The following is a 67,645-nucleotide window of genomic DNA, read 5'->3' on the forward strand; positions in this document are numbered from 1 at the left end:
CGAACTGTGGAAGGCTCTGGTGGCTTAAGCCTAAAGAGAGGCAAGAAGTGCTTTTACCCAGTATCAGGTTTACCAGGCCAGGATTTCCCTTTATCAAATATAAAGCAGGGTGGGGGGAGGAGGAATGGGTTGTGTGTTTTCATTGGCACTGTAGTACCTGTCAGTCAGTTTCTGCCACCACTGGGAAAGCAAACATAACTGCTGAGTCACACAGTCTTCCCACACTCTTTCCAACGGTGATGGTGGTAAAATCCTTCTGATGATTTGATAAGGAACATGGAATTCTATAAATACTACTACTGCTGCTGCTAGTAACAACATCAACAGCTTAGATTTAGCAAGCACTTACTCTCTGCCAGGCACTGTTCTAAGATCTAAGATCTTTACTTGTATTAATTTCTCTACTCTCACAACAACCTTCTGAGATAAGTATTATTACTGTTCCCATTTTAAAGATGAGGAAACTAAGGGTTAAATGATGAGCATTAGAACCCAAGTGTTTTGACTCCAGAGATTGCTTCCTTATCTATTTAAGCTCTTCATATTAGCTCAGTTAAAGTGTATTTCCGGGCGCCTGGGTGGCTCAGTTGGTTAAGCGACTGCCTTCAGCTCAGGTCATGATCCTGGAGTCCCGGGATTGAGTCCCACATCGGGCTTCCTGCTCGGCAGGGAGTCTGCTTCTCCCTCTGACCCTCTTCCCTCTTGTGCTCTCTATCTCTCATTCTCTCTCTCTCTCTCAAATAAATAAATAAAATCTTAAAAAAAATAAAGTGTATTTCCATTTATACTAGAAATACAGGGTCAGTCCACTGTCATGATGTCAAGCCACCATAAGGGACCTTAGATGGAGAAGGTAGTTGAATTGCCCTGAGTTCTTGGCCAGCTACATCACAATTATTGTTCTGCCCTAACTTCAGACCTACCTGCTAGAAAGGGAGGTCCTCTTGTAAAAAAAAAAATGACTTAGTAACAATGGGGTCAACGAGTGGCAAAGGGCACACCATGAATAAGGCAGAAAAAGCATGAAGACGCATGGTTGGCCTGGAAAATGGCAAAAGGGGGAAGCGAGATGAGGCAAGGAGGTGTCTTTAGCAGAGATAAAATTGCAGTGTTAAGCAGAGACACTTTGTTGCCTACCTCACAGGCCATCCTAAGAAGCTTGGATTGTGTGCTGAGGATTTTACTTTTATTTTTCAAGTTTGTTTGTTTGTTTGTTTATGTAATCTCTACAACCAATGTGGGGCTTGTACTCATGACCCCAAGATCAAGAGTTGCATGCTCTTCCAACTGAGCCAGCCAGGCGCCCCTGTATGCTGAGGATTTTAATCAGGAGGATAACATGATCATATCTGCCTTCTGGGAACCATTCTGTGGTAATATTGCCAAAAAAGACGGATCAAGGACAACTCTTGCTTTTGGAAAATGTGAGAGAAAAATGATGAGGGCCTAACTGGGGTGGGAATAGGGAGCAATAGTAGAGAAGAAGGGAAGTCGGGAACAGAGATGGTAAGAAGGGGTAAGATTTTGTGGGTAGATATGGGGGTATGGGGAAGAAGGAGAAGAAGCTGTCTGAGAAGTTTCCCAGGTTTGGGGTTTAAGTGATAGGGTGGCTGCTGAAGCCAACACAAAATAATTCAGGTAGGAGAGCAGACTCTGGGGGAAGTCTTAAGGAATTCTGTTTGGGACATGCTGAGTGGTCCCGGATGGGGAACACTGAAGTGAGACTGCTGATCTTGCAGTTGGATGTGGGGATTTCACGCTCAGAGAAAGAGTTGATTCCAGAGATGGAGACTTGGAAAGTCCAGCTAAAGATGGCCGATGAAGTGGCATCGTGTGATTGTCCAGATCTAAGAAGAAAAGGGGGCCAAGGGCTGAGCAGTAACAGGGAGGATAAGCTGGGACAGGGGTGTGGGACTGTGACCAGAAGCATGGAGTAAAATTCTGGGGCTTTGGTGTTCACCCCATGTTTGTAACATCCTTGCATCCTGGCTGTTTCTTCCTCGTGGCAACTGGTTAAACAAACAGAAGGCCTCTGGGTTTGTTTTTGAGGATAGCAAAGGAGATGGTAGCTGATGAGCTACTAAACAACTCAGAACTTAGTCTTGAGGAGAAAAGAGGTATGAGAAGTTGAATAAGCAAAGGGACATCTGTGAGGGCGAAGGAGGGCAAGCTGGTCTCTGAAGGAGCATCTGGGAAATGACAGAAGGGGACCAGGGCCACTGGAGCTGGGCTGAGGGAAGTGCTTGCCTGGCAGTAGACCTCTTTGTTTTCTGAGCTGAAGGAATTGCCTTATTGGCTTCCAGGGAATTTGGATAATTTCATGAGATCACACAAAACTGACTGCTTCAAAGGCCCAGTTGCTGCCAAGGGGGGTTCCTCCTGTGGTAGACATGGCTTGATAGGCTCATGGAGGAACAGGGAATCATTCATATCCCCTCCCCCAAGACTGCCTCAGGACCTCTGTGTTGGGAAAGAAGAGGTGGGTTTGTCTTACCTGATAATCTTCTCTTCATTTCTCCTTTTTCCTCTCCAGCTGGAGAAAAATATACCAGGAAGACATTTTGAAGCCTAGCACATTGGCTCTGTGGAGACCTGATGTCTAGGCTACATGAGATGTACCTTACAAAGTGTCCTAGACTTGTAAGCTCCCCAACGACAGAGATTGGGACTTCTACTTACTAAATTTTCTTTTGCAAGCCTCAAAATAGGCAAAACTTGTCTTCAAATCCACTTTTTCTTACCTTTCTGGAACTACTACTACTTACCCTCTCTCTACCTTGCCTATAATCTCCTCTCCACCAGGTCCTCCCATAGCCTACCAGTTTTGCACTGTACAATTCCAAGAGGCCTAACGTGTGGCATTTCCTAGTGATATCTTTGGGCAAGGACAAAGCTCAAGCCAAGGAATGAACCTGAAATGGCGGGATTTTAGTCATCAGTGAAGCAAAAGAGAGATGTCTGAGGAGGACTGAAAGAACCTTCTCCCGGGCGCCTGGGTGGCTCAGTTGGTTAAGCGACTGCCTTCGGCTCAGGTCATGATCCTGGAGTCCCGGGATCGAGTCCCGCATCGGGCTCCCCGCTCAATGGGGAGTCTGCTTCTCCCTCTGACCTTCTTCCCTCTCGTGCTCTCTATCTCTCATTCTCTCTCTCTCTCTCTCTCAAATAAATAAATAAAATCTTTAAAAAAAAAAAAAAAAAGAACCTTCTCCCGGTCCCTGCAGTCCAGTAGGCAGCTACTTCTCCCAATGGCCTAGATGGCTCTTCTTGCTCCAAGGGTAACCTTACAGGCAATTAAAGTCGACTCTAGGTCACTGTTAAAAAAAGCCAGTTGGCATTATGTTGAAAGACAGCATGTCAGCCATTTGCCCTGGGTTGCCCTCTCCACAGACCTATAGCCTTTCCCCTCGACTAAGGTTAACTTTCCCATAGAGATTTTTATATAAGGCAGAGTCATCTGTGCTCATTGTGCTTGTGGGATTTTTCTACTTCTCAAGTAAATACTTTTGGAGAAATAGGTTCAGCTCTTTGGAATACAAATCCTTAGCTCGAGGTTGCTTGAGTGGAAATTTTTAACAAGCAGCTCCCTCAGCTACAGAGCCATGCAAAATGTGATTTCCTTAATGTGTGTGTTCCCACAGAAGCTAATAAATGGACATTACTCTGGTATGGACACATCCTATTACTCAGCTTGATCCTAATATCACTGGCAAAAAAACCCATTTGCTGCTCTAGCAAACAGCTGAATTCATTATGTCCAGCTACATGAATAATCCCCAGACAAATTCTTGTTGACACAGACAGAACGCCGGTCTCTGAGGGACGACAGGGCTGCCGGGTTGGGCAGCCAGTGCTGTTGCCATGGTCCCTCCTGCTGCTCCCGCAGTATCCCACTAATCAGAAGTCACCACTTGCTACTGATACGGTGATGTATGGCAGACTCATGACATCTCGTTATTTTTCAGACAAAGAAAAAGAAAGGACACCGGGAAGGAAGGAATAATCTCTAGGTTTAGGTGGTGGGGGGGAGGTGATACAAAGCAGAAGATGAAAGACTGCTGCATTAACCACACCTGCCATCACTCAGGGAGCTGAAAAATAGGTCGTCATTATGCAGCCACTTGCCCTTGATAATCCAGGATTCTCAGGCTAAATGGGCTCCCTGAAGGACATTTGGTCTCCTCCCTGCCTTGGGGCTGAATCATCCCCACCCACACCTACGCCCTCCTGGGTTGCGAAGACTTTCCTGAAAGAACTGCATGGCCACCCCGTCCCTCATTCTGGGTAGGCACAACCCCATAGAACAAATTTAGGGAGGGTTCCTGGGCTCAAGGAATGACAACCTTCAGAAAGATAGTACCTGTCATCCTCTGTGAGAGTTCCAGTGACCAATGGAGACATCAGTGAGCGGCTTTGTCCTGTGAAGCATGATGGGACCTACCAGGCAGGGGCCCTGGCAGGGCCCTTCTTGCCCTGAAGCCACCTCCATCTTCCTGACAATTCCCAGACTGGTCAGAAAGTAGGTAAAATCATCCTACCAACCCACATATGCACAGATCTGGCTGTACTTTCCACTGTGTTCAAGAAAGGGTTAATTGTGAGAGTGGTCATTCTCGCCAGGTGTTATTGTCCCAGCTGGTTATGTTCCCTATCTTTCTCAGCAAAGTTATTTTCCTCCCCAGTTGTCCTTGAGCTCCAGGCAAACAGTCCACTAACTCTTTGTTGAAACCTTCTCCACGAAGCTCTCTCTAAACCAAATCTTTCAACCTGATGTTATTTTCTCCCCCTTTGTACCCCTATAACGTTGGTATTCTCCTGTCACTCCATTCATTCATTCATTCATTCATTCATTCATTCAATAAATATCTATTGAGCACCTACCATATGTAGACTAGGCATTGTTTTGGGCAGTGAGGACAGTTAGGGATAACATAGGTAGTGTCCTAATCTCGTGGAGCTTACAGGCTAGCTGGAGAAGCTGGCCAGTAAATAAGTTCCACTATTGTTGCTCAGAGTAGGCTCAAAGATTTTTATAGCAGAAGAAATAAAAATTATAATCCCTTCAAATTCTCTGATTTGGCCTTGGCCTAAATCAGAACTCTGGGTCACAGAGATGTCTGACAAACCTTGGGTGAAAAGAATCTCTATCTTCATGAACAGTATCCTTAAGCTTTTTAGAGTGCTTTCCTGAAGCTGCCAACCTCCAAAATTGTTTTATGATCCCAAATTCCCTACTTCCACTTTTCCAACCAGAATCTTTATTCTTTTAGGGCAGCTGCTTAACAGCTCCTTAATGTAGGAGCAAGAAAGCAATTCTATTGAGTTAATTCATACTAAGTGTGAACCATTAATCCACACACAACCCTCACAGTGTTTTTGACTTCTTGTTAAGAGAATCTTTACTAACCCTAAATAATACCTAGATTTTTCAGTCCTCGATATAAATTGGAAAAAGGGCCATACAGGAAGTTTCTCCTAGGTTGTGAGCTGTAGGTTCCTTGAGGGCAGAGACCATCTCACTTTGGGTACCCAGTTACTTAGGCTGATCAGTTGGGTACCTAATCAACATGTATTTTAATTGAGAATTCAACACAGAGAGAGGATAGGAGGAGGGGAGTCAGGTGGAGGGAGGCTAGGAGGAGGGAGGTGGAAGGGAGAAGATAAGAGAGCAACCGAAGTGAAGGGACAGGCGAGACAAGGGGGAAAGGAGGGAAGAGAGGAGGGAAGAAGAGAGCAAGGAAATCAGAGTGAAGAGAAAGAGAACTAAACACAGCCCCAACTGCGGTACAGTTTCCAGTTTCTCTTGCAGTCAAGGCCCTTAGAGAAACAGTGGCAAGGAGGAATTTATTCCAGTAGAAAGGGAAAAAACGGAGCCAGAGATGCTGAGCCCTAAGGAAAGATATTGATCAAAGCCATACATTTCTATTTCCCAGCATGATAGAAATGACTCATGACAGATGACTGGCCTCCATCAGTTAGCCTCCCTGAGGGACCCCTGTACCCAGAGGAATGGGGCCATGATCATCTAACAATCACAGGAACTCAGGGACTAACCCTGTTAGAGTTATAAAAATTGATCTCTGTAGAATCAATATAATTAACAAGGATGCATTCATCCATAGAAGGCTGCAGTGGAATTTTCCACTGAAACCAAACTAAAATGGAAACTTGAGAGAGAAGTGGAAGTCAGAAGGCAGGGAGCCAGGACCACCAATTTTCTTTTGGGTCTCAGGAAATAAGAGAAGAATCTTTTTTAGATACTAAAGTAGCTAGCAGGAAGCTGGCTACAGGAAACCCAAGAGACAAATGTTCTGGAATTCAGAGACAAAGGGACTCAGGCACTCTGAGCAATGGAATCCTTGAACAAGATCAGCCCAAGAACCAAAGGGAATTGGCATCATTTTTGCCAAGATATACCTTAGGGAGTATAATCTGTATACTCTGTGATTGGCTTGTCCTAGACAAGTATATCAGAAATGGTTTTGCTCAGGATGCCTGGGTGGCTCAGTTGGTTAAGTGACTGCCTTTGGCTCAGGTCATGATCCTGGAGTCCCAGGATCGAGTCCCGCATCGGGTTGCCTGCTCAGCGGGGAGTCTGCTTCTCCCTCTGGCCCTCCCCCCTCTCATGCTCTCTCTCTACCATTCTCTCTCTCAATAAATAAATAAAAATCTTTTAAAAAAATTAAAAAAAGAAATGGTTTTGCTCAGTCCACAGCCAATAAAATTGTATGCATTCATTTTTTTTTTTTAAGATTTTACTTACTTATTTGACACAGAGGGAGAAAGAGCACAAGCAGGGGGAGCAGCAAGCAGAGGGAGAGGCAAAAGCAGGCTCTCTCCATCCCAGGATCCTGGGATCATGATCGGAGTCAAAGGCAGACGCTTAACCGACTGAGCCACCCAGGTGCCCTGCGTTTATTTTTTTTAAAGATTTATTTATATATTTGAGAAAGAGAGCACACACGTGAGAGCAGTGGGAGGGGCAGAGAGAGATGGAGAGCCAAGAATCTCAAGCACACTCTCTGCTGAACACAGAGCCTAAAATGGGACTCGACCCCAAGGCACCGAGACCAGGACCCCAGCTGAAATCAAGGGTCGGATGCTTAACCGACTGAGCCACCCAGGTGTCCCGAAATTATATGCATTTAAATGCTCGCTTCCATCTGTACCAACAATGGAACTGTGTTGCTGGATTTAGGGTCAAAGAGACTCCTGACTTTACCCTTCACTGGTTTGATGACTTTGGTCAGGCTACTTAATCTCTCCAATCCTCTGTTTCCTCATCTATAAAGTAGAAAACACTTTCTCTCTCTCTCTACTGTTTCATGAGTGTTTTCTATTGCCAGACACTATGTACTCTACACATACGACCTTCTTTACTCTTCACCAGCACCCCAAGAGGTAGGTATTTTTATTGTCTTTTGACAGATGAGAAAAATGAGGCTTAGACATATCGCCACAGTTTGTCCAAGGTCACTCAGCTGTGGGAGGTGTTAGGACCAGAACGGACACTTGGTCTACTTTCAGAGCCCACAGTCTCAAATTGGGCGGCATTGCCCCTCCAACTGTCCTAAACCATGGAGCTGAATGAAGGTGGAGAAATTCCATGCTTCTGACTAAATAGGATGGAAGGAGTGCCCTCCTTCCTCATCACAGCCAGATCTGCAAAAAGGAAGCCCTCTCCTGCTTATTTTTCAGTTACCAAATGGCAAGGGAGCTTTTTCTGGTTTTGGTTTTTGTTTTGTCCTGGTGGCACCGAATGATCCTGAACCTACAGGTCTCCAGTGAGCAGCCTTCTTATGAGGAACTGTCATTTATCAGTTTGCCTCGGTACCCTCCCCAGGGTGAGGGCATTGCCAAAACATGGTCCCTGTTTCTGTGGACTATCAACCACTACAACCTTGGAATTCAACCTCTCTGGCTTATTAGAAGAACAAATTACCCAACATGAGCACTGTGGAGTGCATTCAGATGGAAAACGCTCTCTTTTTTATGAAGTTATTTAATCAGGAGCCATTTTCCTATCTGCTCAGTTGTCAGAGCATGGCTGGGGCAGCCACTGAGAAGACCATATGGCCTCTGCCTTCCTGGCTCCCTTCTTTCTGCGGCTGCCTCTTGGAAAAGGAGGAAACTGAAACCGCACTAGGAAAGAACTGTTGAAGCGGGGAAAGGAGACAGATCAGGCCTGAGGGCCATTTTTTAAGGTCTTCTGTGAGTCCACCCACGGTCTCAGACTGTGATACTTCACTTTGTAGCCTGAGTCTTCGGTACAAGGATTTCTAAAACCTTTCGCTTCCTGTGCTCTCCCTTCTGCTCCTTGCCCCTAGCCATGACTTCCTGCAGCCCCAGCGGCTGAGAAAACAAAATGAATTTAAAAGGTATCCTTGCTGGGAGTGTAGAACTCTGAAGGGTGCTTGTGGTGGAGGGTTAGTGGGAGGCTGAATCCAGACGGGGCTGTGCTGTTCAGAGGCTGAAAAGTTTCTAAAATTGCACTGGAAATCTAATTATGTATATTTTTTAAAAGCCCGGGTCCCATTCTGGAGCAGCTTGATTTTGTACTTGCATTCTTATTTTTAGCACTCAGATAGACAGAATTTTGATCTGTATGGATGACATGTCATTCTACACCATACATATGAGCTTCCATTCCCACTCCTAGATTTGGGACTATCACGGCAAGAGTCCCCCAGGCACCAATGGGAATTTTTTTCTCAATTTTCCTAGAAGGAAAGGTGTAAGGATGAGGTTTAGGATTAGTGACGGAATATATTGCAAAAATGCATATCAATGTTAAGAGGATCAGAGCTCAATGAGTTTAGACTGGAAAGAATTCATGGCAAAAGGGAGTTTTAAACATGGTTTGAAAATACTTGACAGATTGGTGACTCCCTTGATGCATATTTAAATTTTTTTTTTGCCCAAGAAAACCAAATAAATAGCTACAAATTCTTTCATGAAAAATGGCACAGAAATGTAATCTTTCAAAGGGAAATATTTGTTCACACTGTTGTAAGAAAGCATTCCTTTCCATTTGGGGAGTGTACGGTTATGACGGCAGATGAGTAACACGGTCTCCTAAAGCAGTGTTTATCACAAACTGAGCTGAGCTGAAATCTTTTCGTGGGTTGTGAAGTCAATTGAGTGGGCCAGGACCAGCAAAGGATAGAATTGAATAGAAGAGCAAAGAACAGAAACGGCCGGTCTATAATTGTAGCTGTGCTCTTGCATACACACTGAGTCACGGTGTAAAATGCAGTCCTTACTGTGGTTCATAGAGTTTTAACTTTGGCATCAGAAGACCTGGGTTCTAATTTGGGTTCTCCCATGAACTATGTAACCTTAAGCAAGTTCTTAATGTCCCTTCTCTAAACTTTCACAGCATCTGTAAAATGAAGGGGTCTGGTAAAATTCTAAGCTTCTGTGATTCCACAAAATATGAAAAATATAAATTTGCTCTTGCAAAACTGTGCTACGTCCCCAAGTCAACTAGAAATGGGTTGAGAGTGTTTTGAATTAACTGCATTGTTGCTCCTCCCATCCATGTAGCTCTTCAAGATCTGGCTGCGTTAAGCCTTTCAATCCATCTAGCCACATTGTCAAAGGAATTTCACGTTTACCTCGGGTTTTATGGAAAGGATATATCAAGTTGTGATGAGATTTTAGAAATAAAAATGTCAAAGACCAAAATCTAGGCACAATGACTTGCTGGTGGTCAAAGCATCTCCTCTACCCATCTCTTCATCTTCCTGAAAAAAAGAAATAGAACAAGAAATACAAAGCTTTGTGGAGCTGGGGGCCATGCCGTGTGAACATTACAGCATGGCTCTCCCTGGTGTTTCCTGTTCACATGGAATGTCCCATGCCACATTCCAGAACCAATGCTCTCTTCACCAGTTCTGCTCCACAAGCTACTCCTCACTTCTTTGCACTGGAACAAAGGTTTGATTTTACTACAAATGGCCACCCTCCCATCCTCAAGGGCAATCTGTCACGGCATCGCTCTGCAGACCGGTCCCAGTCTGACAGAGTCAGAACTTCTCTGAGTGGTCACAGCCATCACTCCTCACGGAAATGCACTTTCAGATGGCTCACCCAGTGTTCTGTATCTCCTACACATGTTACCCTGCAGTGTCCTTGATGCTGGTGCTCTCTTGCCCCTGAAATGGGGATGTAATGGAACTTAAGACTTGATCATCGATTATAGCACAATTACGCAGTTATTGTAATATTTTTGTAATTATGTAATTACTTGCATGCCTCTTTCATTACACTGTGAATACTTGAGGTGTATGATTTAGTCATGTGTATTGTTAGATTCCCCAACAGTATGGGCACCACCTGGCACCTTCTAGGCTCTCAATAGATGCTGAAATTAAATGTATCCCTGGAGAAGAGAGAAGGAAAGGTGTTATCTAAACTAATGACTAAACTATTGGAGTTATTATATTTGGGATTTTATATTTAAATGTACTGTATGTGTGCTATCAAAGAAATTCACTTCTAACCTAAGGGAATTATTGGGACTTTATGGGACTTTGGAGATCACCTAGACCTGGGGTTCACAAACTACGGTTTGTGGGTCAAATCCAGTCCACCACCTGTTTTTATAAATCAAGCTTTATTGGAACACAGTGACGTATTTCATATGGCTGCTTTCACGCTACAACTGTAGAGTTGAGTAGTTGTGATACAGACCATGTGATCCACAGAGCCTACATTATTTACTCTCTGGCCCTTGACAGAAGAGGTTTGCTGACCCCTGGTCTAACAGCACCACTCTGATTTTATATGTAAAGAAAGTGAGGCCAGGAAAAGGAAGTGACTTGCTCAGACTCATTAATGATAGAGCTGAGATGGTACACTAGGTCTCCACGGTCCTGCTTCTCTCCTTGAGTATCCCATTCTTTCTTCACCTGAGTAACAAAAGCTCAGTCTGAAGATCTGATCCAGAAGAGCCAGGAAACCGTCCCCTTTGATCCTCTGCTTTGCCAAGTCCATATTCGTGAGCTTTCTGTCAGAGCTGATGGGTAACATCCCGTTTTTCCACGCATGTCCCTTTGAAGGAGTGACAGGGTCTCAGCCTGGGACTTAAGCTTTGTTCCCCTTGCATTCAGGCATCCTGGGGCATTTTTGGAGAATCATGGCATGGGCCTCCTAAGGGACCTTTCCTGTGAGCCTCCAGGAAGGAGTTCACTTAAGGAGCAAAGGGTAGAGTGGCACAGATCTGAGGTCATGGGAGAGGAGCAGAGAAATGTAGGCGGTCCTCCCTCCAGGTAGTAAGTGCCTGAGTCCTAGAGAGGAAGGGCTGCAATAGGGAAAGGATGAAGACTCAGTGAGTTCTGGCAGAGGCACGGAGGGTATAAGACAGCACAGGGGACTTGGGGCCCTGGTGCTAGTGGCTTTGGCACAATGCGTGGTGGTCTGTGGTTGCTCCGGGGGGCCGCATGGGCACATGGGACCTTTCTAATAGAACTCAGCCCAGCAAGCTGGGGCAGGACTGGAGATAAAGGACAGATGCTAGTGATAAGCCAGAAGACTATTCTATATGCCCACGTGAAATGCTCGTTGGGGTCCCCTGGAACCAGCAGAGAGGACACTGAGGGGGCTGGAAGGCTCATAGTAGCAAATGAGGCTCGACTACAGAAATGCTGTTTGCTTGTTATCCCCAGCTGGAATGGCAGGTAGCAATGACCTCTGCCAGTTTGACAGTGCCATTGAGGTGAGTCTGGGCTCGCCCCCAGCCATACCCTCAGAGGTGGACGGGTAAGCCTCCAAAGCTCTATTGCTAAGTTTATTAACCCTGGTTCAATAGGACAGGGATGTGCTCCAAGTCATTCAACAAGCAATTCCCTCCCTGTCAGACACTGCTGGCCTATAAATACAGTCGCTGTAGTGGATGGCTTTGGCACGGCCAACCTGAACTTGAGTGGGGTCCAGAGAAATGGCTTTTGGTCTGTGAGGGACAACACAAAAAGAAAACAAATGCTTGCTTAACAACTGCGATTCACATTCGTGCTAGGAAATACTGGCTTGTAAACCGAGGGCTTAAAATAAGTCAGAGAGGTAAGTATTCATTCCACGTAGGTGGTTATTGCCACACAACTCAAGTACATGGAGGAAGGTTAAAAATGGCAAAAGAGTGCAGGGAGGAAAAGCAAGTGGGGTGTGTGGTTTGGATGAGAGAACTTCTTCTGACAGCCATTTGCTGGGCTTACACGTGATCCTGCATGGTGACTTATTTACCGGCAAATGGTGTCTCACAAAGAGTGAAGCTGTGTCTTAAGAAAAATCATCCAAGGGGCGCCTGGGTGGCTCAGTCATTAAGCGTCTGCCTTCGGCTCGGGTCATGATCCCAGGGTTCTGGGATCTGAGCCCCCGTTGGGCTCCCTGCTCAGCGGGGAGCCTGCTTCTCCCTCTCCCTGCCGCTCCCCCTGCTTGTGCTGTCAAATAAATAAATGAAATCTTAAAAAAAAAATCATCCAAAACTTGGAAATAAGACCAAAATTATTGTGTGTGCCGTTTGATGTCTTGCCATCCCACTGTCTCACGAGCCCACCTGAGGATCACCCTACGCTCCAGGGGAGGAACTGGGATTTACTAATTACTAATGCTGAGAGCCAGGCCTCTGGGAACTTAGATGTTAACTTGAGAACACCCAAAGTTGCAGATGATGTTTATTCAGTAGAAATGCAAATGAATTCCAACCAATAGCAAACATAACCCCCAAAGGGTCTGATCTTATCACTGTGGAGGATGTTAACCAGTGTTATCTAACTTCACGAACCTCCTTTCACATCCTTTCTCTCAGCGATCATAGAAAACAGTCTCTTGTATTCTCCCTTGATTTGGCTTCGGCATCCTGCTGGTTCCCTCACTAATGAATTGAATAAATCTTTGACTCTACGTCTGTGTGAGAATCATGTTTCTAACGTTTTACAGAAACCCCTCTTCTAAAATTCGCTGTGGGATTCCCTGTCTGCAGTTAGCCATCTTATTTTCCATGCACCATAACAAACTGGACTCATCTGGCTTTCATTTCTCGGCTGACAGATTAGAGTTTCTGTTTTAAAAAATGAAAGTTCCTTTCATTTCTACTTCGAAGCCAGCTCACTTGAGCAAGTTGCTTGGTGACCTTTTGGGCCCAGCGTTGTACTGGTTAGTCCGTGAATGACAGAAGAAAGGTCACAGCCCCCATCCTAACATATCTTCCAGGTCACCTGGGGAGATGAATCACATGCATTTTTTAATAATAGTCATCTGTGTTGAGACATTGCCATGGTATGGTCATACCAGTTAGCTTACCTGGTTTTATTCTAGGATCTAGAAGGAAAGGTAGCAAAAAAGATGACTGTGGCTGTAACAAGTTTCTGCCTCTCTTGGCGCTCACCCAAACTAATCGGCCTGGGAGATTGATTCCCCCTCCAGCCAGCATCTTGTTCAGCATTTCTGCTCATCATGCTTCTGGCATTGCTTCCTCAGAGGACTGTCCATCATTCCTAAACTCTCACCGCTCCTCTTGATAAATGAGCAGACAGATGTTGGGGATGCAGAATGGAAATTCAGAAAATATACTTGATACACAGACTCATTCCTTCCTTCTTGTTACCTTGTTTTCTCACATCAGAGTGAAGCATCGGGCAGTATGACCATGAACCAGGAGTGTGTGTGCATGGGGGTACATGGGTGTTTGTGCACGTGCACGTGTGTTATGTGCGCGCATGTGTGCGTGGGGGGAGCACCCAGAGTAAAAGGAAGAAGATTCCTGGGATGAGTTTGAGGGGCAAAAGCTCCTAAACAGGCCCATCTTTGAGGAATATTTGGGAGAATGATGCTGATTTTACAGCCTCTTCAAGGTCAGAGGAAAAAGGCCAAGGGGATACAGTGTTAATAGAAAGAGAGAAGGGGGACCGACAGGGCTTTGGCACCCACGTGCTTGTTTGGATAAGAGGCTAAGAACTGAGTTGGGTAGAGCAGAGAGGAGGGGCAGAGAAGTCTGGCCACACTTCTGTGAAACTACTTCACAGATGAAACCCAGCTGGGGTCTCCCAGCCCCTTCAGATCCAGATAAGGTTTGTTTGAACTGTCTGGATTATTCAAAAGCTAGATCCCTCTTCCAAATTTCTGTGAATTATTAGAGGATCGACATGATCTTGTTCTGCCCTGGCACCAACGTTTTGCCCCTGAGTTCTTGTTCGCTGCCCTATATCTTATGTCTGTTCCTTTCTTTTCATCCTGGCTTTAACCCAAGCATGGAAGAACTTGAACCCTTTCCACAAAATGACCATTCAAACATGGAGATGAAAGAGATTTATATGCAGCAACATAAACAACTTAAAATTGAATAGTAGAAATGGTGTTGGGAAAACTGGACAGCTACATGTAAAAGAATGAAACTGGACCACTATCTTACACCATATACAAAAATAAACTCAAAATGGATTAAAGACCTAAATGTGAGACCTGAAATCATAAAACTCCTAGAGGAGAGCACAGGCAGTAACTTCTTTGACATCAGCCGTAGCAACTTCTTTCTAGATAGGTCTCCTGAGGCAAGAGAAACAAAAGCAAAAATGAACTACTGGGACTACATCAAAATAAAAAACTGCACAGCAAAGGAAACAATCAACAAAACTAAAAGACAACCGACAGAATGGGAGAAGATATTTGCAAATGACATATCCAATAAAGGGTTAGTATCCAAAATATATAAATAACTTTTAAAACTCAACACCCAAAAAACAAATAATCCAACTAAAAAATAGGCAGAAGACATGAATAGACATTTCTCCAAAGAAGACATATAGATGGCCAACAGACACATGAAAAGATGCTCAGCATCACTTACCATCAGGGAAATGCAAATCAAAACTACAATGAGATAATCACTTCACACCTGTCAGAACGGTTAAAACCAACAACACAAGAAACACCAGGTGTTGACGAGGATGTGGAGAAAAAGGAACCCTCATTCACTGTTGGTAGGAATGCAAACAGATGCAGCCACTGTGGAAAACATTACAGAGGTTCTTCAAAAGGTCAAAAATAGAACTACCTTATGATCTAGCAATTGCGCTACTGGGTATTTGACCAAAGAATACAAGAATTCTAATTTGAAGAGATACATGCACCCCAATGTTTATAGCAGCATTATTTACAATAGCCAAGATACGGAAGCAGCCCAAGCGTCCATCACTGATGAATGGATAAAGAAGATGTGGTATGTGTGTGTATATATATATATATATATTATTCAGCCATAAAAAAGAATGACTCTTGCCATTTGCCACAACATGGATGTACCTGGAGGGTATAAAGTTAAGCAAAATAAGTCAGTCAGAGAAAGACAAATACCATATGATTTTATCCATATGTGGAATTTAAGAGACAAAACAAACAAGCAATGGGGAAAAAATAAGACAGAGAGAGACAAACCAAGAAACAGACTATTTTTTAAAAAAAGATTTTATCTGTTTATTTGACAGAGAGAGACACAGCGAAAGAGGGAACACAAGCGGGGGGAGCGGCAGACGGAGAGGGAGAAGGAGGCTTCCCGCTGAGCAGGGAGCCCGATGTGGGGCTCGATCCCAGGACTCTGGGGTCATGACCCGAGTTGAAGGCAGATGCTTAACGACTGAGCCACCCAGGCGCCCCCAGACTCTTAACTACAGAGAACACACTGATGGTTACCAGAGGGGAGGTGGGCAGGGGGATGGGCAAACTGGGTGACGGAGATTAAGGAGCACACTCCTTGTGATGAGTAGCAGGTAATATATGGAAGTGAGTTACTATATTGTACACCTGAAACTAATGTGACACTGTATGTTAACTGGAATTAAAATAAGAACCTAAAATTTAAAAAATAATAAAATAAAAGTGAGTAGAAGATATTCCTTCTCTCAAAAGTCCTTTGACCACTCTGCTTCATTGCTCTGCTAGCCCCCAAATCCTCTTGTTTTGTGCAAAGGCAGGTGGTATAGCACTTAGGAGCATGGAAGCCAACTCTAGAGTTCATGTTCTCGCCTAACCCTCCTCGGCTGTAAACCTTAGGTAAGCCACTTCACCTCTCTGTGTCTTAGTCTTCTCATCTGTAAAATGGAGGTAACAACCCCCCAGGTCATGGAGTAGCTGTGAGCATAAAAGAAAATATACAAGCCAAGCGGTGCATTGAAAGATGTTTGCCACCATTAGTCATGAAGGAAATGCAAATCTGAACCACGATGAGATACCCCTTCACACCCGCTAGGATGGCTAGCATGAAAAATTCAGATAATAACAAGTGTTGGGGAGGATGTAAAGAAATCAGAACCCTCCACTTACATTACAGCAGAAATGCCAAATGGTGCAGCTGTTTTGGCAGTTCTTGAATGCCTAAATATAGTTTCCCGATGACTCAGCAGTTCCACTCCGGGAGAAAGGAAAACGTATGTCCACACAAAAACTTGTACCTAAATATTCACAGCAGCACTATTCTAACAGCCAAAAGGTAGAATGGATCAATTGACGAATGGATAAATAAAAGGCTATGTACCCATGTCATAGAATATTATTTAGCCACAAAAAGGAATGAAGTACTGATAATTGCCAGTCACAAAAGACCACGTGCTACATGAATTTGTCCATATGCAATGCCCAGAATAAAGCAATCTATAGGAAACACATTAGTGGTGGTTAGGGCTGAGGGTCACGGTGAGGGTAGGGTGTGGATAGCCAAAGGAAATGGGGTTTCTTTTTGAAGTGATGAAAATGTTCTAAAATTGACGGTGGTGACATTTGCACGTATCTGTGAATATTCTAAAAACAATTGAATTGGGGCACCTGGGTGGCTCAGTTGGTTAAGCATTTGCCTTGATGATCAAGGTCATGATTCCAGGGTCCTGGGATCCAATCCCTGCATTGGGCTCCCTGCTCAGCGGGGAGCCCGCTTCTCCCTCTCCCTCTCCCTCTGCCACTCCCCCCGCTTGTCCTCTCTCTCTCTCATCAAGTAAATAAACAAAATCTTTAAAAAAAATTGAATTGTATACTTTAAGTGACTGAATTGTATGATAGATACATTATATCTTAGTAAAGCTGTGTTAAAAACAAAAACAAAAACAAAAACCAGAAGATTTATAACCATGCCTAGCATGTAGGAAAGTTCAAGGTCCAGAGAGGAACAGATGGCACGTTTAAATGAGTTGTTAAGGAGAGATTAATTAAAGGTGTCTATTCACAAAGGTGTAGGCAGGGTTAGGGGAAACTAACAGGGCGGAATGCCCCATGGGCAAGGGAAGGGAATCCAGAGAGTGGGGTACAATAGGAGAGGGTGCACGAGAGAAAGCAGCCACTGCCTACCCACCTGGAGTAGGGAGAAATCAGGAGAAAGAATGCTTCCTGGTAATCACTCCTCATCTACTGGGACTCCCCATCATCAGAACCCAAGGGGAAGCCTGAGCCGCCTGCTGAGGAGCCATAGATGTCGTCCATACATTTGAGCTCCCTGGGCAGAGACCATTATTATTATGTGGACCAGCAACCCCACCCTATGGCCAATCTTCTAGGGCCAACTTTTCCTACTTAATGGTCTAACGTACTTTCTTAAAGACTATTTGCTTGCTGAGATTTGGGTGTTTTTATGTAGCAAAATATTTGCAGCCTTTGGCAAAGATGCCCCACAAACATTTAGGAAAACTAAAACATCAGAATGTTTCTCCCAGGCTCTCCACAGCCAGTGGGAATGGGTGGGTAGAGACCAACAGGGCTGACTTATGGGGTGGCACCCTTGTCTTACAGCCCAGTGCCAGAAGTAACAACAGTGAATGTTGAAAAGAGATGGATTCTCAGTTTCCTTTCTAGTAAGCATATCTGCAGCAGCCAGTATTTATTCCTCCAGAAGTTAGTTCCTCCTGGAGGTGTGGCTCCCTCCTAATAAACTGGTGAATCCATACTTGGATTAAGGTCTGAGCAGAAAGGGAGTATGGCTACCTGCTCTGGGCTGAATTGTAGCTTCCCCACCCCCAAATCCATATGGTGAAGTCCTAACCCCCAGTACTTCAGAATGTAATTAATTTGGAGATAGGGCCTTTAAAGAAGTAATTAAAGTAAAATGAGGTCATTAGGGCAGGCCCTAACCCATTATGATTTATGTCTTTGTGAGAAGAGATAAGGACACAGACAGACATAGAGGAAAGACCATGTGAGGACACAGAGGGAAGGATGCCATCTGCAAGCCAAAGAGAGAGGCCTCAGAAGAAACCAACTCGGCTGACACCTTCTTGGACTTTCAGCTTCCGGAATTGAAAATAAGTTTCTGTTTAAGTGACCTAGTCTATGATGCTTTGTTACGGCAGCCCTAGCGAACTAATACGCTCCCCACTCCAGAATGTTGTCCCACTTTCTCCTCCAACTCATGCCCTCCTTCCCTTTAGAAAGCTGAGAATAAAGCTACTCGAGTCCTGCTTGGGGTTTTGCTTCCCAGTTCTGCCCTATTGTTTACTCCTAGGATGAGTGTGTGGGGCGCTGTACCAATATTCTAATTCCAATACACATCCTGTTCCATAAAATTTAGGAGTATAAGCAACATAATATTTCATTTTATTTCTCTACAACAGATTTAATCTGCTCTGAACCTCATCCCTCCTTAGTTGACTAGAAACTCAATCTCAGTCACAGGTAGGGCACCCCTTTCCAGATTTGTGCAAAGATCCTGGGGGTCTTATAGAGTCTACAATATTTAGGGGAAGGCCTTCTGATCTGGTCTTCAGTTACTCTGGTCTGTTGACCTTCTCATTTCCCAGACTTGTGTGAACTCTTAAAGGGGGCAGTTGCATTGCTTTCATACTAGGCTTGGCATGGTGGTGGTTGTGGGGGGTGGGGAGTGGTGGGGGTGTCTTTGCAATACCCTTTCCAGTCTGGAAGAAACAAGCCCTCAGAATTCTTCCCCTTTGGCTGCCTCTGCCTCTTCTCCAACCCTGGCCTCAATAACCCTCCACCTCCAGGAATAGTCATCAACGTTCTCTTCCTGGAAAAGGTTGCTTCACCCTCCCTCAAAAGATCCCCAAGGAAGGGGAACATAAAGGACTGGTTAACTTGGTGGGAATTTGCAGGAACATCTATAGCAATAAAAACAGAACATAAATTAGCATCGCCCGGCTTTGTTTTGATGAGCATAAGGAAACTACCACACTCCTTTCACTCACAGAGCCATATTTTAATCATGGTACAGCAGGAATTCTGTCATGGAAGGAGCTAGCATAGGATTCAGCCGGCATTTCCTCTAAGTTCAGATTCCTGTGGGGGACAAAAGGCAGCTATGAAGGACGGCTGCTGGGTGACATTCCTTTCCACACCCAAGAGCCTCAAGCTTCCCCCTCCGCCCACCAGGGGAGCTAAGTCAGCACAATTAGATTTATCTTTGCCTCAGGTTTCATAACAGAGCAAAACTGAGAACTCTCCCTGCCCGCCCACAGTGACTGGGAACAACCCTGTGACAGCTTCTACACATCCATCCCCCCTCCTGCCAACACCTCTGCACCCTGGGTGGAGATGGATAGCGGGAAAAGTCAGAAACTCCAGTTCCAGGTGCAGAGTGGCTACTTTCTGAGAAATGATTAGGATCCCAGAGAGAAGCTGCATTCAGACTCTGAGTATCTAAATAAAAAGTGTGAGCCTGCCATCGTGGTGCCAGAGCAGGGAGTGATGCAGGTGGCAGTGGGGCGCACCAAGAGCAGGGAGGGCCTGCGGACTCACTCAGCCCCCGTGTGCCTTTGATGGACAATGCCTTCATTCCAGTGGCTGCTAGAAATCCAGCCTCCTGCAGGAAGCCTTCTGGGCCTGCTAGAAAATGTAGCTTTCCCCCTCCTACCTGCCTTCATTGCTACCTGTAAGACACACACACACACACACACACACACACACACACGGTGTGATGTTTCATTCTGTTGTTTGGAAGCTTGCTCCTTTGGCCCCCTGCAGAGGTTCCAGGATGCCTGCCCCCTGTCCCCTCACTCTCTCAGTGCTCACCCTGAGGATTTGCCACTTGGGAACTGGCATATCAGGTAGTTGCTTGGGGTGATGGTGTCAGTTTTCCTCTTCAGAGTAACCAAGAAGCTTTCCTGATGGACAATGGTTTGGAAAATGCAACAATGAGCAAGAGAAAGTGGTTGTCCTCAGCCTCACAGATAGATTTAGACAACCGGTGGGAAAGTCTACAGGAAGCCATGATTAAGTGTGATAGCAAACTGTGATTTCACAAAGATGATCATTTAAAGGGGGCCTTGAAAGATGAGCAAGAGTTCAACAGGGGTAGAAGTGGGGATTGGGCATTCCAGGCAAAGGAAACAGGTTGGTCAAAGATCTCTACTCTTGCTTTATTTTCTTCCAGCATTAAGTACCATCTGCAATTATATTCTTATGTAGCTTCTAATTGTTTACTTCCTGCCTTCCCCATGAATCTAACTCTCTGAGTGCAGGCAGCATGTCTGTCCCACTTGTTGCTGTGTCCTAAGTGCCCGGAAGCATTCCTGGCACATTGTGGGCATGCGTGCATATTTGTAGAACGAATGAATCCATGGGCAGTCCAAATGAAAGGGAGAAGAGGAATTCTACAAGCTCCACAAATATGTATGTGGTTTCATTTCATCCTTAACAATATCACTCCCCCAAAAAGACATCATTATCTGCACTTTGCAAATAAGGAAACTGAGGTGAGACAAATGTAAGCATCTTTCCAAAGATCCTACATCCAGAAAAAAGCAAGGCTTGGATTAAAGCCTAGGCCATCAGGTTCCAAAGTCTGTACTATACCAGGAAAAGGGTAATAAATGAAGTAAAACTGTGGGAAGGGAAGTGGAGGGGAGAACTCATGCTCAGGAGGCACTGCACTGATAAACCAGACCAGACCTGGCCAGACGGAAAGGGAGAAATCCCTGTGCAGATTCCTCTCCATTCCAGCAGTTGGTCCTGACTTCTCTCCTGCCTGGAGCCAATCACATGGGGATGACAGAAAGAACACACGTGGCTTTGGCTGTTTCAATTACTGTTTAACTTTGGGAGAACTACCTAAACTGTCTGAGCATCTGTTCGCCCCCTCAAAACGGTGATAAATACTAGCTTTAAGTTTGTCATGAGATGGTGTAGGTAAGGCACCCAGGACAGTTCTTGGCCCATAGTAGGTGTTCAGTCAATATAAATTCACTTAGCTTTTCCCAGGGCCTCCTAATGTCATTTGACCTGGGCAATACTGTTCCTGAGAAGACCAAAGAAAGAGGAGGAAGTGTTAAGAAGACATCTGCCCTGGCACAGGTGCTGTAATGGACAGTGTCAGGAAGGGAGTGAGGGACAAGCTGGGCCTGGGAGAGGTGGATGGACAACAGGCCAGGGAGGTACGCAGCAGGGAAAACTTCCCTCTCTGTGACGCACACTCTGGCCCCTCTTAGATGAGGGTTCAGACAGGCACCCAGAATTCTGAATCTATGGCCAGTCTTTTCACTGCTGAAAAGGTGTTGCCAGAGCGTGGTAAAGGGGAGCCAGGGTCCTGGGATCGAGCCCCGCACTGGGCTCCCTGCTCAGCCCAGAGCCCACTTCTCCCTCTCCCTCTGCCCGCCACTCCCCCTGCTTGTGCTCTCTCTCTCTCTCTCTCTCTCTCTCTCTCTCTCTCTCTGTCAAATAAATAAATACAATCTTAGAGAAGAAGAAGAAGAAGAAGAAAGAGAGTAAGACAGACCGGCAGACAGACCTGGGTCCCTGGGTCTCCAGCTCACAGTGCAGGACCGCAGCAGCGTAGAGGCAGCCAGAGGGATGAGGAAGAGCTGCTACTGCCCTTGTTTACAGCGCCCTCTGGTGTTCAGAACTCCTAAAAATTCAAGCTGCTTCATCCTTAGGAGCTGAAAATTAGAGTAAAATCCCCACAGCTATCTTCTGAAGCATTCTCTCTCAAAATCTCTTCTTCATTTACTTGAAAAGAATGAGTCTTATAAGCAAGAATAATCTAAAATAACAGTTGATGCCCCACGATTTTCCTTTGTTTTTGTTTAGCTTTGTAATGTGGAAGGGAAGGTCTTTAATACAAGACTGAGTATCATGTGCCAGTGTTCTAAGTGTCCAGCATGGATTAAGAAACTTAGCTATTTTAACAACTCTAGAGAAAGGTATTACTATTATCACGCCCATTTTATAGACTGGCAACTGAGGCACAAAGAATTGAAAGAATCTGCCCAAATATCACACAGCTATAAAGTAGCAAAACAGGGGTGCCTGGGTGGCTCAGTCAGTTAAGCGTCCAACTCTTGATCTCAGCTCAGGTCTTGATCTCAGGGATGTGAGTTCAAGCCCCATATTGGACTCCATGCCGAGTGTGGAGCCTACTTAAAAAAAAAAAAGTAGCAAAGCAAAGATTTAAACCCAGGCAGCTTTGCTACCATGCCCATGATTTTAACCACTGTTAGGCCACTTTTCCATATAGGTGTGTGTTTCAAGAAAATATATCTTAATTTTTATTTGGCCTGATATTAAAAATTTAATTTCTCTGTGTAAAGCTTGGTGGACCAAGAAGAAAGAGAGCAGCAAAGAAGTTAAAAATACGCCTTCAATAATCCTCTGCTATATGAGACATTAAGCTTTCCAGAAGCATAAACTCCCTTTTAGAATGTCATGCGATCCAGAAGGATGGCATACAAAACAATTAGTGTTTGTTTATAATAACCTCCCCCCAAGAAAATATTATAATCCTCTCAGTCCTTTTAAGAACTCAACAATTCACCAGATCTCCCTTTAAGAAGAGTAATAATTATGGCTACTATTTGTTGCTTGCTTTTCATTTTAGAGACTGTCTACGGACAGTCCCTGACATACAGTGGTCTGACTTACAATTTTTCAGTTACTATGGGTGTGAAAGCCATACATGTTCAGTAAAAACCATACTTCTAATTTTGAATTTTGATCTTTTCCTGAACTACTGATTGATGGTAGGATACCTAGTCGTGACACTGGGTGGTGGCAGCCACACGATCAGGAGGGTAAACAGCCCATACACTTATGGACCATTCTGTACCCACACAACCATGCTGCTCTTCGGTACAGTATTCAGTTACATGAGACATCCAGCACTTTATTATAAAATAGGCTTTCTGTCAGGTGATTTTGCCAACTGTAGGCTAATATAAGTGTTCTGAGCATATTTAAGATAGGCTAGGCTATGGTAGGTTAGGTGTACTAAATGCATTTTCAATTTACAGTATTTTCAACTTATGATGGGTTTACCTGGATACATCCCCATTCTAAGTTAGGGAAGATCTGTAGTGAAAAACAATGTAAGTTTTGGGATCACACTACCTGGGTTCAGATCCTAGCTGTGTTACTGACTAAGCAAGTCACTTCACATCTCCAAACTCCAAATTCCTTCACAAAACAAAAGGGAAGGGACGCCTTGGGTGGCTCAGTAGGTTAAGCGCCTGCCTTTGGCTCGGGTCATGATCCCAGGGTTCTGGGATCAAGTCCAACGTCATCTCTCTGCTCAGTGGGAGACTGCTTCTCCCTCTCCCTCTGCCTGCCGCTCCCCCCGCTTGCACTCTCTCTCTCTCTTGCTGTCAAATAAATAAAATCTTTAAAAAACAACAACAGGGAAAATAATGGTGCCTATACTTCAAACAGGTGTATGAGAATTAACTGATTTAATACATAAAAAGAGCTTAGAAGAGTTTTGGCACATAGTAAGTGCTCCAAAAAAAATGTGACCTTGTAGTATAATGTGCCAGGCACCGTGCTAAGCAGATTACAAACAAAACCCCCTTTTAATGCAAATGTCCCTTTATAGAAACTGCTGGTTATGATTCTTCATGCAGAAAACAATCTAGGAGGAAACATACCAAGGTATTAATAAGTTATCACCAAGCAGGTATAGTTTTGATTTTGTATTGTTTTTCACTGTTTTACCTATTTTTGCTGAATGCACAGGGGTTGTTTTTTAGTAAGACCAAAAGTACTACACTTTTCAGGAAAAAAAGAAAAGAAAAATTATCGAAGGAACAAAGAATGATTTGGAACTACGAAGTCTCGGAGAGGACATGGTAGATGTCTTCAAATAGAGGATTAACAAGTGGAAGAAAGGCTTGTACTGTGTAATGTGGAAACTGAACTAGGACAGATGGAAGCTTCACAAACTCTTGTTTTTTCACTGGAGGTGATTAGAAAAACTACAGTGAGAAGTACCTCTTCCTTGAAAGCATTCACATAGAGGCTGGAGACTGCCTCTCAGAGATCGAGAGATGACACACTGGTCAAGTGGCAGTCTGGATCACAAGACCTCTGAGTTCCCAACCAACTGGGGATCTGGATTCATTACCTAATTGTACCTTGAAACACAGCAGAACAGATAAAAGGCAGGTGGTCACCAGCTTTCAGAGAGTTAAAGTCTGTTTTCTCGCCAATTATTTTTCTGCTACAGTTTCCATTAAATGGTATGAAAAGACCCTTGTCCTCCCTCCTTCTTATGGATCCAGTGTGGACTGCAGGGGACGGTACATCAGTGCTCGCTCCCCACTGTCATCAATGGCCAGGCATTGACCCCGAAGTACAGCCCCTACGCTGGATCCTGCAGAGAACAGAAAAAAGAAGGGGCAAAGTCTCTGGACTTCAGGACTCTGTGATCCCATTTTTGTCCTCTGTATCAGTTAGGAATTGCTAATAATAGAGGCCTGGCCTCAGAGGCTTAAACAAATTAGGGATTTAGGTTTTCACCTAAAAGAGCAAAGAGAGGCCACGTAGGACTGGTATGGCACCTCCAGAATGTGACCAGAGAACTAGGCCACTCTCTTTCTGCTCCACCATCTTCGGAGCAAAATGCCACCCTCAAGAGCTTCAGCCATCACTTCTGTGTTCCAGGTAGGAAAAAGGGAAGAGTAAGAGGCAAAGGGGCGTTCCTCTCACTCTCAAAGAGCTCTCCTCACGGGGGGCCTGGGTGGCTCAGTCAGTTAAGCATCTGCTTTTGGCTCAGGTCATGATCCCAGGGTCTTGGCATTGAGTCTCCCCCGCCCCCCGCACCCCGTGGGCTTTCCTGCTTAGCAGGGAGCCCGACGCAGGGCTCGATCCCAGGACCCCGGGACCACAACCAGAGCCGAAGGCAGACGCTTAACAAATGAGCCACCCAGGTGCCCCAAATAAATAAAAATCTTAAAAAAAAAAAAAAAAGAGCTTTCCTCAAATGAGCAATGGTGAGTGCTCGTTTCCCTGGCCACACCTGCAAGGGGGACTGGGAAATGGTTTTAGCTGGGCACTCTGTCACCCCAGTAAAATTCAGAGTCCTGTTACTAGGAAGGAGAAGGGGACTACAGAGCAAACAGCAGCCTCTTCCACTTCCTCTCATGCCCCTCTGTCAGCACAGCGGGATTCTTCCCTATTTTATAAAGAGGAGAAGGCTGAAAAGGGGCAGGGGGACCCATGCTGAGCCCCGGTAGGTCAGTGGTGACATCAGTCTCAGCACGCCACTCAGGACCGGCTTTGAAAAATGACGGAGAACGCAAAAAGCAGAAGCATCTGCGGGCAAACACCAGCTGTGGGCCCAGGGCCATCGCTCTGCAGGGAGCCCCACTGGAGACTGCAGAGGGCAGGCAGGATGAGGGCTGCAGGACACTGGTCTACATGTCACTCCCTGGGCTGGCAAGAGGTAGACAGCGTTGGCCCTGGCTCAGTTGGGAGAACAGATGGGCAGGAATTCAGGGCAGCTTCCAAGTCAGCCAAGCGGCAAACTGCCTTCCTTCCCTGTCAGCCGCAGCTAGGTCCCACCTGGTCACAGCCAGCTGCAGGGGCCCAAGACTGAAAACCACGCCCGCGTGGCCAGGAGCAGCCCTGGAATGTGTCATCCCTCGCCTGATGCGAGGGGCTGTCATGAGGACAAGCAAGTGCAGCTGTCTGTCCCAGCAGCGGGCGGGTTTCTCTTTGTGGGGCCAACAAGCCCTGACTCCTTTGTGGAGCACAGGACCCTCACTTTTGAGAGGGCCAGCCTGGGGCTCTGTTCTCATGCCCTTGCCTCCCACAGAAATAATGGCGTTGTGGCCAGAGAGGTGAGCAGAGGCGACTCCTTCCCACATCTGAAGAAAGCAGAGTCCTCACAGAAGGGAAACAGAAACAAAGCAAACTTGATGAGGAGACAGAACCACGTGTTCAGTTTCAGAAACAGGACAGAGAATGCCGAGAATTTTATTGCAACTCTGACTAGAGCAAATGGTACAGGAGGAAGAACTGTTAAGCTTTTAGACAGAACCACACTTTCCTCTGTCAGCCGAATGTGGTGAGGTTCACCAGGGTGGGAGTGGACGGGCCCAGAGGGAAGGAGAGAGCTCTCCTCTCTTCCGCCTTCCAAAGATTACATCAACTTTGGATTATCTGTGTATGTACTCCCAATTTACTGACTCTAATGAAAAGCTGACTGCAATTTGTTTAGAATTCTATTTAGCTAGGCTTCCAGAAAAGTTTTAAATGAGAAGTTTGGTGTAGAAAACTGATAATAAAGATCACTACCGTAAGTCTTTAAAGACAGAGAAATTGGGGAAGAGACTGGAAGGACGGAGGTGGAAGGAGGGGCAGGCTAGCTGTGAAGGCCGCGCCCCCTCGGAGGATGCTCCCTGAAAGATGAAGTCGATGCATTGCCATCCCTCTCCTCTTCGGCAAGGGGCTGGCACCTCACAGCCACCTGCAGGTTCCACAGTGAAGCTCTTCAGATGATTATAAAGAACTTCCAACTCCGGTTCTCTCACCCCAGGCCTTCTCTCATCTTGAGGCCCTCGACTCATCAAATCTAAACTCTGCGACCCAGATCTGCTGATGTGGCCTTGGGAAGGCTGGGCAGAAGGCAGCCAGCAGGCTCCCACACCACCTGCCTTCCCCCTCCACCCTCAGCAGCCTGGCTCCTTGTTCCCACGAGGGCACAATCAGGGCCAAGAGCCTTCATGAGCCCCTTCTGGCCCTCTGGAGTACAAGGAGTCAGCAGGGACACACTCCCCATCCCGCCGGGGCCATCTGCACCAATTATAAGCCCTTTGGGAGCCAGCAGAGGGCTGTTTAGCTGCTGGTTCTCTATGATTAGCTAGTTCTTGTTTTTTGAATATTGCACATGGTGCAGCCAGCTGTATGAAGCATTCATGATTCATAGCTTTTTTTCCCCTCAAAAAAAAAAGTGCTAAGCTAGTTCTTATTACTATGGGGAAGGAAAACTTTAAGTCTTATTTTCTGGGTAAGTTCCTTTCCCGACCTTGTAAGTCCACCTCTTCCCAGGATTAAGACCATTCTTTTATCAATTTTTTTTAAGATTTTTATTTACTTATTTGAGAGAGAGAGAGAGCACAAGTGGGGGAGAGGGAAGGGACAGACGGGGAAGTAGACTCCCCACGGAGGAGTTAGCCCTAAGTGGGGCTCGATCCCAGGACCCCAAGATCATGACCCAAGCCAAAGGCAGCCACTTAACCAACAGAGCCACCCAGGTGCCCCTCTTTTATCAATTTGCTATAGGCACCAGATAGGCACTTGCTTGCTGCAAATGAGCCTTGCTAAGAAACATCAAGATAGGGACACCTGGGTGGCTCAGTCGGTTAAGCCTTCGGCTCAGGACATGATCCCAGGGTCCTGGGATCGAGTCCCACCATCGGGCTCCTTGCTCAGCAGGAAGCCTGCTTCTCCCTCTGCCTGCTGCCCCTGTTTGTGTTCGCTTGCTCTCTCTCTCTGACAAATAAATAAATAAAATCTTTAAAAAAATAATCAAGATAGTATGTAATTCCAGCTCAGGCATTATTATCCATAGTCCAATAGACTCTCTTCTCTCCCTTATTTTATGAGAGACCTGATGTTAAGGCATCCTTTTAATGAAACCATTCGGAGAATCAACTTTTTGCAATCAACTCAGGAGCCAGGGCCAACTGCTGAGACTTACCTTCTTTTGCAGGTGCTGAGCCAGGAACAAAAGCAGTGCTTTGTTCACACACTTGAAATCCTCAGTGTTCTTACAGGCGAGAAGCAGTTGGCTGGCTACATGCCAGCACTGAAATCACTAGGGATGCTAAATAACAATGTAGATTCCATCATGGACTTGAAATCCAGGTTCACATATGTGTAGAGATCCAGAGAAGTTGGAGATCTGGGAGTCTTGTGAACAGTGATAATGCAAGTGATGAAATCAGCTACGATGCACAGGGTAATGAACATGGAAACAGAAGAGGGGGTCCCCTTCTTCCTCCTATCTCTGAACTAGGCAAGTGAACTCATTTTTCTCATCATCTACAGGCTCTATGGTAAACAAGAGCACAAGTAGGCCAATAACCACAGGATACTCTATGAATATAAAGAGTTCTTTGTAGCACAGGTTCGGCCAACTTGACTGTCACCTCAATTTTCAGAACTTTAGGAACCCAGCTGTATATGGAATGAATAGTTCCACGCTGAGTAAAGAGAGGAATAAGAATGCCTATTTAAATATTCAGCAGAAAGACTACCCCAAAAATGATTTTACTTTTTTTTGATAAGCAATTTTAAGTGTGTCCAAGTAAAAGAAAATCTGTACCAATTATGGGTTGTTCCATTGAGGATAATGGGAGCCACATGTCTCACTATCTGAGGAGTTACAACTACAGAGAGGGAGAAAACTAGAAGGTATCCTTGATGTCAGACTGGAATCAGAGGTGTGGTGTGAATTCATGGTTTTCAGTACATGGATCCAGAAATAAAATTTAGATGCTGTGTGTGTATACATGTCCACACCAATTGTAATGGATTATAATCCACTGAATAGAAGGTGAAACTACAAGTCCATACTGACATAAATTAATAAAGAGGAAAAGAGGAACTCCGTACTGGAAAAGCCTGGCAAAACACTGCCTTAAACAAGTGACTGGCTCGGTCAGTAGAATGTGCGCCTCTTGATATTGGGGCTGTGAGTTCGAGTCCCACACTGGATGTAGAGATTACTTAAAAATAAAACCTTTAAAAAAAAATTAAGCAAAAACAAAAGAAAAACCAGTGGTCAGTTAGCATCATCAGTGTTGGGGCAAGGGGAGAGTATGTGCCACCTGAGGAGATGCAGTGAGGAGGACACAGCAGTACATCAGTGTTCCCGCCAACGATGCGTAAACTAAACCTATCAAAGGGAAACATTATCCAAAAATAAACAACCTGATATCTGCAAAAGTGTCAAAGTCAAGAAGGCCAGTGAAAAGCTGGGGTACTCTTCCAGAATAAAGGACACTACAGAGATGTGACAATTAAAGGCAGTATGTAATTCTAAACTGTATCCTTTTGCTATAGGGGACATTACTGGGACATCTGGCAAATAGGGTACGAGGATTAGATGGCAATAGGTATGAATGGCAATGTCTAGATTTGATATTTTTTTTTTGGTTACACAGAAACAGGTCCTTGTTTATAGGCAATACACACTAAATTCAGGGGTAACTTTTATGAGTGATAAGGCCCATCATGTTAGCAACTTATTCTCAAATGGTTTAGGTTCGGTACTTGTAATTTTTATGGGAATATTTTAAGATAAAAATGTTTTTAAAAGTGCAACTTTCCTGTCATTTTAGCTGTTATACGACTTACAAAATGACTACAGTAATAATGAAGACAGTGATATTAAAGATGGCTATTTCAACACTAAGAGTTTCACAAAATTCTTGAAACAGAGCAGAGATTATGTTATTTTAAATAATGTGATTTTAAGTGTAAATTTTAAATAAAACATTTACTATTATGAATTAAAGAAAGATCAGTGAATGTACTCTTCTAGGTTGAATAAAAATAGAATGTTTAAGGTTTAAAAAAAGTTTGGCTGGAGAAAAGTAATAGTTTTTGCAAAACCTGTGATCCAAAATTATGATATTCAGCAGCAAGAAGTATTCCAATTTCTCATAACCAGTTCTCAAGCAATGACACATATGCCTTACTTTAAGAAAGCATCAAACAGAAATAGGCAAATCTGAAAGAATTTACCAAGCGTAATAAATTAGAGAATAAAATAACAATAAAAGAATTTATGGCTTACAAAGAGTTTCAAGTAGAAGTTTTTCCCTCTGTAGACACGTTAACCTCTCGGAATTCTATCAGCTCCCTCCTAACCTCTGAAAGACGTGACCAAATCTGGTTTACATTTAACTTTTCAGGGACACATGACCTGAAAAGAATTATCCAGTATGATGCTGCCTGGTGCTCCTTCCTTGTAGCAGTCCTTCTCTCATATAAGTGATCAGACCTGGGTCCAAGGGCACAGAAGCAAGCATTATGTATCCCGCCAACACCATTCCCTGCCCAACAAATTCTCATCTCTCTCCAGTGATGAAGAGGTGGACATTCTTCTTGGACTGTAGCATCTGTGCAGCACACTCCACACCAACCACAGCAGCCAGCCTCTGGGCATCATACTTGGAGTAGAGGACAGTGCAAGTCCAGGTGGCTTCCCCTCCTCTGCTGGTGGCGCTCAGCATGTTACAGACTTCACTGTAGAAGTGTGGGTACGTTGGCAGTTCATAGAAAATCAGGTTCCTGATCCCTTTAATGGTATACCTATTAGAAGGGGAAAGAGAGGCTATATCTACTTGAGAAAATGTATGGAAAAGCTACCTAAAAGTCTGACAGGGGCAGAGCTCACTCCTGCCGCTGCACGCCCAAGGAGGAGGGTAACACACACACAACCAACAGACGAAAGGTTATTTTAACTTGGGTTGGAAGGACTTATTTTGTGACAACACGTTGGAATTCCTAATGTTTGGCTTAAGATCATGATAAAATAAATTTTATCATTTCTTGAGTCTACTCTGGGTAGACTGAGGTAGACTAGGACTGAAGATCTGTCACAGAAAACTTAAAAAGCAAACACTTAACAACTTAACATTACCCTTAATATAATCGGGCAAAACAGAATGTTCTACAATGGAGAGGAGGTCAGACCCAGTGTACGAGATAAACTGCATAAACTGTAAATGCGTTCCCATCAATCTTTTCTTGTCACTCTGTAGACATGCTACCTCCATGGCAGATGTCCCAAGTTCATCCATTTACAAAATCCTGCCTGAGGACCCATTAAGCATTATGGAAAAGCAATTAATTTCAACAGCGTATGCACTTCTTTCCCTGCTGCTGTGTGACACAGTGGTGGTGGGGGGTGAAGACCCTAGGGACTCACCGTATGGTTCGGGTCGAGGTCAATTATTCCCTCTGGGGCCCCATAACAAAAGATTTTATAGTTGACAAGGTTCTGATTTTTCCTATTAAAGCTCTCTCCTATACTGCTGATGTTAGACTCCCTTGGGAATTTTATTTTATTCACAGAGAATAAGCTTTCCTTGTCTTCTTATCTCATGGATCATCCTGACCTCTGTAACAATCCTCGTCTTCCAAACTATAACTGCAATCCACTACTTGGTTCACCCTTAACCTTATCATAAAGAAGAAATTCTAATGGCTAATGACTTGAAGAAACTGTTCTACCTCACTAGTTATCAAAATAAACAAAAATAAACATAGAGTTCTTCTTCTGCTTAGTATACAGTAAACTCAAGAGAATACTGCTTCCACAATACCAAGAAAAAGCCAGATAACTTACAAAAGCATTCCTTTTCTTGGGCCTAGACAGCTGATGTCACAAGGCAACCAAGTGAGGTGATTCAATGGTGCGCTGGTGTATGCTTAATAACTGCTTCTCACTGAGGAAGAGTGGGTGCTGATTTGAAGCAACTGCCAATTTCTGTGGTGTAAATATTCCCACCATGGACAATTTCAAGCTACCAATGTCATGTTACTGAGCTCAGGAGTTGGGAAGAGACACACAACCAGATCTCAAGAGCCAGCCCACCACTGACTGAACTCTGAAGTGACAAAGCCCTTTGCAGAGAGACAGGAAACAAGAACTACTTCACTCTTGAAGGAGCACAGGAGGAAGACGGCAGCTGCCAAGAAAGTGGGTAGCAAGAAAACAGCTACACTTTTAACAAATTCTTAAAGGGCAAGTGTGGGCCTATGTGACAGTTCAGAATCCCTGAGATTTGTGGGTGCTCCTTTAGCTCACACTCACTCACGAATTCTTTTCCACAGGCCTCCTTTGGGAGTCCTGGAGAAAGATGGGAGGCAAGGCAGAAGACCTGAGAGGGACCCCTTTGGTGAAACCACTCACTTCCCAGACCCCTATCTATATGAAGCAAAACTCTGAAATTGATGAGAGAGGGGCAAAGGTCAACTGTTGGGGGGGGGGGGTAAATAAAGCAAGTCATCTGGGAGCAGTAAAACCCCACCCCACCCTTCCCCATCACAAGACTTATACCGAGTAGAAAGCAACAGCAGACTGTCCCTGGGGAAAGAGCACGAAATCCACTCAGCCCAAGATCCTGCACTGACATAAGCAGAGGTCTGCCACCACCGTGGGAGAAGCAGGAAACTCTTTCCTGCCAAGACCCCTTACAGATACCAGGTAGGGTTCGGCTGCCATGGAGTGTGCTACAGGAATGCTGAGAAGGCCCCACCTCCACAGCCCAGAACGAACAGGGCTTGCCTAAAACCAAGCTGCACCAAGAGAACCCCAACCCTACCTCAAGCCTCACAGGGAGTAACAAGCAAGAACAGCCTGCTACTGGGGGAGGGGCTAGAGTGGGGAGAGACCCCCTACCCCGGCACAGGAGAACAGGGCTTGGTGAAAGCAGAGAGACAATCAGGACACAGAAAAGACCCTCTGGCACCCCAGGCCCCACACTAAGCCACTGTGTGCTAGAGAATTTGAAGTCTGTGAAGAGTGGAAGATTAGCCACAAAAATAACCAAATCCTGACTAGATTCACAACTCCAACACTAGTGGCCTGACAGAGTAAGAGGTGTGCCTGGGTGTAAGTACTACTCATCTCACCCTCTACATTCAACAGACAATTATAAAAAAACAAAAATGCAAGAACAAGACATTAAAACACTGATGTACCATTTTGGCTATCAAGTCACTGGCAACAAGTGGGGTTTTGCAGAAATAGGCCAATGGAGTACAAATTATCAGGTGTGTGTATTTTGGGGAGGGGGAGACAAGATATAGGGAAGATAGTAGAGAGCAAATAAGCAACAATGTATAATAAATTTCTCATTGTGTACAGACTTTGAGCTAACAGGTTTTCCTCTCCACATTTATCCTAATGAAATAAGTAAGCAACTATGCCATCAACTATGCATATGGATGTTCTTGGCCCTGTTGCATATAATAGAACAATTTTTTAAAAAATCTATATACCATTAAAAGGAAACTGGGCTAATTATATATCCATACAACATGACACTATGTAGCCATTAAAAAAGGATGCAATACACCTCATAGATTACTTATTAATTAAATAGAAAAGGTACCTTTACAATGGAGAGATCTAGAAGACCCAATTTTTTTTTTTTTTTTAAGATTTTAGTTATTTATTTGACACAGAGAGACACAGCGAGAGAGGGAACACAAGCAGGGAGAGTGGGAGAGGGAGAAGCAGGCTTGCCGCCAAGCAGGGAGCCCAATGTGGGGCTCAACCCCAGGACCCTGGGATCATGACCTGAGCTGAAGGCAGACGCTTAGTGACTTGAGCCACCCAGGCGCCCTAGCAGACCCACCTTGACCAAATGATTACATTTAGCATCTCCAAATATGATATAAACTGACATTATGTGACAAGATGCAGTGGAAAGTATATAATATTCTCTATGTAGAGTTCTTACCAAAGATATTTAAGTCAGTGATTCCCAACTTGGCTGTACTTTGAATCACCTGTTTGCATGTATGAAGTATCCATGCTTCGTCCCCAGCCCCAGACACAGGGATTTAATTGGCATTGGGATATGACCTGGGTATTTGGATCTTTAAAAGCTCCCCAAGGGGATTCTAATGTACAGCAAAGTTTGGGAACCACTAATCTAAATAATAAAAAAAAAATAATTAGACAATCCAGACTCTGGAACATTCTAAAGGAAACTGGACTGAATTCATTAAAAAAAAAAAAAAGCAAGAGAATTATTCTAGGTCAAGGTTTCTTAACCTTGGCATTAATGACATATTGAGCCAGATAATTCTCTGTTGTGGGGCTATCCTGTGCACTCCAGGATATCTAGAAGCATCCTCACCTCAACCCATTAAAACCACTAGATTACTAGAATAACGCTCTAGTCTTGACAACCAAAAATGTCTCCAGGAAAACTGCCCCCAGCTGAGAACTACTAAGATAGACTAAAGAAACATTAACCAAACGTAATGTATGATTCTTAACTGAATCCTGGATTAGGGGATGAAACTCTATAATGGTCAATGTAGGGACAACTAGGAAAATCTGAATACAGACTATATATCAGATGATATTACTGTAGTAATAACAAGTGGTATGATAATGGTATTGTGGTTAGATAAAAGTTAGGAACTACACGCTGAAAGAGTTAGGGGTTTAGCATCATTAAGCCTCCTGCAGTTTATTTACAAATGCTTCACAGGAGGAAAAATAACATGTGAATGGACAGAGAGAAGGAAAGAAAGAGAACAGGGGTGAATGCAAATGTGGCAAAATGCTAAAAGCTGGTGAAGTCCAAGGAGTTATAGATGTTCACTATTAGTCTTACAATTTCCTTTGAAATGAAATCTTTCCAAATAAAAAGTTGGGGGAAGGGAGGATGTGACAGAGCTATATATACCAACTTAAAAATGGACCTATGATATACACATATGTATGCCAAATTGTTAACATATTAAAATTGTTTTTCAATAAGCACTTAAAACATACAAAAGAAAAAAAATCCCGTAAGTACAGTGTGATCCCAATTTAGTATCTTTAAAAAAAAAAAGTCTGTGTGTGTGTGTGTATATGTGTGTACTGGATGTCCTTAAACTAAGGACAAAGGACATGCCAGAGGTCTAGCTCACCTGCCAACTGTGAAAGATAAAGGAGGCACCTACAGCTGATGTGAAAGGCTAGCTCCTCCACACTGTCTATAAAGATGGTCTGCTACTTTCAGAACTGGGATTCTCATGTAGGGCCGGGGGTACTCAGGAACACACCAGCAGCCTTTCCCAACCCCATAAATCCCACCTCCAGAGTTTCTGACTTGCACCCTGGTTGAGAATCCTCCTGCTGTAGCAACCCAGCGACATGCTCAGGGAAAGAGCTGTGAAGCATCCCATCCTCAGGCAGGCCATCATGACCAAAGGCCTGTCCAATCCTAATTCTACTGGTTTCATCCCCCAAACCCACAAAACACGACTAATCTTCAGGTTGAAAATATTTTGCCAGCTTGCAAATGAGCAGTGGTATTTCTAACACTGCCTACTTCCACAGAGAATATAAATAACGAATTTCAGAGTTGGATACTAAAGTTTAACATACATGTACCTCTCCCAAGGTCAAATCAAATCACAAAAGCATTGCAGATAAAAGCACCTCTCATCACCTTGGTGACCTCTCAAGCAAAAAAATCTATAGTTGGAAACCTTGAGATAATTAGCAGTCGCAGAACACTGAAGCACATTATTTCTATTCATCTTAAACACAGAATATACCAATTAACCTGGCCCAGGGTATAAAGTAAGTGATACATGCTAGGTTTGTCTTTATTGTGATTTGGGGGCAAAAGAGTTTGGTAAATACAGTGGTGTAAGACAGGGGACTGTCATGCCTACTTGAGACATCATGCCCTCTCCTTGAAAAGCTGCTCTTTGAGAACAGTCTTCATCCCAGCCTAATTCATACTTGCTATAAACAATCACACTGGGACGTTTTCCAATCCATCCACTTCACTTAAAAGGCTTGCTTTCATGTGTCAAGATAATGGAAAACGAAGGGCTCTTAAGACCTGCTGAGTGCAAACTCCCCCAAAATATCACTTTCCAACATGAATGAAAACAACAACTTACTGGAACAAAGCAAATAATGATGCCAACAAGCAGGCATTAATACTCTTTGGCCAAGCAGCCCTGTGTAGATGGCCAAAAAGGGAGCCCAGGGAACACAAGTGCAGCCATTTCTCATCTCTCCATTCTCAGATCACCCAGTCAGCAGAATACCCAAAGAGGTCATGTCATGTCAGCCTCCTCTGCTATGGCAGGCTGCTGGATTCCTCCCTCCCCATCTTGGTAACAAGAGCATGTCTGTGGAGCACATCCTAACATAAGCATAAACTAAAAGGCAAAGCAATGCCAACATGCATCATCGAATATGCTCCAAAGCCTGAAAGATTCCGGCTTCTGTGTTTGGGGTTCTCTGAGAAAACGTGCCCCTCAGTAGTATATATGACTGAGAGTTAAACAGTAAAGGCAAAAACATCAATTCACTGAACATTATTGCACATCAGGAAGGAAAAGATAATAGGATGCAATTTCCATCTCTCTATAGATAAGGGTTTAAAAAGGGCTTTTTCATTTGACAGCAGAGACAGACTTGGCAAAACAATAAAATACCTGACTTCTGGGGGCACAAGTGGCTGCAAATAGTAACAGAAGGCTCAATATTACTAACGCTCTAATTAGAATTTTTTCTAAAAAGCAAATACAATTTGTCAAAAATCACATAATGGGGAAGCTAAGCAAATACTGAAATCACTAAATAATCAACTCTAAGTCCCTCCCCTTTTGCCTCCCACAAACAAAGGGCCCCTCAGTCCTGGTCTCCTTGTGAGGAAGTGTGTGTGCACCTCCTCAAAACACACCTTAACTCTCTGGACACTGACCGTGTGCTCAGCCTCCAATTCCACAGACCACATAGCCTCTGCTATTTTGTCTGTGCTTCCATGACAGTTCCCTCTCCTTCCGAGATTCACTTCAGTTGTGCTACCTCAAAGTGTTCAACTGAGTAATGTCTTTCTTGAGGTGTACAACCACAACTACAGGAAGTATTCCAAGTGTGAACCCACTCCAGATCTGCACACAGATTACACTACAGTCACTCACTTGTCTCTACCTTTTCCAACAATACCCATTTTGGGAAGAGACCAACCAACCAAGAAGAGTTCCAAAACCCTCTGGCTTCTCCACAGAAAGTAAAGTGAAAGAGGACCTTATAGCACTGCAAAGACTGCCACACACTCAGAAGCAGGCCATAATTTGCACTGCATCTTCCCCTCCTGAGAGGACACTCTAAACCCAGCACTACTTTACCTTTTGTAGAAATGGAAGCGCTCTGTGAGGAGCAAGAACTGTTTCTCTCCTTGAAGGAAGAAGTGTCTGGCCCTGGAGATACCAGACTTCTGGGTGTACTCGCAGATGTGGGTGAAATTCAGTTCTTCCTTCTTGAAGTAATTCCGGAGGCGCACAAAGTCAAAGTAGGAGGGGACATAGATGAGCGTGTGAGACATGACGGCATCACGATACTGAGGCAAAATCTTGTTCACAAAAAAGTTAAACCTGATTTGAAAAAGCAAAGGGCAAAGTCAATGATTTAGAGATTGGCCCACAATGTCACCACTAACTGGGTTACCCTGGGCAAGTCACAGTCTCCTTCTACCTCCCTCAAAGAGGCCAATCTGGTTTACATCATCACAAAGAGATTATGTAAGGATAAAAAAAAAAAAAAGTGCTAACTCAATTCACTGTAAAAAACCAGATGTGATGTCAGTGTATCCCAGAGAATTATTCTAGAAGTAGATAAGCACACCATTCATTCATTCATTCATTCATTCATTCTGTGGTCAATTAATCAACAAATAATTACTGAACACCTCTCATACGCAAAGCATCTTTCTCCTACCATGGGTCTCCCGATGAAACACAATGAAGAGACAGGGAAAATGCAGAGAGAATTAGAAATACTGGAACCTTTGTATTTGCAGGAGGCAAAAGGTGAAGAGCTTACAGTTGATTATTTAAAGGTTGCAGTGTTTGCTTCTGGGCATTAGTTCTTGCCCTGAAGGGCTTATAATTAAGTTGTTGGCATGGAACACTTAGCAGCATTAAGCAGTGTAATGTAATTAAGAAATGCCACAATCTCATGGGAAGAATCCCTGACTTACAGTACCAATGCTGCCACTAACTAGCTAGGAGAACTAGGACCTCTCTGGGCCTCAGTCTCCTCCTCTGTCAGTGACGACCGGGTTCAATGATCTCCTATCATTTGGTAAACAGTAGTCAGTAAAATCAACACAGAATCCAATTCTAAATCCATATCCTGAAGCTAAATCCCTCTCTGTGATCCCCAGGGACTAGGGACTAGGGAGGGATAGGTACCTGGCATCAATCACCGAAGCTAGGTTTTCAGCTTCCATCCTCTGGAAGACATGTGGAAGCTGCACCAGGACATGGCTGATGGAGCCTGTCATTGGGACGTTCCTCACAGCCACCTGCCAGGAGTCAATGAGAACATTAGGAAGTGAGCCATCCTCGCCTTAAGCCTCATGACCCGAACAGTACACAATGCTTCATGAAGATCCACAGAAATGAGGAGGAGCCCACCTGGCCTTGCAGATTGACGCAGTACTTGTTGAACACGGAGTTGATCTGGGCATCCTGTAGGGCCCCAAAAAGCAGGGTCTGGCGATAGTACTTGGACCAATTATTGAGGTTCCACATCCTTACTCGAGAGAAGTCCACCCCATGAGAATCCAAAGGCAGTAGATTCATATGGTTCATCAAATGCTTTGAGCAGAAATAACACTAGTATTAATTTTTATTGAGGATATACCTGTTGGGCATTGCTAAGCATTTTACAAGTCTGTCATCTTACTAACCCCATGGAGTATGTACAGCCAAATTCCAAATTCCACCAGAAAAATCAAGGCTCAGATGGGTGTGAATTGCCCACTTAGGTGAACACCCCCGACAGGAAGGTAACCTAAAAATGGCTACCTCTTGGACCTTTCAGAAAGAATCAAAATAGTACCTCCAAGAATATTCCTTTGAAAGGAACTTCTGAAATGCCACCCCGGTCACTCTAGTGGTTCCTCAGTCCCAGACTTGGATAAGAAAGGAAATGACATGGAAAATAGAGCTGTTGTTCTTCAGTGACCTGGTTCTCAAAACAGGATATCCCCAGAGCCACTATACATGCCTTTCCCTCAAATTACAGAATATGACTCAACCATCAACATGCCTTTTCTATTTTAATTATATTTTCACTTTGAAATATATATTAAAGGATAATGAGTACTATAAATGTATTCCATACTTTACGAATTAAAGTATCCCCCATATTTGCCCCAATTCTTCCTGGGTCCCTACAAGCCCTGGGACTGTAGAAGTGAGTTCTCAAATGCCTTAAAAAAACAAACCTATGGTTCTGTGATAAGGACTGTTCCAAAGCAATTTGTCCAATCCTAAAATGGACAACACTGCAGAGTATGTGGGGAAGGAGGAAAAAATTACAGCCACAAGCTATATAGTAGGAGGATAAGGACATCCTACATTTCTCTGTAAGACAAGATCATACATTAAGAAATCTTGAGCAATGTTTTCCCATTTCCACTGAAGGCCAAACAAAAGAAAATGAGCATAAACTGTAGGAGGAATTATATTAGGTAAAGACATTCCTGGTCAGGAGGAACCAATCTACCAACCAGCCACACTAAAGTGGTCTATTAGCATAGGTGACCTTAAAGGGGAAGAAATCTTTTCTGGAGATTTGAAAATACTGGTAAAAATTTTTACTTCTCTGCATAATTATTGCCAACCTATGGGTAGAAGAGGAGATAAAAGGCTTTTTCAAATTGGAAAATGTGAAATATTTCCATTCCCAAACTGAGTACTCATTTGGACTTAAATAACCCTTCAAGACTTAAATTACTGAGCTTCTTCTCTCTCTAAATGTGAATGTTGTCATTCTAAATGTGAATGACCGCCATTACCAGGACATGCTCCCAGTTCTGCATCAGGTAAATGTCAGCTTGATCAATGATGAGAAGCTCAATGGAAGACAAAAAGTCAAAATCTCTCTTCTTCTCTCCTTCTGCACCAATGATGGTCCTCAAGCCCAATGGGGAGGCAATGAGGATGTCGGAGGAGTAAAAGGGGGCATAGAGTCGGATGCTTCTCTGAAGTATTGCCACTCCTACACAAAACAGCCAAGTACACAGCCATTCATTAGTTCCCACCAAGCCATTAGCTTCCAACCACTCACCGTGCATGCTGTACCTTCACATCTTTCCCCTTAGCACGTGACCGTGCTCCAGTTGTTTTCCTTCCTAAAATAATCATCCTCCCCTTGCCTCTATGGTCCTGTCTAGCTCTCATTCTCTTCCTTTTGGCTCAAACTTTTCCAGAGTGGTCTCCCCACTCACTCCTCAGTGCACTGCAATCTGGCCTGAACTCAGGACTCCACTGAAAGGACTCTTGCCAAGGTCACCAATTCAAGGACACTCACAAACACATAAAGCAGTATATTGAGCACATCCTCCTCGAAATGTTCTTTTCCTCACTGGTGGTTTCCATTTCTTTAACATTCATTTCTGCTTCTATCCCTGACCTGGCCGGCCCATACCTACCTTTCCAGATCCAAACAGCTCTTCCACAAGTCCCTGGTTCGGCTCTAAGTTCTACTTACACCCTATATAAGTTTATGGGTAATAAATCGGTAAATTTATTCACTAACGATGGCTGTAACACCACCTCCACAAAGATCTGTATTTCCAGTCCACATCTCTTTCCTGAGCCCAAAACTGACATATCAGCAGCTTGCAGGACACCTGCACAATGTTTAAAACTAAACACCTACTCTCTCGTCCCCACACCTGACACTCCAGCCACACTGAAGCCTATGTACACCTTAGGTCATGCTCGACGTATTCACCCTGATGCCTCTGCATGTTCAGTTCCCTGTGTGAACACTTTTCCTCCACTCTGACCACTGCTCTTTGTAACAGACTAAATCTTAATCAGGTCTCAACTTTCTATAAATGGCAACTCCACTAGGATGCATTCCCTAACTATCCTATCCCTGTTTTGAGTACAGAAATTGCTTTAAACGCTCCCAGAATATCCACTGCATCCTCTGATCAGCACTTATCATTCTGTACTATTTTCCCATTAGGCCAGATTTCCTTAACAGCAGGAAGCATAACTTTTATTTCTATATCTTCAGCTTCTTAGCAGTAGCTGGCACACAAAAGATGCTTAGTAAATGTTTTTCAAATGAGCTTATGTGACTAAAAGACGTTTTCCCAAGAATTTTACTCTATCAATATACAACCAACCAAGTATACGGGAGTTGAATGAGAGACAAGGAAAGATGTGACAAGTTCAGTGGCAGTCGGTAAGTTGTGAGTGGAGATACTTCTGGGGTAGGCACTCTACATGGCCAGTGGGAGGGAGGTCTACCATTATGCATAGACACTCAGCTTATTCAGCCTCCCCAGAGTGACCCACTCAGCCCCTGTCACTTCCAACTCCCCCTGTAGCAGCAAGTACTAGCTATGGGTGTGCCGAGACATTTCTGCCATAAATGTGCATGTATCTTTACATACAGCTTCAGAGGTGCTCCACCCCGTTACCCAAGCAAGACTCTCTCCCCTGGCAGACATGTCTCAAATGCACCCCGGTCCTGGTAGGAGGACATTTCACCCCACTGAGAGAATGCCTAATTCCAGGCTTCTTAGCCTCCGGCCATGTGAACCTCACACCATAGGGCCCTCAGGGTTTGACTTCTGACAAGAGGGAATTACCGATCCGAAAGTGGTCATCGATGTTACCGACAAACACAGCTTCGTAATCCTCAGGCCTCTTCAGGTTGGGTGGTCTTTCCTCAGGATCTGAGCCATACTCTCCCTTAAACCTCTTTTTGTTGCTCACAATTATTTTCTTCTTACTGTCACCCTCAAGGAGGCTGATGAAGAGCTGTACCACTCGCAGAGCAGCTTCCCGGAAGGGCACCACTATCAGCACCTGTGGAGGAAGCCATGGCAGCCTTGGTGGCACAGGGGGAAGGACCAGCCGTTGCAGGGCAGCCTGCTGAGGACATGGAGCTTAAGAACCCTCTGTAGAGCGGCAGGCCCTGGAAGGGCTCGTATCTCGGTCACCCCCTTTGCAAAGGACCTGGCTCGGTACTAGAAGCTGAGCACCTCTCATATCTACCGTATAGCAATTTCTGTACTCAACAGCACTGTGTCCTATGAACTTTAATCTCATGGCCTACGGGAGGCAATTCTCAACCAGAATGTGGAAATATCTTTCAGGATTAGGTCAATGCCTTTAACAGGTGTCCACTAGCAAAAATCCAATATAAACATACAAGGAATGTTACTCTCATTTCTGTCTCCCACAGAACTTAGTACAGTATTTTTATGCATAAGCCCCAAGGAATAAATATATGCTGAAAAAATAAATGAATTAGGAAAAAAATTTTAAAAATAAAATAAATGAATTAGGTATATAATAAGTAGAGAACAAATAAAGCTGGTAAAGAAAGGATTAGTGCATCACTACTTTTCTATTATGTTCCCTAGTACACTTTTCAGAAATGATGAGAAAACATTTCTGAAATAAGATCATATCTCAATGGGAAATGCAGGACTCAGTTTTCCAAACATTTCCAAAAATGCTTAAAGTTACAACTGGTGAAAATGAAAATAGAATATGCTTAACAATGATAAATTTCTAACTACCCTTCTGTAAATATCAACAATGTAAAAAACCTCTGTCAGATCCCATAATTCATCAAATTCTAAATGTGCTTCATGGGTAATCTGACTCATTCTTTTCTATAACTCTAAAATTACGTTCAAGACGCTGAGACAGTTTTCCAGAAAGGGAACCAGCACAGCTGGAGGGGTGCAGTGAGTCAGCCTAGTACAGTGCAGCACTGAGTGCCCATGACTGAAGAGGGCCAAGTTACTGTCCCAGCTACAACACGAAGTATCTAGGCTTCGGGTTCCCCAGCTATCACATAGGGGGCTGGACCAAGAAATGTCTAAGAGCCACATGAGTACAAAACCCTAGAATCCTATGAAACTCAGTGAAACAATCTAAAAAGATAAGACTTCTTCAATATGGAGGGATACAGGCTTAGGGGGAATGGGGAATGGACGACACAAGATGAAGCCACATAACATGAATAACGTGGGCCCAATTAAAAGACATTTTCTACCAAAGCTCTAAACCCACTGGAACTTAGGCTTACAAGCCCAAATAAATGTAATCATCACTTTAAGCAATAGTAACTATACAATGGAAAAATAGGAATTTCTGTTTTCCAAGGTTTACTTATGGGTGTGGCTCAGTAAAGAGAATCCTTGGCTCTAATTCCATCTCTGCTACTCCTTCCCGGGGGCTCTTTAGCAAGGCCCTCTACGAATCTGGGTGTCTGTCCATAGCTGTAATATTTAGGGATTGGATAAAAGGCTTCCTAAGGTTCCATTCATTTCTGAGAATCAAAAAAAAGAGATTTATAATGGAGTTATCATTTATGTATGTTCAGGGTTATCTTTAAAGAGAATTATCACAGAGGTACCTCTGACTCATGAATTTCCAATTAAATCCACGGTTAGAAACAGTCCACTGAGTTGTCTGCGGCACTGTTCTGGCACTACTTGGCCCATCTAACATGCTCGCTCTTGGACTCATTCATTATTCCAGTATTCGTATCATTAAAATACCTGAGTACGGCCAAGTGCCAGGCACCTATATGGCAGTGACTTGCAGCCTCCTTCTGGAGGACAAAGCTCTCCTGCTGCCACTTACCTTGGGCCTTGTTAGCCCTTGGTCTCTGAAGTCATCATCGTCACCCACCCCAAGTTTCTGGCTGCGGCATCTGCTATTGTTACCAAGCACCTGGGCATTGGCTTTGAGGACATGATTTATTACATGTAGGCAGTACACATGGCGGATCTCCTCCCCATTCTTCAGGGCAGTCCTTTCTGGGTAGAAGAGGTCCCGGTAAGAATTCATAATTAAGAAGAGCTCTTTCTGGAGGGATGTGAAGGGGCCACTTGATTTTGGGAGACCAGAAAGGAACTGGCTGTTGGTCTTGGTCCAGGTGGATTCCAGAGGCTTCTGGAGATGAAGCGACTTTAAATCAATGTCCTTTGAGGGTTTAAATGTCTCCAACTTCTGAAACTTGGATGAAAAGACAAGTTGGCCCAATATGGGCCACTAGGGAAAAGACAGATCAAGACATAAGTTAGAAATTCATTATAATACATTGTGTTCACACAGTAATTTCTAATTTACCAAACTCTCTCTGATTTGCCAGATCACCTCATTTAATTCTCACCAACAACCTGCAAGGTGGACACTATAATGCTCATCTTACAGTTTAGGAAAGCAGAGGTTCAGAGAGATTATAGGATTCAGACAAACGTGATCCAGGAGAGAACAGAGCTGAGAGCTTGAGCCCAAGGTTTCTGACTACAGCCTGAGCTCTTCACTATGTCAGTGTGTCCCAAATTATTCTGTGGAATATGTTCTAGGAAATCAAAATTTATTCTAGGAAAAAAAAGGGCTCCATGGTCAAATAACTTTGGTAAACATCACAAAAGCTAATCCCCCTCAGGGAGAGTCACAATGTATATTAGATACAAAAGGTTCTGATGAGTCCTATGACAAGAGCTCTATTCTCCCGTATTTAACCTCAAGTTTTCCAAATTTACTTGGGCATGGAATACATTTTTTTTAAGATATAGCTATTAAAATCATACACTATATTTTTGTGAAATACCAATTTGGGAATTTTTGCATTGTAACAAAACTGCTGATCTCAAGGGGGTAAAAAAAAAAAGGATGATCTCAGCAATAAAAAGAAATGGATTATTGATATGCCCCAAGAACTGGGGGTGGATCTCCAGGGAATTATGACTTTGGGGTGAATAAGGGGAACCTCCACCTGATAAAACAGTACAGAACTAAACACACACACAAAAGAGAAGGAGCAAAACTGATGAAAGCTGAGTAAGACAGAAGGGTGTGTCAATGTCAATTTCCTGGCCCCGATACTGTAGCATGGTTTCACCAAGATGCTACCACTGGGGGAAACTGGGCAAAGGGCATAAGGGATGTCTTTGTGTTATTTCTTTAAAATGCAGCTATAATTATTATTTTAATAAAAATTTCAATTAAAAAAGGATGACCAACTCTTAAAAACAGCATCCACTGGTAAAAAACAAAAAACACAAAGAAGCAAAAACTGTTCCACATCTGAGTAACTTAGTTGTGAACCTATCTCAGGTATTTCAAACAAACCAACAGCAGCAGTAGCTACTGTTTTACTCAATACTTTCTATGTATCAGTCAGTAAACTAAATTACTTCATTTTGAGGTAAGCATTACTGCCCCCCTCTAAGAGATGAGAACAAGATAAAAAAAAAAAAAAGGTAGATTAACTTGCCTTGGGTCCTGTAACAGCACCTCTCAGACGCTGGTCTAAACCCTGGTGTGCCTGTCTTTGAAGCCATTCTTCCCTGGCTCCCACACTCCAGTTTCCCAGGGCCTCTCCTGGCTACACCTGTGCCCCACGAGGCTCTTCCAGCCTTCCTATGTGCTATCTCCCCTATCAACTCAACTACCACTGGTGCCTATCATACATTCAAGGAGACTGCCGAAACCCAAGACCCTTGCTTTACTTGGAGCTTCACTTCGTTTGTGACGGGGATGACCAAGCAATACTTACTTTTAGCTGATGAGTAGTTTTGAGATTTGTGGCAACAGCCTGAATTTCTTTTTCCTTCAGTTCTTTGTTCACATGTTGTAGAAATGGATCTAATTCAGAAATCAAGAATGTCAGATAACTTGGGAGGAAACAGCAGGCATTTTTTGGTCTTCCCTCTAAATGGCACACTCTTTTCACAATGTTAACTCATCCTTTCTCCCATCTACTTTCCCCATCCTCTCTCCCAGCTCAAAAGTTTCTAACAGGTTCTTTTTCCTAAAGCATTTCTCTAATCACATTACTTCTCAGCTCAAAACCCTTGAAGAAACTTCTCAGTCTGAAATTTGGGGCACTCTAGGATGTACACCTCCAATCTACATCTCCAATATAATTTTTGAATTATATGGCCCTCAAATTCTTCTGCCTCTGTGGATTTCCTTCCTTCAATTAAAAATTCTATCCTTCCCTTCACCTCATTTTTGTATGTCCAAATACTATCAGATTAGCGTTATCTCCTGACTCACAATAAATATTTCCCTACAGCCTACTCTGCCAGGCGCAGTGCTGGTTCCACTAAGAGGCTATCCTCGGATCCTCCAGACAGTACCCCAACCTGCCCCCACCCACCCACCGCAACACTGTAAGATCCCTGACAGTCGCAGGTTCCATGCCTGATTTCTCTTGTACTGCAGGACACACAGAAATGCTCAATACTCAACTGGGGTGAACTAATGAACCAAATGGTAGTACCTATACTCGGGGTTATTTTCAGTCCTCTGAGCTGGCCACCCAACCCTCCCTTCCAGTCCCATCATTAAGAAGCAGAGAAAAGTTAAATGGCCTATGCAACGATCCAAATGGTAAAACCTCAAATGCAGTGCACTTTGTACTAAACACCTAAGAGTGAACAATGGACATAAGAATTCTAGGTGCTGATAAATCTGTACAGGCAAAACCACCAGAGGAATTTTAGGATAATCAAGTAATGTCTCCTCCATGGTTTTTATTTTTTAGAGGGGGAGGGAGGGAGAGAGTGCGCGTTGAGTGGTGGGGAGGGGCAAAGAAGGAGAGAATCTTAAGCAGGCTCCATGCCCAGCAGCAGAGCCCGCAACAGGCTCACACAACCTGTGATCATGACCTAAGCAGAAATCAACAATCAGACGCTTAACCAACTGAGCCGCCCAGGCGCCCCTCCTCCAAGGTTATTAAAGTTTTTATGGTTTGGAATGGAGTTAGTGCCCAAATTCTACCTGCTACTTCTCTTTCTCCAGCACAATAGCCAACAGAACCAAATGAGTCAAGTAAGAATTAAAATTTCAGCTTCATTAATGGTAGAGCTGGGTGGGGGCGCCTGAGTGGCTCAGTTGTTAAGCATCTGCCTTCAGCTCAGGTCATGGTCCCAGGATCCTGGGATCGAGCCCCGCATCAGGCTCCCTGCTCAGCAGGAGGGAGGCCTGCTTCTCCCTCTCCCACTCCCCCTGCTTGTGTTCCCTCTCTCGCTGTCTCTGTCAAATAAGTAAATAAAATCTTAAAAAAAATAAAAAAATGGTAGAGCTGGGTTGAAGAAGGGCAACGAGGCCAAAAATGGCAGTCAGAATACAGAATGAGACCAACCTGACTTGGCCTCTAGGTACAGGCTGAGAAAGTGGATCTGAGAGAGCAGAGACCTGCCTACACCTACCATACAGAGGCAGGCCTTGTCCAAGTCACTGCCACTGGGACAGAGGCATGACCAAGAGGCTGAGAGAGATTGGAGACAGAATGGCGCTTTTTGGCTTCGAAGGTGCTCCGTGGTAATGAGGACCAATGAAATTAGCCAATCCTGAGTCTTACAAATCTGGAAATTCCTACTCCAATAACAAAGAGCAAGTGAAGGGTAGAAAGAAAAATACAAAATATTTTTCTCCTTTCTCTTCCTTCCCTTTTTTGGGAGAAAATCAGAAGTCTTCCCCTAACCCCAACTGTGGAAATACGAAGTTTGCGGAACTGGCCTTCCCTACTATCACTCTTAGGCCATCTGTCTTACTAAATAGCCTCCTGACTCCCAGCACAGCCTAACCACTGAAAACCACAAAATAGTTCTGAGAAGTATTTCTGCCCAGTTCTAGATATACGTTCTAAACTGTTTCTATTGCTGCTCATTCCAGTAATAGGAGATTTAACACGTATTAGTGCACAAGCCCCCATACTAAGCACCTGGTGAATGCGAACACACACTGCTCTGACCTTGTGATACTTTCAGAGAACATGTGCTTCCACTTTCCTCTTCAAGAAAATTGGTTTCCAGGCTGAAGAGTGACTCGTGTTTTGCATCTGTAAACTCCTCAAGGGATTCTTGTGATGTGCCAAGCAGCCCATCCCCACCTTTTCCTTCAGGGTCAGCTGGTAAAACCGTACCTGTGATTTTGAGAAACATTTTGTAAAATTATTTATGCATAAATGTAATTATACTTCTATGGACAAATAAAATTTAATTCCTTAGCCTAAATCAACACTGAAGTTTATTACTATTATTTACTTTTAAGCAAATTCAGGTGGAAGACAAGTTTCAAAATTAAGCCTGATGGTTGACCCACTTCCACTTCTAGAAACTTATTTTAAGATGATAACTAGACAAAGTACACTAAGATGTACATGTAAGGATGTTCAAAGCAGCACTAATGATTATGACAAGAAATAACTGGAAAAATTGATTTCATCCTTTTCTATCAATGGAGTACTAATTAAATTACCACATATCATGTACAATGAAATACCATGTAATTAAGAAGCTAATTTGAGGGCGCCTGGGTGGCTCAGTCATTAAACGTCTGCCTTTGGCTCAGGTCATGATCCCAGGGTCCTTGGATCGAGCCCCACATCAGGCTCCCTGCTCCGTGGGAAGCCTGCTTCTCCCCCTCCCACTCCCCCTCCTTGTGTTCCCTCTCTCGCTATGTCTCTCTCTGTCAAATAAACAAATAAAATCTTTAAAAAAAGAAAAAAAAAAGAAGCTAATATGAATCCATGATTACTCACATGGAAAAGATCTGTGGTATACTATTAAAGAAAAAAGTAAGTTACAGAAGTGTATGAGCCCATTATGCACACACACATACACACACACACTTTTACTCACACATATATCCATAAAGAGTAATGGAAGGTTATATAAAATGTTAAAGGTGTTCATCCCAAGGTGGTGGAGATACAGGTTAACTACACTACCCTCTTAAATTTTTATGGTAAGTATATACTACTTTTATAATAAAAAAAAGCACAAACTTTTCACTTCTAAAAATCCAAAACAGGAAATAAAAAACAAACAAAACAAAACAAACCCTAAGTCTGAGGCAATGAACTTTTATCCCTGTAAAACTGATGAATTAAAATACTGAGAATGATGTATGACACCTTATAGAGAAAAAACAGCTGCAAGGAAAACAGGCATTACAGTATGATATAAAAAGTTACTCAGACATATTGACAATGAGATATACAAATCCAGCAATACAAAGTCATGAATTACTAATACATGAACAACATGGATCAGTCACAAAAAACGTGAGGAGCCAAAGAAGCCAGACACAAAAGGATACATACTGTATGCTTCCATTTATATGAATTTCTAGAACAGACAAAACTAATCTTTAGTGAAAGAAAGCAGGTCAGTGGTTGCCTCATGCCAGAGAAGGGAAACTGACTACAGAAGGACAGGAAGACACGTTCTGGCAGTATTGGAAATGTTCTCAATCTTGATTTCAGTGATAATAACATAGATGTATGTGTCAAACTCATTTAATTGTATACTTAAAACGGGTACACTTTATTGCATGTAAATCATACCTCCATAAAGTTAGTTTTAAAGTTAAAAGAAAAAATTCACCTAGAAGTCTGAGATATAGTTCCTTTAAGCTTTCAATCTCACCTGTTCTCTGAAGCCCCCTCATTTACTCTGACAATGTGCAACCAGCTGGAATCTCTTCAAGCCTTATAGCTAGCTATTCCATACAAATCTGCTGTTGAAAATTTTTGTATATTTTGTCTGTCTTCCATTAAACTTGGTTTCTCTAAGGATAGGCCAGTGATCTCTTTGAGACTGTCAAAAACAGCATTATGTTCTCTTTCCTCTGAATCAAGGGATCTTTACCTAGGACTGATGAAGTCCTGGAAATCATAAGCAAAAATATTACTTCTGCATTTTTCTGGCCATAGGGTCCTGTGTTTTCACAGATTCTCAAAGATATCACTGAATCAACAAGGTTAAGAGTCTCTGCTTTGGATCCATGTGCTTTCATCCAACTCACACAGTACAAGGCACTGTGCTCATGGGGCAATCTGTCCTGACGAAGATGATGAGCCCACACACCAGAGACACTTACTCTCCTGCACTTTGGTAAACTCTCCTGTTGTCTCTTTCTCCACACTGACGTCACTATCACCATCTTCACTGTTTATTTCCGCCTCATCTACGGCACTGTCTTCTTCCTCTTCATCTTCCTCCTCCTCATCTTCTTCTGGAGCATTCCTTAATGTGGCAAGTAGTTTGTGGTACCCAGAAACTTGTTCTGGTTCACTCTCTGCTTCACTTTCAGAACCTGAAGTATCTGAACTCTCTGACTAAAAGGAAAAATGGGAAATTTTATTTTATTTCTTTTTAAAGATTTTATTTATTTGAGAGAGAAAGAGAGAGCATGTGTGGTGGGAGGGGGAGAGGGAGAAGCAGACTCCCCACTGGGCAGGGAGCCCTACATGGGGCTTGATTCCAGGACCCCGGGATCATGACCTGAGCCAAAGACAGACACTTAACCGACTGAGCCACCCAGGCGCCCTGGAAAAAGGGAAATTTTAAAACAAAAATATTATTCTTATTTCTACCTTACGATTATCATTAGGCCAAAAATATAACTGGTTCCGACTTGCATAAATAAAAATTAGCTTTTCTGTAAATATGCAATCTTATCTATTCAATGATGCACAGCAACCAAGTTATTTTAAAAAGCTAGTCTAGTGGGATGCTTGAGTGGCTCAGTCAGTTAAGTGTCTGACTCTTGATTTTGGCTCAGGTCATGATCTCAGTGTCATGGGATCCAGCCCCACTTTGGGCTCTGTGCTCGGTGTTGAGCCTGCTTAAAATTCTCTCTCCCCCTCCCTACCCCATGCATGCATGTGCTCTTTCTCTCTCTCAAAAAAACAAAACAAAACAAAACCCAAAACCCAAAAAACCTAGTCTAGCTATGATTTTAGAATCTTTTCATCTTCTTTGAACTGCTTATGTTCTATATGGGAAGAAAGTGGACTAAAAACAGAGCTTTAGATTATAAGGAGATCTAATCTATGTGTCAGATATTTGGCATGCTGAAAGGAGCAATAGAAAATTGCAATACAACAAAAGAATGTATTGGTTTTTTCAGTTTGTTGTAATGAGTTAGGACCTTTGTTCAGTTTGTGGCTCCTTTTATGTTAAGTAAACAAGATACTCCTTTAGGATTCACCAGGAGCCCTCTGGTAAGCCTCCTTGACAGGTTCTAATAGGCTAGTCTCTCAGGAGAGTTTCAAACTCTGGCTACCATACTAGTTATCACAATGGCATTATAACAGACATCTGCATTCAACACTAAGCAATATTACTAAAATAATAGGTTACATCTAAAATCGAAAGGAGTGGAAATGTAGCCAGGCTTTATTATCATTATATACAATCTTAAACAACCGAGAACCAACTACTATAAAAAAAAAGGCATAAAGCATTACCAGTTGATAAATCTGTGGTTTTGCCTCCTTTCCAGAAACCCTGAGAAGAAACAGGTAATGTTAAACTCTACTAGCATGTAGCAATTAGTAAAAAGTCTAATGATAACTTTAAAGGAAAAAAGTACAGTATACTATTATAAATACATCATAAGTATAGTCATGTAAAAGCCACATATGCACCTGGACAGGGATTTTAAGAACCTAACAAACTGATAATAACTGACAAATTAAAAGTTTAACAAGGTCACATGACAGACTTAACTGGCTCTCATCGGAAAGAAGTATCACTTTAGCAAATAAAAGACCTTTTCTAGCACATTTCTTAATTATAATGCCCCTAATTGCTGATGAAGCGGCCCAAAGTGGAGTGGCGGGTGAGCACTAAGACCCTAGCTGAGAGTTTGGACACTTCGAGAGGAGCCCACAATTACCGATACACTGGTTTCCTCATTGTAACTGGATAGAACAGCGATGTCTGAGGGCCGAGACAATTCTTTAAAAACACACAAAAAACCAAAAACAATCTTAGAAAACCTCTGACGGTGCAAAAACCAGCACCCCACCCCCACAGGGGGCGTGCGGTCTAACTTAAAGCTAAGGGCTCAACAAAAGCAGGAGGACCCACGAAAAACCCCATCTCGGGTGGGATGCCACCGGCACCCCCCCCCCAAGCCGAGCGCGGGAAGAGTGGGGAGCAGCCCTGCCCCGATGCCCAGGGAGACCGGCGGGCCCAAGTTGGGAAAAGCCACGGGCACCGCTGGCCCCGGCACTGCCCCTCCATACTTGTCATAGAAGGGATGCTCCTCGCCGAAATCCCGAAGATGCTTCTTCTGCTTCTTAGTCAGGGTGGTGAGCAGCTGGCTCTGGCTGCGGCTCCTGCGTTTGCCCATAGCAAAAATGTCAAAGTCGCCCACCTTCAAGAGACGCGTTTCCCACCAAGCAGCTGTCTCGTCAGCTCCCACAAGCGGGGTCGCCCACGGCGCTTTACGGCGGAAGCAGGTTGCCAGAAAGCAGAGCCGTTTTACGTCATAGCTGTACCACAGGCGTTAGAACTTCCTGGTCTCGATTCTGCCCTCTAGTGAAGCTCTTTTTTTTTTTTTTTTTTTAAGATTTTTAAATTTATTTATTCGACAGAGAGAGACACACGGAGAAAACACAAGCAGGGGGAGCAGCAGAGGGAGAGGGAGAAGCAGACTCCCCGCTGAGCGGGGAAGCCCAACGGGGGCTCAGATCCCAGAACCCTGGGATCATGACCTGAGCCGAAGGCGGACGCTTAACTGACTGAGCCACCCAGGTGCCCCTCTAGTGAAGCTCTTTGGAAGCGCATGCACGCGTGCCTTTTGGTTCTCTGAGGTCGAGAACGTGGGCGGGCAGGCTTGGGGCTGCCCGGGTGCTTAGATGGGTGGGCTTACTTTGTGCTTCCTTTTGGGTCTATGGGAATCCTCCCCTTAAACGGGTGGTAGCGGAGTTGGTTGAATGCCCTGAGTTTATGTTGTGCTATAATAAAAATACCAACCAATATTTAAGGGTACCAGCACATCTCACTTCATTGTCACAGCAGTGCACACACAAAGAGGTCCTGTTCATATGCCCAATATTGCAGAGCAGGAAACTGATGCTTAGAAAACATTGCACATTAAAAAAGAAAAGGAAAAAGAAAAGAAAGAAAAAAGGAAAACCTTACAAACTAACAAGAGAGGATGGGAAATTTTGTTTGATGCGACCACAAGCTTTTACCCACTAGGGTCGGCCACCTATGTGTGCTGTATCAAGAACGGGGACACAGGCTGAGATACCCGCCCTCACCCCCCCTCATTTCCTGAAAGTAATGGAAGAGCCCCTAGAAATAAGTCTCCTACATTCGTCATGTTACAAGAGCTGAAACTCATCCAGAGAAGGAAAGTGACTTTCCCCAAATCACCCAGAGTCAATGTTAGAGAATGCCATAATACTGAATTAAGTGTCTCAAAACTGCACTTGGACAAAGGGGGATGGAAAAACTTTTTAAGGTGGTGTGATCGTTCCAGATCTTGATGGTGGCGGTGGTTATATCTTATATGCAATTACCAAAGTTAAACTGTACATTTAAAATTGGTGAATTTGGGGCACATGGGTGGCTCAGTCTGTGAAGTGTCTGCCTTCCACTCAGGTCATGATCCCAAGGTCCTGGGATGGAGCCCCAGGTCAGGCTCTCTGCTTAGCAGAGAGCCTGCTTCTCCCTCACCCTCTGCTGCTCCACCTGCTTGTGTTCTTTATCTCTCTCTCTGTCAAATAAATAAATAAAATCTTTTTAAAAATAAAATAAAATTGGTGAATTTTAATGTACCAAAATAATAACCTCAACACATAAAGAGGAGAAAGCACAAAACAAAACTAGACTCAGTATTTCAGGGACATGCACAGGTGTGTGGGTCTTCTTGAGCCCACGGGATAAACGCAGCAACTTTTTCCCCTAATAATAACTTAATATCATGTTCTATAAAAACAAAGTGCTAAATCATAGATTGCAGAATTCATCTGAACATTTAAGGTAAAACAGGAGCCCTCAAAGTGAGTGTTCCCTTGGCTCTGCTATTAGGGGTGCTTCTGTGGGAAAATTTGAGCTTTGACCAATGCCATGTCACCCATGGAGTAGTTACACTAGAACTACTCGAATCCTATTCTTGTTGTTTCTAGCGACCATCTACTGTTCCTAATTAGATTCTGGGAGCTTGGGGTGGGGTAGGGCATGCAGGGGAAGGACTGTCAAGAAAATATGCAAATAGCCGGTGGTGTCAGCACCTGGCCCAGCCAAGGAAACCATACACAAACACACATCTGTCTTCGTCTATTTCAAGATAAAAGGTTAATTTATGTCAACAAAAGGCTGTTTGCAAAATGTCATCATATATTTTAAGCCACTAACCACAGTATAATCTGGCTGTAACAATAAAGTCATACTTTATTTTTCCTCCCACCGTGTTCCAAGTGCTCCAGCTTCTCTCCCCAGAGGCAACCAGTTTCTTGGTGTTCTTCCAGAGATCTTCTGTAAAAAGCCATACTCTTGAGCACTTGAGATGACTACTTATTCTTTCCTGGTTTCCACATCCTTGTAGTCTTGTGGACAGGTCTAGATGGTTCTCAGGCTCAGGCAAAACTATGCCTTAGCCCCACCCCAGCGGTCTCATCATTGGCTCACTAGACAATGAAAAAAGAGTCCTTCTTCTCCTAAAAAATATTTATATCAGCCTTTAACAACACAAAAGGGAACCCTGTGTAAAATTTTAACCTGAGAATCCAGAATTTAAACATTTTTTTCATGCCTCCAGTGAAAGTTCTCTTAGTAAAACCCACACAAAGAAGATGCATGTGCCAAATAGTGAAGGCCCTGGGAAAACTGTAATGAAGGCCAAATTTGTTCTTCCTTTCTTTTTCTCACACCCAGCCCTTACTTTTCCCTCCTCCAAGGTTTTCTTCTACTTTTATCCTCAGGCACTCAGTATTTTCAGGGGTAAAGACAGCCCAGGAAATAATCGTTTAACTAGTGTGCAGAGATATTAATGAATTAATGTAACTTTTCCCAGGGTATTTGCAATTCCCTGGAGGTTCCCTAGGATAATGATCTCAAAAGATGGGAGAGAAATGGCTGTCCCTTAGGACAAGAATATCAGAATAACAAGGAAGTATTAATAATTTAAAAGAGAAAAACTTTCTTTGGAAAATGTCAAGAAATACAGAAGTAGACAAAATGGAATAATGTACTCCCATGTATCCATTACTCAGCTTCAGCAATTGCCAACACAAGGCCATCTTATTTCACAAATACACCCGCGCATTGCCCGTGACCTCCCTCAGCCCCACATTATTTTTGAAACAAATCCCAAACATCATATGATTTCATCTGTACATATTTTAGTACACATTTTGACAAGATAAGGATTCTTTCTTGAAAACAGCCACAGTGGCATTATTTCACCTAAAAAATGATAAATTATTTAATAACATCATGTATCTAATTTGGTGTTCAAATTTCTCATTGTTTAATAAATGTCACCTTTGTTTTCTTTACACTTTGATGGTTTAATGTCGTCTGCTCTTCTCTATATTTCTTGTGAATAGTTTGCTGGATCTAGAACTTTGATCAGACTTCATTATAGTTGGTATTTTGTACTTCCTACAGGAAGTATTTTATTTTTATTTTATTTTATTTATTTTATTTTTATTTTATTTTTATTTATGATGTTACCAGCCACTGGTGCCTAATGTCTAAGTTCATTAATTCACCAATTCACTAGAGGTTGCATTCGCTATCTTCTAATGGTGATCAATCAAATTTTTGTTTTTGTTTTTAGTATCATTATGAACTCATGGAGTTCTACAAATTGATGTGTTTTTATCCCTTGCAAATATTACGGTGTATATGGTTTGAAAGAGCTTATTTGATGTATAGCTATATGTTTGAAAAGATGAATAAACAAAACACTTTATAATGCAAACTACAGAATGTTGGCAGGAGTCTATCTCAGATTCTCAGCAGAGGGGGAAGTTTGGGGAGGGTGGGGATGGGGATGTGTGGGGGGGTGTACAACTTGAAGCTACAGATCAGATATTGAAGATATTTGAGTTCTGAAACTAATGTGATAACTTACGTAATAACAAGGTCACATGGGTTCAAGATACGTTGACAGGGAGCCATATGTAACCCAAAGGTATGACTCTCTAATAATGGAAGTTTGGACTCCTCAGCTACTGATTTGGGAGAGTTCTGGGGAAGGTTCTTATATGCACCCCCACGCATTTGTCTCCTCTCCTCCAGAGGTCAGACCATTTCTTACACCCAAGACCAGCTCCCCCACCATACATATACACACGTGTCTCTATACACCCTAAAGCAATCCAGCCCCTCCCTGAGAATGCTGGTAGAAATCAGTATCTCACTACCATTATAATGAAATGATTCTATTTATTCATTAAAAAATGCATATACTAAACACTGTGTGCCAGGTGTTATGCTAGCAGCTGAGGCCAGGAGAAAGAATAAGACCCATGCTGGCCTCTTAAAGGAGTTTGCAGTCTTGTTTAGGTGTGGACAAGTATGCAAATTATTGCAATATGCTGGGATAAATGCCGAACCCATAAATGCTAATGCCAAGGAAGCAGCCAGGACTGTTGTTTTGAGGCTGAGGTAGATAGGATGGGGTGCCCTTGAGCATTCATCAGTCAGTCACTTTCATTGAACATGAGGATTGAATTCCAAATTGATCTAGATTCTAGATCTTTGGCTGGATGAGTTGTTTTAACTGACTTCATGAACAGTGTGTGTGTGTGGGTGTGTGTGTGTGTGTGTGTTCAAGACAGGATATGAGAGATATAGGACAACAAGAAATTAGAAAGCTGTATAGTCATCGGATCCACGGCATTTATTGTGTGTGGGGCAATACATTTTCAAGGTGGAGCATGTTTTAGAAAACAAAACTCTGAGGAAAGGAAAGCTTCGTAATGCACTTCAGTACACTCTACATAACATAGAAAAGTAAAATATTAATATATCTAGTTCCTACGCTTTCTGTTCATCTGGACCCATAACAAGTACCCATTGTCAAACCCAGAGCCTGGCATATAGTGGTTTTTAAGAAATACGTTTCCCTCAGGCTTATCAGAGGTTGATTTATATTAGGTCAAGCCTAAAAATGAAATATTTTATCAAATTATACTAATCTGATTGAGATGGAGCCTAAAATGCTGTGCTAGAAGGGACAAAGCTTTACAGCCCTCCCTCCGGTGGAATATTGGCATAATTATATTCTACTTTTCATATTTTGGGGCAGGGCTCAGCATGCATAAATTTATCAAACATTTACTAAATCGTCACTGTATTCAAGACATGACGCTAAGCATCAAGGATTTTTAAAGCTCCAACCTCAGGCTTTGCCCTTGAAGATCTCACAGTCTAATTGGGGAGGCAAAAGCAAGTAATAAATAATTACACCGTCATGGGCTGAAATCTCTATTTGGGAGTGCCTGGCTGGCTCAGTTGGAAGAGCATGTGACTCTTGATCTCAGGATAATAATGAGTTTGAGCCCCACGTTGGATTTAGAGATTACTTAAATAAATAAAGCTTTGAAAAAATAAAATAAGATCTGTATTAGAAGGATGTACAAGGGGTTCTAGGAGCCCAGAGGATAAAGAAACTCATTCTTCTGTGGAGGGGAGGGTGAGGGTAATGGGGAGCTGCACAGAGGATACACCAAGTCAGGGTTTCCTGAGTGAACAGTAGGGAGAGAACATTCCATGGAGAGGGAATAGCATGAGCAAAGGTGTAAAGATGTGTTTGGAAAATGGCAAGTCCATGTTCCTGGGGTGGGTGGGTGAGAGGAACGTGGTTGGAGAGGCCAACTGGTGAGAAGGCCGTCCACTGAAGGCCTTGCATTCCTTGCTGCGGGGGTTCGGGCCCAACCCCACATGAGGTGAGAAGCCACTAAAGGATTTTGGGCCATGGGGTTACGTGATCAGATGTGGACTTTAGAGAAATCCTAATAATATCTGGTCTAGGGCGCCTGGGTGGCTCAGATGGTTAAGCGTCTGCCTTCGGCTCGGGTCATGATCCCAGGGTCCTGGGATCGAGTCCCACATCGGGCTCCCTGCTCCTTGGGAGCCTGCTTCTCCCTCTACTTCTCTCTCTCTCTCTCTCTCTCTCTGTCTCTCATGAATAAATAAATAAAATCTTTAAAAAAAAATCTGGTCTAAGAAACAAGGCTATTAAATCTCCCTTTTTGATGCCCCCCTGAACAGTTAGTTTGGCACCCATGCTGCCCACCAAGACTTTGGAGACTTTTTCATATTTTTACCAAATGCTTCCTTCTACTTCTCAACATTTTTTTTCACTTCTCAACATCGTTGAAGAAACTAGCATCTCAAGTGTCCCTGATAGAATCATCCTAAGTAGAGACTATGGTGAATTCAGTTTAAGAAATCCACACCCTCCATACTGGTCCCTGTGCAGGGCATGGTTACAACACGAGGGCATTCCGTGGGCTAACCTAAGGGACTTGCTCCCTATAGCTGTTAACTTCTTCTGTTCTCCCTTTCTAGCCTCAGAGATCCTGCATCCATCTGCCTAACAAAAAAGATCATTTCACTCGCATGAGCTTGAGAATAGTATTAGACACCTAAGGGGAGAGATCCAAGAGGTAGTCATAGATGTGTGCACATCTGGGCTTCAGGGGAGAGGTCCCAGATGCCAGGAGGCCCAGGCACATCTGGGAGTGGTCAGCATATGAATAAGACATGATGAGATCACCTAGTATAAATATAGAGAGGAGGCCTGAGAACTGAGCCCTGGGGCCCCGCAAATTTAGGAGACTGGGAAGTTGAGGAAGAACCAGCAAAGTGACTGAGAAGGATCAGACATTGGGGAGGATATTTTCTTCCATTTACTGACTGATCCTTCTCAGGAAAGGTAGATTAACAAAGAGGTGAAGATGGAGGGTATTGGACCCAGATGGATCCAGATTCAAATCTTCATCACACGTTAAGTACTAAATGAGTTTACACTTCATATGTGCCACTGGGTCCAGTCTAGGACCAGGAGGATATTTGCTTGTTGAGTAATCACTGATTGTGTACCACTGCACTCCAGGCATATATGAGTGCCAAGTGCCAGGCACCATATGAGTGCCAAGGGCATTCATGCAGAAGAATCAAAAGCCCTGGGCTCAGGGAACTCACAGTCCAGAGGGAAGAGACAGTGCTAGAAGCCATGATTCTCGGTGACATCACAACATGATCAATTCTTTATGAAAGTATGAGCCATGCACTGAGAGAGCAGAAAGGAGGAGTGATTAATCCAGCCTGCAATGGCCTGACTTAAAGGTGATGCATTTCTTCCTCATTTGTCTTTTACATGTCATGTTACCCAAGAAAACTGTGACACTTCTGAGGTCCACCAACCAATCTATGTGATCATTTATGAGAATTTTTTTTTCTTTTGGAGAGAAGAAGTATAGATTGTGAGTATAGATTGTGGTCTTACTTTTTGAAAAATGAAGAATTACTGTCTTGAATGAAATCAAATCCAATTGCCTATTAACCCAAATCAATAGCAGTGGCTCTTACATTCTCCCAAATTTGACTATGACCAAATCACTCCCCAGTGTAGCCCCCACGCTGCAGACTAAACCAAGGAGCCCATCACATCTGGTGTGGTAGGCTTCAGTGATCTGACTCTTTTTCCTTGGGCGATAATTTACCTTCCATTTGGTGGGGGCAGATTTTTTCTTCAAATAGGGAAGGCCCAGTAAGCATCAGCCTTTCTGAGATTTAACAGCTATACATTTCTCATGAACAAGATTTCTTGCATCTTCTTGTACATTTTATTTATCTTTGCTTTCTTTTTTTTTAAAGATTTTATTTTATTTATTTGAGAGAGAGAGAATGAGAGATAGAAAGTACAAGAGGGAAGAAGGTCAGAGGGAGAAGCAGACTCCCCACTGAGCAGGGAGCCTGATATGGGACTCGATCCTGGGACTCCAGGATCATGAACCGAGAAGGCAGTCGCTCAACCAACTGAGCCACCCAGGCGCTCTCTCCTTGCTTTCTTCTTGATGCAGTCATCCTGGTTAGAACTGAAAATTTTAGACATAAAATTTGTAACTAAAGATGTCCATTCATGAGTTTATTATAAAGTCTTGCACTAAAAATTCCATAAGGGCAGATCGCAGAGCTGTTTGGAGCTCAGTGTGGACTACCCTTCTTCTGCAAACTGGTAGCTTCTCCAGCTCTCCCCGAAGACAGGGCTAGGGGTTTGGGAGCCCAATGAATGTTTGGATCACTGTGTCTTCCAGTCCTAAAGTAACTGTAACAGCCATCTTTTTGGTGGCTGGTGTGGATGATGGTGACTTGGGACAAGGCAGGTCTCAGTGGAAAGGGAGAGGAGGGTAGTTTGGATAAGGGTTGAGTATTGGCAGCTGGGTTCCAAGGAGGAAATTTTTTTCAACCACCCAGGAATATACCCTGAAATCAGTCTTTGCTCTCCAGAAAACAAAAGGACCTTGAAAATCATTAAAAGAAAAGGAAGTCAGAGAACTATGTATTCCTGATTTTAAAATGAAGAAAACTCTACCCTTTTTTCTCAGGGAAGATACATTTGTTTCCCAAGTAGGGCATATTATTTGAAGAATAGTCATTCTTCAAAGTTATCTCTGTGCTTCAGCCTTTAACTAAAAAGAATAAGTGTCTTTTAATATAGGAATCCCAATGATGCTGAGTACAACGGACTGAGTGTGTGTGTCCTTCCCCCCAAATTCATATGTTGAAATCTTAACCCTCAAGGTAATAGTATTTGGAAGTGGGGCCTCTGGGAAGTGATCAGGTCATAAAGGTGGAGCCCTCATGAATGGAATCTGTGCCCTTACAAAAGGGACTCCAGAGAGCTCCCTCATCCCTTCCACAATGTGAGAACACAGCAAGACGATGGCCTTCTAAGAACCAGGAAGCAGGTTGTCATCAAACTCCCTATTTGCCAGTGCCATGATCTTAGACTTCCCAGCCTCAGAACTGTGAGAAACAAATTTCTGTTGTTTATAAGCCACCCAGTTATGGTATTCTGTTATAACACCCCAAACAGACTAAGACATGAGGCCTCCACATGCATACATTAGCCAGAAGTACAGCCGTTCTGCCTGTTTTGGCCAAATCTCTCAACAATGCTGGCACAGCCCAAAGGTCACACTCAGGTTAAACAATCACTGCTGAAGCCTGGCTGTGTTCTGGGGGCAAGAGCAGACACTCTCCCCTCCCCTCTTTCCCCTCCCTTGACTCCTCCAATTTGTTACACTCAGACTCAGGCATGCCAAGCCAGAACTAGCTCCCACTGGTACAGGCCTTCAGTTGATACCCATTTCCCCAGACAGTCCCACAATGTCAACTGGATGGGTCGGAAGGAGGCTCCAGCATCAGCCTCGTGCTGTTCCCAGAGTCAGATCTCCCCTCTGATGGGCTTGAGGCCCTTGGACACCCGTCCAGATTCTCCCCTATCTTATGGTGAATGTCATTTCAGCAGCCTAGTCACAACTGTCTGTCACTGAGCATCTGTTAGGGCGCTTTAAATTCATCTGATGTGTTTGGGTAACTCTGAATCTCAGAGAGACTAGGTCACTAATAATATGAGGTATTATAGTTGTTGAGCAATATTTACTCTTTAAGTGTAAGTTCCTATTAAATTAAACTGAATGAAACAGGAAGGGTGAGGAGGAGTTGGCTCTGCTGCTTCCAGAATACATGCATATATGTGTGTGTGTGCATGCATGCGTGTGCACATGTGTATTGTGGGGAAAGGAGCAGGTCAGAAGGACCAGGTCCTGGGAGCATATTCTTCTGGGGTCCAGGACTCTCCTTTGTTGTGATTTCCTAAGAGAATCTAGGGTAAGACCAATACAAAGGTAGTGAAGACTGATTTTAGGGGACAGGGAAATTTTATAACATCTTATTAATTGGCCATCATCAGTCTACAGTCTGAAATTCTTGAACTTTTGGCCAGCTTGGGCAGTTGTGCAGCTGCACTGTCAACAGTAACCACATCAGACGTTTCTGTAAGTTTTGACGATCATGTAACAGGCCAGATACGAGTCATACTCGAGGTATAGCAGGAAACCCCAAAGCTGTTTAGAGGCCTGGGATTCCAGAGAGAGAGAGAGAGAGATGCTTCTTTGGCCTATGACAAACAGATTAATTTGGCACAATTAGTAATGCTAAGCATCTCCTCTCTGCTAAACCTTTAGGGAAGGAAACACTTTGGCTCTTTCTGTGGAAGAGTCAATCCCCTCCCTGGGGACAGCAGAAGGATGCAATCCTAGAAACAATGAAGACAACAGACTCTGTACAGGGCCTCTGGGCATGGCCTTTAGCTGCCCTGGCTACCATTGTGTGACCAGTTACCTCCAGAGAGAAATGCTTATATGTCCTCCCACATGGTCACTCTGCACAGCAGCAACTGATTCTTGGAATCAGGGAAGAGTTGGTTCCCAGTAGTCGGGGCATTTGGCTCGAGAGGTGGAATGGCAGGAGCTGGTATCCCTTCTGTCCCGTCCAGGCTCAAAATGGCACCTCAAGGCTTTACCATTCACCAGGTGTTTTCAACCCAGGAAAGTAGGCACAGACATATCGCAGGGGAGGGTGGCAGTTCCTGTGCCCAGAGAGCTGGATGCCTTGTCATGGTGCTGAATCATCTGAAAAGGTAAAATAGAAACCAAAACCAAGTCTAAGTCTAGGTGGGTGGGAACGGAGAAGGGGGCTGGCAGGGACATCTACCTTAGGGTTGGATAAGAAGAGGTTGGCCGTCTCCTGGGAGAGCGGGGTAGGTATTTCTTACAAGAAGTGAAGTCCCCTAGTTTTCTACAGGGCTATGGGAAAAATTGCTTGTAATTATGTTAATGACAACAACAGAGCCCTTCACTTCTCGGGAGGGCTTTTCATCTTCAAAGGGGCTCCAGGATGGGACATTAACACTTAACATGAAAGTCTTTGGAGTTTCAGAACTGAAGGTGGAGGGGCCCTAGCTATGGGGGCTGGGGCACCAGCAGCTGGCCTGGAAAGCCAAAGCCCAAGGACTTCTTTTGCGTTCGGGTGGGGAGCAGGTCAAAGCAGGGATATGTTCCAGAAACTGGCCCTCACCTCACTGAAACTGGAGGGGCAGAGGGATGGAAGCATCAGCCTCACTCTGGTTCTCCTGAGCCCTGACCCCCCTATATCGGAACACCCTGATAAATCTGAATTTCAGATAAACAATAAACACACAAATGCACTACACAATTTGCTTACACACACCCACACATAGCCCGTGAGCAATCACAGGCTGGGCTTCCTACCTGATAGACTGCTACCAGAGAGGTCAGCAAATTGGGGCATGTCCCCCCCCCCCCCCCCCCCGGGGCCACAGGGAACAAGGGCTCTTCAGACCTGCCCAGACCCAGCCTCTTTCCCACCCCCGTGTGGGAATGCCAGAAAGTCCTCCTTTCAGCTCTCTGTCAGGCTAGAACTCAGGGCTGGGCTGCTGGGTGCAGGCCAGCCTCCCCAGCTCCTTTATTTACCTTGGATTTGGGGATGAAACAGCCTCAGGAGTGGAATGTCTAAAGCTTGCCTTCGCTCCCTGCCATCGTTGCTTCTCTGCACCCTGACCTGCACTCCACCGCTCTGTGGTTTAAGGGAGATATCTGTGGCTGCCCACCCCCACCTCCCCAAACAGCGGGAATAGAAATTCCTCTGTGAGCAAAACCAGAGAGAGATGGTCACTGGGCTGAGAGGAGCTTCCAGCCTCGGCAGTGGAATCCGGGCTGCCAGGACGGGTCTGGGCCTGAACTAGAAATGCCGCTGGGTTCCCGGGCTGGGCGGGAAGGGAAGACAAGCCGGCACTTGCCACAGCACAGAATAGTAACTGGGAGGTGGCGATGCTTGCTCTGAAACAGAGCGAAACTCTCAGGGCCTCCAGACTTGGACACACTGAGAAAGGTTCCCAGGCCCCCGAAAGCTCCAGATCCAGCCCCGGGCTCAGTCAGTCAGGGTCAAGGACGAAGCATGTTGCCTTCTTCACGCCCCCAGGACAGACAGATGGTCCCACACATCTACACCCTGGGATATGACTTCGGGCCTGTGGGCAAGATTAACATTCCGAAGCTTTGGTTCCCCTTCATGACCTAATGGAAAGGGCATGGAGTCAGTCAGATGGGGCGGGGTCAGCTTCCCACTCACCGTGGACCAGCTGAGTGACCTTGGGGAAGAGACTCTTCTACAAACTAAATTTTTAAAAAGTCTCCCTATGTGCTTGAAAATAAAGCCATTTAAGGAAAATGGATGTGGGCAAGATGAACCTGGCTGGCTGGGCCAGCAACGCCGCAGTGGGGATTCCTGGACAGTGGGCCGGGCACAGAACCACAGCCATTCCTTCAGATTCCAGAAAGGCTAATCTTAGGAAATTACTCTTAGAATTGTTATTGGGAAAGAACAACTTTCCCCTGTGAATTGTAATAGTGGGTAAAACATGCTAATGTTTCCTTCTCTCCTTATCCTTTCTTCATGAATTAAAAGAGCAAGAATATACGAATGGAGTGTGACACACTCAGCTCATGGGCATCATTCAAATCATTACCTGCAGTTACAGAAGTGTGTTGGACACTGAACGATAAATGTTTATTGACTGACTAACTAACCTACTGTCTGATTAGTGGAAGAAAGAGCGGAAGCAAGGATTGATTTTATGTCAACTGAGTAGATCTTATTAGAAATCCTGCATCTTAAAAAAAAAAAAGAAAAAAGAAATCCTGAATCTTATTTTAGAAGCCTCAAAGACTAGTATTTTATCTCCCTAAATCCCCATTCACTGGTTCTACTATTTTCCTTCCTCCTTCCATTTCTATTTATGCAGCAGTCATGCCCAGCTCTGCCGATAATGCTTTGTAACTAGTGAACCAGAGCAGCTACTTGGCTATGATAAGGGATTTGTCAGCCAGGCACCTGGCCAGTGAAGGCCTGGTGGGTCCTTCCTTAGATCTGAATGGCCCAGGAGAAACTGCTGCTAGCCACCCCACGTCATGCAGACGTCACTGTGCTGGGACAGGTGGTGTGTGGGCTGCCTCATCTCTAATTCCTAGGTCTGACAAAATAAGGGAAAAAACAGTCCCACAGTGTAGGATCAGAAGTATCCCAGGGGAGTTAATACCAGGCAGAGCCTCGCACAAGACTTTGGTAACAAGTGGGAACAGCCCTGGGATAGGGGGTAGTGTAAGGGTCAGATGAAGAACCGTTTCTACTCATAATCTGACTCTCTTGTGAGTCATTTTGTCTCATTTCAAGTTCAGAGATTTGATCTTGAACCAGAGTATGGCCACTTCCTGGGTGATCTATTATCCTCTGTGAGCCTCAGTTTCCTAAAGTGTAAGTAGGAATACTAATTACTAACCCATATGTATGCATCGAACAAGTATGTATTGAACACTTACTGTGTGCCAGGCCCTGTGCCAAGCACTGAGAACAAGACAAAGTCCCTGTCCTCTTAGAGCTCATTTATACTGCAGGGCAGAAACCCCCAAATGACAGCTCCTGTGGGCTGTTCCATCTGGCTCACATAATTAACATTTCTTAAAATGTGTTGCAAACATAAAAAGTTTTACATGAAAATCTAGATTTCCCAGTGGCAAACCTGGGCCTGTTTTCCTGGATGGCAACCATCAGCCAGAGCTTAGGGTCTGCTTTCTTTAAAAGGAAAGCGGGGCGCCTGGGCAGCTCACTTGTTACGCGTCTGCCTTCGGCTCAGGCCATGATCCTGGGGTCCTGCATCGGGCTCCCTGCTCAGCGGGAGGCCTGCTTCTCCCTCTCCCACCCCCCCTGCTTGTGTTCCTGCTCTCGCTCTCTCTCTCTTTTGCTGTCAAATAAATAAATAAATCTTTAAAAAATAAATAAATAAAAAATAAAAGGAAAGCATTCTCTCTCTCCAGGTCGCCACAGAGCATTTCCAGACACTCTTATCTTGCTCAAGCTTCAACAATATTTTTGTTTGTTTGTGTACTTACAACCTTTCCACGCTCCATGACTATAAAGAGGAGAAAGCTCAACTCTTTGATACGGCATTCAAGGCCTTCTACGTCTCTTTCCAGACTGATTCGTCCCTACAAATACTAAAGCTCCAGCAAATTGCGGTTTCCTGACCTTCCCACGTGGTACCTCTGAACATTTGCGATGTTATTTTCTTTGCCCAAAATGTCTTTTGCGTCTATTTTTTCTATTCGGAAAATTGATATTGATTTTTTAGGGTCATCTCCAACATTTCTCTATTTGTTCAGACTTCTGGTAAGGAAATTCCCAGAGAGTCACATGGGCTGGAGACCCTCAAAGATGGAAAAGCTGCCTTAGAGACCCAAAGGGGAGCAATTGTTCTGTATCTTATGGTTGGGCCCAGGGACCTTCCAATTGGTGACATTTTGTAAAAAGCCTCAGCTTTCCTAATACATAGGGCAAAATATGAACATTAAATGAAATAATGTCTGTGAGTGAAATTAGATAATATTTCAAAAAAAACCCACATTTGATTGGAGTTATGGATGCTTAGTAAGTAGCAGCTATTATTCCAGTTGTATTATTATTAATATTTGAAGTGGAAGCAACTTCATCAAGAACGGGAGGCCAGCAGCTGCAGTGTGTGTTCTGGGAAGAGTCTACTAGGGGCTATAGGGTAAGAGATGTGGTTGGAAAAGCAGGCTAGGGTGAGAGAGGGGCCTTCCAACTAGTCTCCCTGCTTAGCCTTTCCCTCCCTTCTTTCTATGTTAAACACAGCAGCAAAGTGATGCTGCAAAATAAGTCACCCTATATTGCTCTTACACTCTAAAGCTCCTAGGGGCTCCCTATCTCCCTCAGAGTAAAAGCTAAAGTCATTATCTCTCAGTCCTCAAATCCCAACACTCTCCCCTTGCTCCTCACTCTGTTCCAGCCACTGAACTTCATTCTGACCTCCCTGCCCATCCTTTAATGGGCAAGCATGTGCTCACTTCAGGGCCTTTTCACTTGCCAGACCCTCCTTCCGGAACAATCTTCCTTCTGCTATCTACAGGGCTCCATCCATCACTTTCTTAGATCTCTACTCAAATGTCATCTTCTCCCTGGTTAGTTTATGTAAAATTTTACTTCTCCCCTGCCCTCTCCCCTTCTTAATCTCTGTTAACTTATTGTTCTTCTTGGAACTTAACACCAACTAACATGCTTTACTTGTTTTGCTCATTTATCTTGGTTATTGTCTGTCTCTCCCACTAAAATATAAGCACTATGAGAACAGAAGTTCTTTTCTGTCTTGCTCACTGCTGTATCCCCCAAAACCTAGAACAGAGCCTGGCACATATTAGATACACAATAAACATCTGTTGGATGAGTGAATACAGTTTCTTGGTTCAATAAACTTTGGGATCTTACAGAATGTTTTTGAGCAGGAGAATGAATGGACCAGAGCTCACAGAGGTCTGTAGGATAGATTAGAATGGGGCTGGAAGCTGCAGAGAGGAGGTAGTCACAATAGCAGAAGGCCGCATAATTGAAAGTTTAAACAGAGGGCTTCAGTACGAATAGAAGAAGACAATAGGAGGTGGTAAGTTTCATGAGGGCAGGGAATTTATCTGGCATATAGTCGGTGTTCAATAAATATTTACTGATTGATGAATGAGGGAATAATGCTTGTGTTTTTCATGTGGGATAGGCTCAGGCCTCTGGTCTGAGTCTGTCTTAGGGAAGACCTGAGCCTTGTTTGCTCTTGACTCTGGTGTTCTGCTGGCGGGAGTTACATGAGCTCAACACTGAACTCTTACATTTGTAGGGACATCTTCCCTTCCTTCCTTGACTGGGCTAACCCTCCATGGCATGCAGTCACCTTTCAGGCCTTGACTTAGCTCAGACAAATGGGAGTT

The 67,645-nt window shown here is 43.9% G+C and overlaps 1 protein-coding gene across 1 annotated transcript; it reads right to left on the reverse strand.

Annotated features, from left to right (window-relative positions):
• Positions 1 to 29,930: 29,930 nt before the first annotated feature.
• UTP25 (UTP25 small subunit processome component) lies at positions 29,931 to 52,259 on the reverse strand. The gene is made up of 12 exons (XM_025877917.2): positions 52,010 to 52,259; positions 51,227 to 51,266; positions 49,855 to 50,092; positions 47,723 to 47,893; positions 45,518 to 45,606; positions 43,594 to 44,004; positions 41,580 to 41,799; positions 39,768 to 39,970; positions 38,380 to 38,562; positions 38,155 to 38,267; positions 37,090 to 37,335; positions 29,931 to 30,513 (listed from the first exon to the last, which is right to left on the reverse strand). The coding sequence occupies exons 1-12, from the start codon at positions 52,114 to 52,116 to the stop codon at positions 30,270 to 30,272; spliced, it is 2,265 nt and encodes a 754-aa protein (XP_025733702.1). The 5' UTR covers positions 52,117 to 52,259; the 3' UTR covers positions 29,931 to 30,269.
• Positions 52,260 to 67,645: the final 15,386 nt, after the last annotated feature.

Source organism: Callorhinus ursinus, unplaced genomic scaffold (genome assembly GCF_003265705.2).
Source record: "Callorhinus ursinus isolate GAN/ISIS: 27379988/994484 unplaced genomic scaffold, GSC_fseal_2.0 scaffold13, whole genome shotgun sequence".
Taxonomy (NCBI): domain Eukaryota; kingdom Metazoa; phylum Chordata; class Mammalia; order Carnivora; family Otariidae; genus Callorhinus; species Callorhinus ursinus.

Excerpts from the sequence above, each read along its gene's own strand:
- UTP25 (XM_025877917.2), bottom strand. The coding sequence starts at position 52,116 with ATGGGCAAACGCAGGAGCCGCAGCCAGAGCCAGCTGCTCACCACCCTG. Across the intron at positions 47,894-49,854 it reads GTTTACCAAAGTGCAGGAGA|GTACGGTTTTACCAGCTGAC; the intron begins GTAAGTGTCTCT and ends TCAAAATCACAG. Across the intron at positions 38,268-38,379 it reads GCGTCAATCTGCAAGGCCAG|GTGGCTGTGAGGAACGTCCC; the intron begins GTGGGCTCCTCC and ends GACTCCTGGCAG.